The 66533-nt window shown below is 41.9% G+C and overlaps 1 protein-coding gene across 1 annotated transcript; it reads left to right on the top strand.

Moving 5' to 3' along the window:
* Positions 1–21878: 21878 nt before the first annotated feature.
* LOC117045767 (amine oxidase [flavin-containing] B-like) lies at positions 21879–59458 on the top strand. Its single transcript, XM_033147133.1, has 15 exons — positions 21879–22043; positions 35872–35966; positions 37610–37747; positions 43256–43360; positions 44951–45042; positions 49448–49589; positions 50020–50169; positions 51319–51478; positions 53179–53275; positions 53973–54026; positions 56202–56259; positions 57009–57106; positions 57912–58023; positions 58859–58921; positions 59166–59458. Exons 1-15 carry the CDS (start codon positions 21995–21997, stop codon positions 59319–59321), a joined length of 1569 nt encoding a protein of 522 aa, XP_033003024.1. The 5' UTR covers positions 21879–21994; the 3' UTR covers positions 59322–59458.
* Positions 59459–66533: the final 7075 nt, after the last annotated feature.

Below are 66533 nucleotides of genomic sequence, written 5' to 3' on the forward strand. Positions count from 1 at the left end.
CTGGGGTGTAGATTTTTAGAGTCTATCCTGTTATTGTAAGTTTTATTTATTTGTTTATTTTAATGTGGGACATGTGGCAAAAGGCTATTCAGGTTGATGGAATAAAGCTGTGTTAGTATGGTGACACTACACATTTAAAAGACCAAAGGGATGACTGCCTATGCAATGGGCAGATGATCTAAAACAGGGGTCCCCAAACTAAGGCCCAGGGGCCGGATGTGGCCCAATCGCCTTCTAAATGCGGCCTGCGGATGGTCAGTGTGTTTTTACATGAGTAGAATGTGTGCTTTTATTTAAAATGCATCTCTGGGTTATTTGTGGGGCATAGGAATTCGTTCATATATATATTTTTCAAAATACAGTCCAGCCCCTCACAAGGTCTGAGGGACAGTGGACCGGCCCCCTGCTGAAAAAGTTTGCTGGCCCCTGACAGCAGGGCTTAAGTGGCTGTGAGAAGTCAACTTGAAGAGATGTCTGTTCAAAGAGGAATATGAGATGCTGTTTAAAAAGGAATTGCTTTAAACTGTTTTACATGCTGTCTTTTCAATAGTTGTTACCCACCGTGGGACCTTAGGATGAAAATAATAATGCTACTTTCTAGTCACAGTCAATCGTTATGAACTCAGAACAATTAAGAGCTGCTACATTAGGTCAGTTGGTAGAGCAAGAGAGTTTGAACCCCAAGCTGGGCAAAAACATTCCTGCATTGCAGGGGGTTGGACTAGATGACCCTTGTGATCCCTTCCAACTCTATGATTCTGTGTGTCTATGTGACACATTCTTTATTCAATGCAATAAATTCCTGTTCTTAAGGAGACTTACTGCCCTAAACACGTACACCTGGTTGGACTTTGTGAAGGCTAGGCTACATCTGGATACTGCCGTGCAATATTATTTAATATTCCACAGTTCTACCGATTTGGGGACAAGAGAACTAGTCCCTGTGCAGAACACATCCTGATGAGATTCTATAAACACTATCTGGGCAAGCCCCCAAAATACAGTTTTCTAAACTCATCTTGCTGCATGATCTGAATATATACCAAACCCCTTTCCCATGGTCCTGTTCTGCATGGGGTCTGAAAAACAAATCATTTGATAGCATGAGAAAACTGGCTGTGTGAAACCACCATTAGCACCCTCCCTTCTTCCTTTCGGCTCATGTTGCTTGACAACAACAATCTCTTCCGCATGCACACATCTCATCGAATGCCATGCTGTTCCATGTGGATGGTATTAGCTTTCTGTCCAGCAAAAGGACGGTTAAATTTCAGTAAGATAAACTAACAATTTCGTGAGAGTTGGGAGTATTCTGAAGGCCAACTGGTCAGAGATGGGAACTCTGAGCACAGCATATAATATAACTAAGTTCCTCACTGGTATTGTTTATTTGTAAGAAGTGCAGTAAAATGTTTTATATCATGATCTGTCAGGAGGAGGTTGTGATGTCCCAGAACACAATGCTCATTTAAACGTCTAGTAAACTTTGAAGGCTAGGGCATGGGTCCAGCGAAGCAGTGATTTGTATGAATAAATTTCAGCACAAATGTTGCTTTGTTGGTAGGACTGCTCGCTGCTTAAAGTTCTCCCCTCTTTGCTTAACTGCTTTGCCAGATCAGCTGTCATAGAAAGAAAACAACTAAAGCAGGCTTCTCCAATCTGGTGCCCTCCACTTCTTGTTGGACTACAACTTCTGTAAGGAGAAATGTGATTATATCTTTAAGGACACTTCCCATATCTCATTCAAGAGTTGAGGCCCAGGCAGGACATTCACAGCCAGCATGGCCAGTGGATAGGGATAATGACAATTGTAGTCCAATACATCTGGAGAGTACTAAGCTAGGAAAGGCTGGATGAAAAGATCATTTCACATGTGAATAGAGGGAACCAAGATGGTAACGCAATGTGGATTGTTGGGTTAGTGGTGGATGTTTCCCAGTGTATCGGTCTCTACTCAACATCTGGCTAATTCAACTTATTTTCAGGGAACATAAGGACAGAAAGTGTTGCCTTTGGTTGATCCCATTAACTTAAGTAAAGGCTTTGGAAACAGCACTTAGGCTAAACTTTGGCATGACCTCTCAGTTCAACAGCACTGTCTTAGTGCCCCCCACAGCATAGCGCCCAGTGTGACCACATTGGTTGTGCCACCCTATAACCGCCTCTGCTAAAGTTGTCAACAACAAACACGGAACATACTTAACACTTCCTTTGAATTATCTTCTAGGACCCATTCATGAATTAAAGATTCTTTGCCTACCTGTGTTTATTACTATGTGGGGCTACAAGCCATTTGGGGAATGAAACCTAAATTGCAGAAAACGAGCATTGGCTGAATTGCCAACTGGCACAATTCCAGATAGGTGTTTGGAGGCATGGCAGATCCTGCCAATATTTTTATGCCAGGCACTGAAATGTGGTGTAGTTACAGGTAGCATTTTTGTGACTAGTCAAGAGAGATGTTTAAAAGGCAAAGTTCTGGCTGTAATTGGGGGTGTTCCAATGTCCTATTTGCACCTGGGCCCCTTTTTAATACTGCCTTCACACTTATGAATGAAGCAACATCTGATAAAGAATGAGGAAAACATCTGCTTGGAGGGAACAAATGTTGATGTATCATTTTCTGTAAAATAAAATGTACTACAGTGTGTGATTGTTTGCCATTAAAGCTGGCAGGGGACTTGCAACTGAGCACAGCAAGAACAGGATAGAGTCCTAATAACAGGAGGACAGCTTTCCTTGGCAGAGGGTTTTTGGAAATACAATGGAGATGCAAAGAGAATAGTTAAAAAGGCATCATAGATTCAGAGTCACAGCAGGAGACTGGAACAACGGTGCACAGGAAGACATTTTATAAGGAAGTTTTGATTTCCTTTGATGACTCAGTAGATCGTTGAAAAATTGACAACTCATCTATAAAGATCACACTTGAAGGTAAGAGGTAAGTCTTGTGTTGCATCACTAGCTTTTCCAGGTTCAGGGGAGCATTGTCCAAAGACTCTCCAAATCTCATAGCTAGCCCCGATCCTGGGTATTGGACACTGTATGAATAACACTTCAAAAACCTTTGCAGGCAGCGTATGAGCTCAGGGCCAGAGCAAAATGTTTTGCTATCCTGAGTAGTGAATGATCGGGGGGGGGGTATAACCCAGGATCCTGTGCAATGATGTAGATAATTTGGGGAAAGGAGACAAGGATTGCACATTCTTTTCACTGGCATGACTAAAATACCAGTGTTCCAAATGACTGCTTGTGTTATTTATTTTGGGGTGGAGCTACCTGAATGTCACCTCAAATTATGATTAAGCTCTATAAGGGCACAGAAGCCCAGTCACTCCTTCCTCCAGTGGATGAAGCTCATCACCATCCTGCCTCCTTCTCGTGAAGGAAGGCTAAATGTGCATATGTGAAGAAACAGGGCTGGCAAATGGTGGCAAGGGTGGTGTGCAGATTAGCTGGCCTCTGAAGAAAAGGCAATGAAGAAATTGAGTACAATATATTCTCCAGTAATTGTGTGCTAGCTACTTTTCTTTTCTTTTAATTTGGACTTTCCACGCAATTTGCATTTTCTAGAAATAATTTTTTTCTAAACATGCCATTTCATAAACATATCATTTCAGAAAGCAATATATTTGCCATTTCCCTCTAACAAAAATAAGCCTTCACAGGGTCAGTTGATTAAAATGATTTTAAAAGAACAAAACCACGGTGTGAAATCTCAAGTGAAAAACAAAGCACAATTCCTAAACTACGGGCTTTAAGGATTAACACAGCCAGCCTCAACAGACATTTGATCAGGTGTTTGAAAATGAACACAAAGATTTAATATATCCCTGACTCCAGTGAGCATAGGTAATCCTTCTAAATCCTCTAACTTTCCTTAACATATACAGTAGCAACTATATGCTGCATATGTGGCATAGTAACAAGGGAGAGAGAAATGAATTAACCCTTCAGGCTAGACTAGATACAATTGTGGAATGCCAACTCCATCCCTTCCTCCATACTGGGTGGAGGCAGAGTTGCAGTGGTGGAAGGTAGCAAAGGGAGATTAGTGAAAGAAGAAGGTAGAGATCTTCCCTTCACAAACATATGACTTCTGACCTTGAGGGAAAGGCACAAGAAGCCAAATATGCAGCCAAACTCAAAATAGTTAGTAATAATAATAATAATAATAATAATAATAATAATAATAATAATAAATTATTTATACTCCCGCCCATCTGGCTGGGCTTCCCCAGCTGCTCTGGGTGGCTTCCAACAAAATATTAAAATACAGTAATCCATCAAACATTAAAAGCTTCCCCAAACAGGGCTGCCTTCAGGTGTCTTCTAAAACTCTGGTAGTTGTTGTTCTCTTTGACACCTGGTGGGAGGGCATTCCACAGGGCGGGTGCCACCACCGAGAAGGCCCTCTGCCTGGTTCCCTGTAACTTGGCTTCTCACAGTGAAGGAACCGCCAGAAGGCCCTCGGCGTTGGACCTCAGTGTCTGTGTAGAACAATGGGGGTGGAGACGCTAAAGATGCAAGTTATAGTAGGGTTGAAACTGGAGTTTTGGTGGAGCGCTGGGATGATCCATGGGAATTTGCAGACCAGCTCTGAGGGTTGAGAAGCCAAAACAAAGGGAGCTGCAATGAGGAAAAGCAGGAGGAACTGTCACACTAGGAGGAAGGGGGAGGGAAGATGGCAGACAGGGAAGCAAGTGGAGAAAAACACAGAGTGACATTCATTGGCCATATTTGGCCACCACAATAAACCATAGCTTTGTATTATGAGAACAAGCTGCAGTCAGCCTTAGGCTCCCCCATCAGTTTCGCTTTACCACAGGCTTCTTGTGCCATCCCAAGCAACCCATGGTTTATCTTAAATATGGCTTGTTTGAAACAAGCCAACTTTAACTGGATGTAACATCCAAACTGGGCCATTAGGGCTGTCACAAGAGATTCTGCTACCTGAGGCAGTTGGAGGCTCTGCTAGAGCCCAACTCCTTCTCCCCTGTACAATAGCTATTGCCCACACATTCTCCCCAGCTCCCACTGGCTTTCCCTCCACCCCACCACAACATTACTGGCAGCACCAGTGGTGGTTCTTCTGTCTCCCTTCCTGCCTTACTCTGAGGAAGGGCTGAGGTGGTCCTTGCTCAGAGTGAGGCATTCTAGGTGAAGTGGCCAGGGGAGTGCCTGTAGTGTTGCTGCTGCTGCAGCTAGAAATGCCGTTTAAACTTTAAGAATTCAAAGTGACTTTAAACTTCATCTCTAGCCACTGTGGCAAACCATGGTGGCAGTCCAGGTGCCCTCCTGGCCACCTCACCCAGAATGCTTTGCTCTGGTAACTCCTTTGGCCTCTTCAGAGTGAGCAGAGTGGCTAGAGAGGCGGAAGCCTTGCTGGATGGGTAGCTGGTCATAGTAGCAGCTGGAGGGCTGGCAGGCAATGAGGCAAACAAGAAAGGGACCAATTCATTGCCCCCTGCCCCTTCAGGTTGCCTCCTTATAGTGACAATACTTTAGTGTGTATAATTGTGTTTGTGCACACTTACGGCTCCAACTGGATTTTACGTGTCTGCAAACAACTATGAAAATTATCCACAGTTATATTTTTTTTATGCTGGTCACAGGGCATTTCACATGATTTCTTTTCAGGCACAGCTAAGAACAACTAATGCATTACTAGGGTCTCTGATATATAGATAAGGAGAAGAACGGAAAGTCTTAAAAGATGACCATATTCCCAGAAGACATGGTTCTGATTCCCAGAAGACATGGAGACATGGAGTTCTGATTCCCAGAAGACATGGAGACAGTCAAAGGGCAGAGTAAGACATTTTAAAAGATGTGGAGCTCTTTGGCTCAAGGTTATTCATGCTCCAGAAACCTCCCGGTTTGATTACTGCAATGTGTTATGCTTAGGGCTACATTTGAAGATAATTTGGAAGCTCCAATTAGTACAGAATGCAGAAGGGCCAGAGTTTTGACAGGCGCTGCTTGTTTTGTTCATATTATTTATTCTAGTATTGAAAGAGCTTCAGTGATATGCTGGTGCTTAAAGTGCTAAATGGCTTAAGATCCCGTTACCTGAAGAAGCACCTAATCTCCTGTCACCCTACTTGCAGTTTAAGATCATGAGCTGGGGTTTTTCTCCATGGGCTTCCCCAGCAGAGGTGAGGCTGGCAACCGTGAAAAACAGCCTCTTTGGCTATGGCACCTTCGTTCTGGGATGCCCCCCCCCAAACAACACTTGCCTGGTGTCAACACTGTTATCCTTTACAAGCTTGGCAAAACAAAACAAAACAAAACTTTTTTATGCACCCAGGCATGGGGGAACTTGCTGAGGATTTTTCTTTTTAAAAGCCAGGCATTAATTTGAAGGTTTTTTTATGGTGTTCTTGTTATGTTTTTAATTCATTGCAAATCACCTAGGAATTGAGAAATGAAGGGCTGCATATAGATATTTAACAATACATAAATAAACAGATGCAATTGATGGTGAACTGAACTAATTTGTACTTCCTGAAACAATATATGATCTGAAAAGCAGTTTTCCTTAAAAATTCACACTTGTCCCAATTTTGCAACGGAGTTCTCCAGTCAAGAAATGTGTGCAAAAATGCATGCATTAGCAAAAGTAACATATGAAAATGCTTTATATTTTGAGAAATTGCTTTGCAAAAATGTGTATATTAGGATAAAATCACACTGGTATGCTGGTGAATTTTCATGAGGACTCCCCCCCCCCAAATTTTTTTTCATGGAAATGTGGAAAACTTAAATGAGAAACAGAGTAGCTGAAATAAACAGATTTGCCCATCCCTGGTGTGACTTAACAGCTTTTCATTGTACACATCCCCCCCATCGTCTCATACCACTTGCTAACCGGGGCAAGGAAATGCCATAAACAGGTTGGTTATGTGTTATATTGCAGTAGATGTTAAAAGAAAGAGGGAGCAAAGATACTGAGAGCAGCAGCAGCAGCTCCTTACCTCTTATAATCTCTAGTTCTGCCCAGAGAGTTAATGGAACAAGGCCATGATCAACTGGTCAGAACAGAAACAGCTCTGGAGAGTCCTGTTTACTTGGCAACCTTGACAGAAAATTGTATAATCAGTTGTGGAGCCTAAGCGAAACCGCACTTCCAAAACAGAATCCTTCGGAACACAGAGTTCTCACTCTGACTCCTTCAAGGCAGAATTTATCTGCAGCACCTCTCTGCCAATGCCTCTTTTTCAATACCCTCCTCTCCTCTCCTCTCCCAAGCTTTGCCTGACTTCATTTAGTCAACAACAAGAGAAGTAGGCTAAAACAGGCCTCCCTAGCTGGCGCTCACGATAAGACCTCTTGGCACTGATGCCCTCTTTTGAGGCTCAGGGCCATTCCTCTTGTTATGTTTCATAGGTACATGGGGGAAAGGCACCCAAAACGTCACTGCACATTGGATATTATGCTGAAGGCCAGCCCAAGACGTTTGCGAGCAACAAATGGCACCTCTCCATGCCATCGCCAAAGTATGCACGGTCACTCATGTTATTTTGGCACTTGAGCTGGAAAACCCCTGCAAGTGCCTCTTTCCCTCCCTGGCAGTAAAAATACAATAAAACACAACAGTGATAAATGAAATAACGACTTGCTCCCCTTTGTATGACACCCAAAATTAGTTGCCTGAGGCAGCTCATTCTTCCTAACAGTAGGGCTGGCCCCAGTTGTGCTTAATTGGAGATCTGTGTGCATTAGAGCTATTCTAGGAACTCCAGCAATTCTCTGGTAAGATGGAAGAAAGGAAGGGGTTTGCATGACAGGTGGGGAGGTGGAAATTGCATAGAGGGACGTGGGTGGTGCTGTGGTCTAAACCACTGAGCCTCTTGGGCTTGCTGATCAGAAGGTCGGCGGTTCGAATCCCCATGATGGGGTGAGCTCCCGTTGCTCAGTCCCAGCTCCTGCCCACCTAGCAGTTTGAAAGCATGTCAAAGTGCAAGTAGATAAATAGGTACCGCTCTGGTGGGAAGATAAATGGCGTTTCCGTGCACTGCTCTGGTTTTGGTGTTCCGTTGCGCCAGAAGCGGCTTAGTCATGGTGGCCACATGACCCAGAAAAACTGTCTGTGGACAAACACTGGCTCCCTCAGCCTGTAAAGTGAGATGAGCGCTGCAACCTCAGAGTCGTCTGCGACTGGACTGGTCCTTTAACTTTACCTTTTTATGTGGCATCTGCTGCTGTTGGGGTTCAGGTTGACAGTAGTGCAATGGGATGTAGTGTAACAATGTGGACATTGCTCCAACCACATCTATGGCTGATGATGCCAAAGTTAGCAAAAAAATAACCCTCATCAGCCATAGATGTGGTTGGAACTGTATTCAGATTTTGGTGCATGATTTTTCTTTAAAAAAAAAAAACTTAAGATGATCTATTCAAGGTGTTTCCCCGTCCCTCTTCACCTCTTCTGTAGGGCATCTTGTTTCTTGCTATATGTATAATTAATCTCAAAAATTTAAATTTTTGTACAGTTAACTCTCATACTTCTGAAACATCTTCCTTTATCTGCTAGTTTTCTTAGATTTCTTTTCTATCTATTGCTCTCTGTCAAGGCTTGTTAAAAGTTTTATTTAATTAACCAGCAGGTGTCATGATTGACTAACATGGGCCATTTCTTTCAGAGCTAAAGGCTCTTCATCTCCAGTGATCGGTGCTTTGCTAGAGAGTCAAAACCATGATTACAAAACCACACAGACCTTTATTAAAACAAAAACAAAAAACAACCAACCTAAATGGGCAATGCTAAAACATTGTTTTGTTTTTTTTTTAAAAAAAGAATGTTAGCTTGAACAAGCAACATCATAAATATGTAATCTCATGAAACAGGTACACTGTGAGTATGTAATAAATTGCTGCCTTTCAAACAGAGCAGCTATTATAGCACAGGAGATTAAACAGCTTTTGAGTGAGTATAAGTGCACTTCTGTGAGTCATAAATGCTACAAAAGCAAAATGGCTTTTCCAAAATCTGTTGTTGCTTGGCCTTGCATATTGTTCCTTGTATGATTGCAGGAGCTGCAACAGGAGGGTTGAAAGACTGTGCCCATTTTAATTAAGTGCTTTCTTATTTCTTCTAACCAAGTTTTGAATGGGTAAAATTTACTTTGACAAATTTATTGATTAAATAAGTGTGTGTGTGTGTGTGTGTGTGTGTGTGTGTCTTCAATAAGACTGGGTGGCTTACATAAAAAGTTATAAAACAAAAAAAAAATTAAGCCACAGTCAATAAAAGGACAATAAAAAAGAGCAGCATAAAATATTATCAAGTTACAAAGACTACGGAACTATAAAACTCCTTACTTGACACTGAAAAGTTGTCAACCTAAGTAACTAGCTGAGTCTGAAAAGGCTTCCCTTCCAAGATACCACCTGCTTCACGTTGGGTGTTGGATGCACCCAGAGGAGGATATCCAAAGATAACACAGGGACAGGGGAGGACTTTGGTAATCTTTGGTAAGATGGCATCCTGAGTGAAGCCAAAATTTGGTGCCCCCAAATGGATCTTCTCAGTTATTGATCTTCTCAGTTTTTTGCCCCCTTGGCTCGGTGTCCTGTTCGGGGGAACCACCCACACTGCCCTAAATCCAGTGCTGATAGGAAGCTGCCTTATGCTGGCCCTAAAAGGCCAAAATGTTAAATGAATGAAAAGATAAATGTGATAGTTTTTTCAATGTATGTGTGTGTGTATATATATGTGTGTGTGTGTATGTATGTGTGTGTGTATGTATATATATATGTGTGTGTGTGTGTGTGTGTGTGTGTGTGTGTGTGTGTGTGTGTATATATATATATATATATATATATATATATATATATATATATATATATATATATTAAAAATGATATTTAAAAAAAGGAAGCTGCCTTATGCTGAATCAAATCATTGGTCCACTTAGATCAGCATGGTGTATATTGACTTTCTGGCAGGGTCTTTTTGAGCCCTATCTAGAGATGCTTTGGTGGTGGTAGTGGGGGGGGGGGTTTGAAGCTGGGACCCTTCTGCATGCAAAACAGATGTTCTTCCACTAAGCTACAGCCCTTGTCCATTGATGAGGGGGGCACTCAGGGTGGGAGAATACATTCCCTCAAGTCACCAAGAACTCCAGGATTAACAAGTTAGCACCATCCCTTTGAACTATGCCTAGAAGCGGACCGGGAGTCAATGGAGTTCTTTAAGAACCAGTGAAATGTGTTCTCAGTGGCCATTCCCAATTAGGAGCCTACCAGCTGCATTTGAAACTAACTGAAGTTTTCAGGCAATCCTCCATGTACAATATTTGTACTACGAATATAAGAAATTATGTGACTCAGTCTCAGAATGCATTTAGTATGCTATTTTCATACCATTATGATAGGCTTGTAACATGTGTTGTATTATATATAAATATCAATACTTGTCATATATTTAAGAATAAACTAATGATTTAGAAATAAATGCAATAATTATGGCAGGGGGAACTCTGGAGTTGCTATGCTACAGATGCAGTATATTTTCCAGGCAAATTTTATGGGGTCCAAATGCATGGTAGATAATAAGGAAATAAAATGGATTAAAAATGAAAAGCAAAAGGAAAACTGAAAGGATGGTGAGTAAATCTATCTGACACCCAAGCCAATTGCTGCATGAAGAAAAATGATATTGTTCTTGCAGAAAGCACAGAATCAGGATGGAAGATTCTGTATTCTTTTTGTGCTGAGGTTCTCATGTCTAGTCAAAGAAATAGACCTTTTTGTCAATGGACTTGTATTTTACTGGAAGGAAACTGGGCATATCACACAAATGCATGAAAATATTCCTGCTACTTGCTGTCACCACAGCAGGTTCCAATTTACTTGCAGCCTATTTCACTTTCAGCATTTACTTTCAGCGTATTTTACTTTCAGCGTATCTGAAGAAGTGTGCATGCACACGAAAGCTTATAAGAAGAACAAACTTAGTTGGTCTCTAAGATGCTACTGGACATTATATATATATATATATATATATATATATATTTCGTATTTCACAGTAACTGCGAATGGGAATACATACAATCCACCTTTAGGTGGTGCTAATGCATTGCTGAATATTGAAAGGAGACACCCTTTTGTTCCTGCTTGCTGCTACAATGATGTCTCCTGGACTCGTTCTCTGCACAAAAAGGCTATTAGGACCCTTGCGTGCTCATCCCGGCATTCTCACAGCCGTTTATCACTCTTAATGATAAACAATGTTTGCTGAGATAACACAATTGCCTAGAATATCATTTCCAGGATGCACCTTGAAGCATTTGGAACAAATGGAGCATTTGAAGCAGCAAACTATTTAAATGATTAACACAGAGGAATGGAAACAAGAGTAATAAATAAAGGCATGAATGCTCTGTCACTGCTACAGGTAACAAATAGCTACTGTTCCTAGTTCTTTCTTCTTATACCTTAACAGTTGAATATTTTCATTTGGCTACAATCATCCTCATATATGTAATTGCATCTGTCTATGGCACACATCTACAGTGGATTAATCTTGCTCAAGATTCCTTGTCTTCCAAAGCACTGGGAGGATGAGGATGCTGGTTTGATACAAGAATGATGGGGCTGTGGGTGGAAAACTGCACAAGACAAGAAGCTACCTAAGCTATGTTGCTGATTTTATAGACGGGTGGTATAGCTTTATTCAAGTAGTGAAGACACCAAGGTCCCTCTGAACTTGTGTTTTTTGCGAGTGTATTATACAACATGTCAATGATGCAATAATAGTGCTTTAGTGGTGGAATTAAACTTGATCGTCGACATATCGTTCCACTTTATTTGTTGTTCTGTGGTGCTTTCAGAATGCTACCTATGTACCTATGTTGCCACTAGGAGGGCACTCTTGTGCTGCAGTGCAATAAAAGCAGGAACTCCCCACCCCCACCCCAAAGAAAGAGTGACATGAAAAGTTAGACGATTTCAGCAGGAAGCTATGGGATATGCCACTGGTGGAAGAAGCCGGGTGCGGAGGGGTGCGTTGCGCACCGGGTGTCAGCCGTGCGGGTGGGTGACATCGCTGCGCCACCCACCCCCTGCTTGCTGCATGGCCAGTGCCCCTGGACTCTTGCTGCATGGGCGGCGGACCACTAGGGAAGCTCGGCATGCTCCCCACTCACCACACGGGTGCCAGGGCAAGTAGCTCCGCTTCTGGGATATGCACAGCTGCACATACAGAAGCAGCATGTCCACCCTGCAACATTTTCAGGCATAAGCAGCACTGAAAGTGGGATCATAAACCTTCAAGAACTCTGTATCTAGCGTTATCTCAGAAATTTATATTCCTTTGGACTCTGAGATATTTTTCGCTGGATTATTTAAAAGATGTTATTACGGACAGTGATCATGAGCTGGAAATTAATCTGATCCCCACAGCAAAAATAGTAATGGCAAATACAAAAAACACCCTCACCTCCTTCCAAATTTGAATGAATTGAAAATATTTGGTCTATGGTTGCAATGATTAAATTAACAAGCTGTAGGAGAATCAACCTCATATATTTATGGGGAAATGGGTTCTCTTGCTGTACCAGAATAACAAACGCAATGAATATATACAGCCGTATGCTGTATTTAGTTTATTGTAAGTTACAATTTGGAATTTTTTATTCTGGGATTAATGTAAACTTTGAAAATACAAAAGTATATTTTAAAAAAGAAAAGAAAAGAAAGCAGGGTCACATATAATTAGCCCAATACCATCATGAACACAAATCATCCTGGATGTGTGATAATAATAATAATAATAATAATAATAATAATAATAATAATAATAATATAAATAAATAAATAAATAAATAAATACAAGAGCCCCAAATGAAATTCTACACATGAGCACACTATGGATCGATCTGTTAGGATACAGCTTCTGAATAAGATATACCAAAATGGTGTCTCAAATAATGAATGTGTATAGCCCTGGCAATGAAAAGCAATGGTTAATGCATAGCCCTAAGATCAAACTGTGAGTTATTGTAAATGTGTGAATATGTATATGAGTGTGCCTTAAACACACACACACACACACACACACACACACACACACACACACTGGTGTAGTCCTGACCTGGGCTGAACCACAGTGCAGGTGATGGGGGTTCAGTTACCACCATCTATCTCAATGCTGATGTCCTGCTGGAAGTTCCTACTTGTCCCAGAGGAAATCTGCTATGGCTGCTAATAGCAGCATCTCTCATGGGCCAAATAGCTTCAGGGTGTGGTCAGTGGCATAGGAAGCTGCTTGGGCACCCGGAGCGGCAAACATGATGTGCACCCAGGGGCAGGGGCATCGCTACGTAGCACGCATGCGCAGCATCGCTACGTATGACGCATGGGTCATACGTAGCGACACCACGCATGCGATGTACATAGCGGGTTGCCGGTGCCCCCACTCCAGCGCTTTACGGACGGTGCCAGGATCTTCTGCTCGCAGCTGCAGCCGTGAATGGAGAATCCTCTACATGCATGACTAATCCCGATCAGGACCTTAGGTGGCTGCTTTAAAATCAATCACCACACAATAAACAAATGCCAAAATACATTTAACATAAATTGTAGCCAGACCCTTAGAATAGTTAGGTGACATTGAATGAATCCAGGCACTGTGTAACCACAGTTAAAAGAAAACATTTGCCATTCCTCTGGCTGGGCTTCACTCTCTGCGTTTCTTTTTAAGGAACATTTACTAGTTCCTGCAAGACCTTCACAAAATATGACACGTTCAAATTCAGCCCGTCTTCCCGGCCATAGTCTGGAAGCTACACAGTTACCTTTATTTACTTACAGAATATTACTTCTAGTGGGCAATTAGTTCTTGACATTTTAGAAGACAAGAAGTAATTACTGTTATAATGAGCTCAGGGTATTTGAAATCACCAGGCAATATTCCAAATGACATTTTCTCCATCTTGGTTTGCAGCTGAAATAACCCTAAAGGCATACTTCTGAGCAAAATATATAATGCATTGGAGTAGTGTAGGGAAGCCCTTCAGAGACATAAAAAAGGAGAAGGTTCATAAAGAAAGAAATGTACTCCAAAAATGTAGAGGTCTCTTGTCCTGTAAAATTACTCAAAAGATACCCTTTAACTTTGGTGTGAACAAGAAATGTGCAGGTTCCTGAAGCAGAGATTGCAGCCGCTATGCTCCTGCCCTGGTTTATCTGCTGCTGCATTATGGTCCAGCTCAGCATTACATCCAAACCCAGGTACATGGTTCGTTTCGCTCCAGAGAAACGATGAGCTGTAACCAAGGTTGTTCTGTGGCTTAGTGCAGCTGCAGTAGGACTAGAAGAGGAGCAAAGCAGCTAAGATCTACATTCCAGGAGCCTGCATGCTTGCTCATTCATTTTGAGCCATGGATTGGCTTAGCATTATGGGTGAGCTAGGCCAGAGACTTGGATCCCAAGATCTAGAGATCTGAGGACACTCACAGAAGGAAAGCTTCCACCTCTTCTTTCTCCCAGAAGCCTGTCCATGCCCCCCATCGTTCAGGCGACTGCTTAGCTGTATGGGATTGCTCAAACATCATCCCTGCTATCTCCAATCATAGCAAATGACTTAGAAACAGAATTTTATGGAATGGAAAATCTGGCTTGCTATGATCTCTGTAAATTATTCTAGCAACTGCTCTATGCAGGCTCATTTAGTATAATCGATACAGCCAAATTGTACACAAATGTCTAGATCGCCAGTCATTCTTTTTAAAGATAATGCTACACTATTTAACATGCAGTAGTTGCTCAGAAAGATTAATAGCAAATGGCAGCCCTGTTGCCTGTGCCAAAATCAACACAAGCAGCTATTCAACAGTAGATGGCTGATGCACCCACTCTCTTCCTTTCAATCTTAGGAAGCGTCATAATCATGCCAGACTGGGGACAGATGGATCAACCTATTTCCAGTATGTGTCAGTTTTGCAGAAGTAATCATATGTCCGATCCATCCCATTTTCTGCTATTCCTTTTCCAAAAAAGAGACTGCAGCAACAATTGCATTTAAATTTTACACATTTCCCCCTAAAATATTCAGTTTTGTATGTTTATCCCTCTAAAGTATGCACTTCCCCCTTATTAAGGAGCTGGAGTGATCTTAGAGCTTAGAATTGCATCACCAAATCTGGAGTGAAATTCACAGAATAATTGGGTTCCAACTTGGAATTGTGAATTAGCTCAGTTCAGAAATGGAATGAATTTTTCCTCCATCCCTATGTCAGACAAGCTGTGTCCACAGCTACAAGTAGATGTCATCGACAATAGGAAAGAAAAATAATTTTACAGATGGGAGCAGCCATGTTTCCTTCTCATATATCCACAGTGTGACATGTCAACTCCTGAGTCTTATTGACCATGTAAATTGAATACATGGGGAACTGTAGGCTAGCCATCCCCAATCTGGTGCCCTCCAGAAGATTTGAACTACAGTTCCCATCAGCTCCAACCATAGCTGACAACTTTTCCCTTTTCTTTTGAGGAATCCTATTTGGAATAAGGGAATTTCCCTTTAAAAAAGGGAAAAGTTGACAGCTGTGGCTCCAACCAGCACAGCTGCCCTGACTTGGCTGATGGGAATTGGAACTTAGATTTATTTTCTAGAGCATGCCAGGTTGAGGAAGAAAGGCTGATGTAGGCTGTGCAAATGCAGAGTTTTGTTTATTGATGCATAAAAGTCATGCACTGCCTTTTGATTAAAAAAATAATCCACGGTGGATTATAATAATATTAAACCAATGTTAACAAAGTGTTGATTAAATAGAAATTGTTCTGACCAATAACAAACCTGTCTGAAACTTTATGACTACTTTAATGCAAATAAAAACATTCAGACCTTGGTTTACCATCTTGAGAACTGAATGCCACTGGTTATCCCTGCTGTGGATCCTGTCACAACAGCTAGGTATCGAAGCTCAGTCAGAAGAAGCTATAGAGTCATCCATCACTGGAAACTTGGGAGGGGGAATGGATCTGATTGCTTTCATGCAATGGAGCACGGTCATTCACTTAATTACTTTATTTATATATACAAATTTCTGAACTGCTCAAGATTCCAGGGCAGTGTTATTTTATTGATGAACTGTTCTTCAGCAGATTATTCCAGCCCAGTGTACATAAGTGAGGATAAAATTTTTCATACAATATACGGATACTACTTACTTGAAGCATTTAGAAGAAACACTAGCTCTTAAAATACATGAGAACACCTGTGGGGAGTAGTGAGGAATAGGACAAAAGTAGAATGTGGGAACTCTCACTGAGAATTAGCTGGGAAACCTTAACTCTTCAACTCTTAATCTTGTCTATCAATGTCTTGGATTAACCAGAGTATTTTGTGGTTTTGAATGTTTAGGAAACACAGAATATCACATAGGGAAAACATAACTGAAGGAATTGGCTGAAGAGCAGCAAATTGTTCAGCATAGCCACCTGTCTGAGCATTTGCACTGTATGTTTTAATACTAATAAGGTTTGACTTATCCCACCAGTGTATGTATGAAAATACAGTAAACCCTGGGAAAGAATTTACTGAAGAAGCCCAAAACTGTCCATGGGCAAAACAGGGGACAAACGCCAGCACCCTGTCTAACTTTTGTGCATAACATCTTCAATATTTCATCTGATTGGACTTGCTTTCATCAATTAACATCTGTGCGTATCATCATTGATATTTCATCTGACTGGACCTATTTTCATCAATATCTACAGGAGCCTGGCTAAAGAAATTTAAAGACTGAGATTGTCCTGTTGCACTAACTTGAATGAGTTTTCTGTTTGTGGCTTCTTTGTTAGACTTCTTGTATTGCTCTCTCTTTGGTTGGACTACCAATATAGAATTCAGAACGTGGAATGGTTTGGTATATTTGTGTGTGCCGTTTTTGTGCTGCTTATTGTATACTGATTTACCACGAGTATTGGCAGCATAGGTTTATTTTTTCAGAACCTGTCTGAGCATGGCTTGCCAATGTCTGAAGTTAATAGGATTGTGTGGCACTTGGATTTGTGTATTTGCTAAGGGGGGAAAGAGAAGTTGGAGTGCACTATTAAACTGCCATTTTAGCAGGCTGTTGAGGAGCATAAACCGCTGCTCTTAAAACAGTTTCTTAGACTGCAGTCAATTTTTAAAGGGGTGAATCTAAACAGTTTCAATCTCTGGCATCTCCAGTTAAAAAGGGACTGGGTAGCAGGTGATCAGAGTGGACTGTAGATCAAAGACAGAGAACATGCTTTGCATCCAAAAGGCATCTCTGGGTAGGCTTAGGAAAGACTCCTGTCTGAAAGCACCCTGAAAGCATCCTGGAGCACCACAGTTGGGACATGTCCACAACTCTGTTTGCCCTGCTGCTTTCCCTTGGGAAAACCTGCAGTTTATCACTGAATTGGACCAAATGGCACTTGGGTTTCCTGCAGATTGCCATTTGTTCCAATATATATATTCTGAACTAGATGGACCATTGCCTGACTTGGTATAAAGCAACTCCTTATCGGCCAATGGTCTGATTTGATATAAGGCTGTTCCTGCATTCATACCTTGCTCAAAATTGTCTTGTCACAGTAGTAGACAATCCTGGGCTAGATGAGCAAATACTCTCTGAGCTGCTCAAAGGCAGCTTCTCCCTGCTCTCTCTTTCTTCTCCAAGAGAACCCGAGTAAGCAGCACACTGCTCTTAATGTGGTCTGCTTGACCCCAACAAACCTTACAAGATATGGACACCCCATAAAGATACATACAGATATTCTCAAGCATGATCTAAAATCTCATCTCATCTCCTCATAATAATGAGCATGTGGCACTGATTGGCAATATGCAGTGTGCCTTGTCCTTATACCTGCCCCATTGCTTTGCTTGGGTCCTGCTAAGCATGCTCCGGCTTGGGTTGACAGCAGCAGTGACTCGCCCTTCTGCCAGGCAGCAGACATGGGTGGGTCTGGCAAAAGAGCATCTGTATCTTGACAATGTAATGTGAGCCACAGCCCTGGGGATGGATGCTGTGAATTAGATTGTTGCTAAGCACCCAAGCCAGCCTGAAAGCAATGCCGGTCTGCAGCCTGTTAATACCTTACAGATCTGGAAGTGATTGCTAGTTGAAAAACAGTCTTGTTTGAGCAGGTTTATTTCATGCAGGTGGAATGAATGGGAAAGGGAGGAGAAGGGGGCTTTGTTCTCTCCCCCCCTTGTTGTTGTTCAGTCGTTCAGTCGTGTCCGACTCTTCGTGACCCCATGGACCAGAGCACACCAGGCATGCCTGTCCTTCACTGCCTCTCGCAGTTTGGCCAAACTCATGTTAGTAGCTTCGAGAACACTGTCCAACCATCTCATCCTCTGTCGTCCCCTTCTCCTTGTGCCCTCCATCTTTCCCAACATCAGGGTCTTTTCCATTTTTTTTATAAGATTTTTTATTATTTTCCAATAGAACAAAGAGAAAACACTACATCAGCATAAACACCATAAACACACACTACACAATAAACAATAAACAAGATAAAAACAATAACAGTAACAACAAACAAAAGAAAAAACCTATAATACCTTAACCAACACCTATCTTTGTACTTTTCTTATTTCTAACTTCTCTGTTAGGGGACTTCCCCTGTTCCCTCCACTGCCTTCAAAATCATATATACATTTTAGGTAACTTTATATCTTTTTCCATTAACATTTACCATATCTCTTAATACTCTTTAGATTCACTCAATCCAATATAAATCATAACTTAAACTCAATATCTTAAAGTACTCTTTAACAATTAAATCATTCACAACTAAAATATCTTCTGAACAATTTTATCTGACATTAACCTGCTAAAGCCGATTCTTCTGATTAATTCTGCTCAAATATTCAATTTTACACAATTAAGTAAATAATCCTTAAATTTCTTCCAATCCTGCGTCACCTTCTCCTCCCTCTGGTCTCGGATACTCTGGCTTCTCCTCAGATCGTATAAATCTTTCGCCTTTTATCAGGGTCTTTTCCAGGGAGTATTCCCTTCTCATGAGGTGGCCAAAGTACTGGAGCCTCAACTTCAGGATCTGTCCTTCCAGTGAGCACTCAGGGCTGATTTCTTTAAGAATGGGTAGGTTTGATCTTCTTGCAGTCCATGGGACTCTCAAGAGTCTCCTCCAGCACCATAATTCAAAAGCATCAATTCTTCGGCGATCAGCCTTCTTGATGGTCCAGCTCTCACTTCCGTACATTACTACTGGGAAAACCATAGCTTTAACTATACGGACCTTTGTCGGCAGGGTGATGTCTTTGCTTTTTAAGATGCTGTCTAGGTTTGTCATTGCTTTTCTCCCAAGAAGCAGGCGTCTTCTAATTTCGTGACTGCTGTCACCATCTGCAGTGATCATGGAACCCAAAAAAGTGAAATCTCTCACTGCCTCCATTTCTTCCCCTTCTATTTGCCAGGAGGTGATGGGACCAGTGGCCATGATCTTAGTTTTTTAATGTTGAGCTTCACACCATATTTTGCACTCTCCTCTTTCACCCTCATTAAAAGGTTATTTAATTCCTCCTCACTTTCTGCCATCAAGGTTGTATCATCAGCGTATCTGAGGTTGTTGATATTTTTTCTGGCAATCTTAATTCCGGTTTGGGATTTATCCAGCCCAGCCTTTCGCATGATGAATTCTGCATATAAGTTAAATAAGCAGGGAGACAATATACAGCCTTGTCGTACTCCTTTCCCAATTTTGAACCAATCAGTTATTCCATATCCAGTTCTAACTGTAGCTTCTTGTCCCACATAGAGATTTCTCAGGAGACGGATGAGGTGATCAGGCACTCCCATTTCTTTAAGCACTTGCCATAGTTTGCTGTGGTCGACACAGTCAAATGCTTTTGCATAGTCAATGAAGCAGAAGTAGATGTTTTTCTGGAACTCTCTAGCTTTCTCCATAATCCAGCGCATGTTTGCAATTTGGTCTCTGGTTCCTCTGCCCCTTCGAAATCCAGCTTGCACTTCTGGGAGTTCTCGGTCCACATACTGCTTAAGCCTGCCTTGTAGAATTTTAAGCATAACCTTGCTAGCGTGTGAAATGAGTGCAATCGTGTGGTAGCTGGAGCATTCTTTGGCACTGCCCTTCTTTGGGATTGGGATGTAGACTGATCTTCTCCAATCCTCTGGCCACTGCTGAGTTTTCCAAACTTGCTGGCATATTGAGTGTAGCACCTTAACAGCATCATCTTTTAAAATTGTAAATAGTTCAGCTGGAATATCATCACTTCCACTGGCCTTGTTGTTAGCAAGCCTTTCTAAGGCCCATTTGACTTCACTCTCCAGGATGTCTGGCTCAAGGTCAGCAACCACACTACCTAGGGTGTATGAGACCTCCATATCTTTCTGGTATAATTCCTCTGTGTATTCTTGCCACCTCTTCTTGATGTCTTCTGCTTCTGTTAGGTCCTTTCCACTTTTGTCGTTAATTGTGGTAATCTTTGTATGAAATGTTCCTTTCATATCTCCAATTTTCTTGCACAGATCTCTGGTTTTTCCCATTCTGTTATTTTCCTCTATTTCTTTGCATTGCTCGTTTAGAAATGCCCTCTTGTCTCTCCTTGCTATTCTTTGGAAATCTGCATTCAATTTCCTGTAATCCCCCTCTAACCAGATGCAAATATCACTGAAGCAGGCTTCTGGTGGCACTGAAGTAAGGTCACTTTCCTAGCCAGATCACTACCTGATCAAAGTCTTATTCAGACACTCTTCCAAACTATATAGAAATAGTACACATAGTCACAATTTGTGGTCACAGTGAGAATTCTAAGTGCATTCAGCTGAACATATGAAGACCCCCCCCCCTTTGGATCTTTCCCTTAAAGTGGGGAGGTTGTGCATGGAATATGAAGGGAATGACTTTTGGGGAATGTGGCCATCCTAGCCCTTCCACATGCTATTTCCATGATGTTTTAAAAATACCTGACTAGGACTGGCATCTCCCCTCTGCAAACTCAGTTTGACCATTGTGCCTTAGAAGCTTATGGCCCAGGAGCAGCACGTCCCGTTTCCCCACTTGGTGGCATAAGCCATGGAAGTAAGTAAGTTGGTGTGTGTGTGATAATAGTTTTCCACAGGTCTGAAAGTCCGGATTAAACCCTGTGTAGGCCCCTAGGCAGTCGAAATTTCTGGGGAGCCCTCACAAATTATCTCCTAATAATTTTTTATTTTACCAACCAACAATTTTAATAAACCAATTTTATTATTACTTACAGATATATATTTTATAATTCTGTTATTCTTTTTTCTTTTTTTCCTTCTTACTACCAAGTGTTTGACTATACCATATTATGTATTGATGATATGATAAAACAAAAAAGCAAAGAAACATTAAAAAAAACTAACACATTCAGGCTGTAGTCCTCTATGAGTGCCATCTCCATGGAATTTAGTGGCACTTACTTCTGAGTGTGGTTATTGTGACATCAACCCCCACTAGAAAGTGTGACAGCAGGGACCCCTCCTAAACCAAGGTGAGACACTTTTCAGTTGAGATAGGTGCTAGGTGCTTAAACAGCTGCTGTGCTTTCCAGTCCACCAGAACTACTTGTCCCTGCTCTTGTGTCGTTAAACAGTTGCCTCCTGGTCCCACACATGTGACCTTATTGCCCCTGTCTACATGACCTCCTTGGCCACAGGCCGCCCTGCCAGGCCCAGGGGCTACCTGTCCCCACTGCCAATAAATGGCGCTGGCTCTTGCTCAGGGGCAAGAAGCTTCTGCCTTCTTGCTGTCTCTTTCTTGGCCAGAGAGAGAGTCGACCAACGGCGAGCTCCATGGAGAGCCTCAGCTCCATCAGCCGCCTTGGCAGGAGGAAAGCAGGGGGTGGGGCTCCCCTCGAGACTGCACGAAGGGGCGGCGCCGAGCTAGCGCTGTTGCTCCTGCTGCTGCCGCCGGCTGGCAATTGTTCCAGGAGTCTCGGCGGCCGCTAGAAAGAGCAGCCAGCCAGCCGACGGGCAGAGAGAAGGCGGCCACCATGAGCAGCCAGAAGTGCGATGTGGTCGTGATCGGGGCAGGCATCTCAGGTCAGTGGCGGGCGGGGCGGGCGCGAAAGCATCTCCGGGCCGTAGGGAGAAGGTGCGTGCGTGCGCCTCGCTCGGGTCGTGCCAGGGTTGTCCCCAATCCAGTCGCTGGGTTATACTGGGTTAAACTGGCTGGAAAACACTAATATCCCTCGCAGAGACTGACGAAGCTGCCGGGTCCCCCGTCCCCGCCAGAACGCAGACGACTTTGCTCTTATGGTTTGATAACGCGCTCTTGCGCAGCAGCCGCCCGGGCAGCCTGTTCCATATCAAACGAGGGGCGCCGGCTGCTCCTTGGAGTCGCCCCCCGTCTCCCGACTGCTCTTTCTCACCAGGGACGATCTGTCTGGCTCCCTCAACAAGGATGTCTGCAGGCTGGCGATATCCTAGCCTCGCTTAATGCCGGTTGCACCTTATTCTGGCAGAAGCACTCCCAAGGCCGTGCCCATAAGTTCGTGTTTTGTTTTGTGGTACCCAGATGTGTGTCATCTTAGATCCAAAGGGGTCATTGGCAAGGAAGGCTGACTGTCTTGCCCTACACCCTGTAGTGGAAGCACCAAATAAGCGCCTAGAAATTCTTGCCCTGGGCTCCTTTGGGAGCCTTTAATTAATTAAAGATGATAATTAATTGCATGGTTAGAGTGGAGAGAGATCTAGCTAGAAGGGAGACTTTTTGAGGCAGATCCCTGTTGTGCCTTTATTTATTAGCTCCGTTGGAGCTAGTGGATCCATTCTGGTTGCCACCACTAGTAACACGACCCAAATAAATTGCCACTCTTTGTACCCGCAGTAGCATCAGTAGTAACATGATGGTGATGATGAGATCAAAACAGGCAAGCAGAAGGAGCAGTGAGAAAGGTGCCTCCATGCTATTTACATAATTCTGTTTTCCTCTTCTCTTATCTTAAAGGGAAGCACTAGAGTAAGGAAGAAAAGGCTTATCGAAGGGAAAGGATGGAGAGATGCCTTTAAGGCATTGAAGGAGGGAATGAGGCTTAAAACTTATCCACTGTTAAGGGGTAGGAAAAAATGGATTGCTGTCTGCTCTTACCTTTACAGAATATTTTTTTGGGGGGCTGAGGTGTTCCTGCCTAAAAACCTGTAGATTAGGGTGGGGCAGCAATCTGAAATGAAGCAAGGTCTTTTTCTAGGTCAGTCACAGTGCAATCATCTACATGCCTACTCAGAAGTTAATCCCACTAAGTTAAATTGAATTTATTCCCAGCTAAGGGTTCCACCTGGAAGTAGGCCCCATCAAACTCAGTGGTGCTCACGTCTAAGTAGACATGCACAGTACTGCACTGGTAGTGTCACTGTCTTATTACATTTCCAATCTTATTTCCATCTGTTACAGTAGAGGAGTCCCCCCCCCCCCCCCGCATTTTGAATTTTCAATATTCTGAGAGCTTTTGCTTTTGGGTCTGTTATACACTACTAACCTACCTGCTGAAAATGGTGGCAGTTTGCTGATTTGTCTCTGTGTTAGGCTTGTATTATTATTTCAGATTAGGGTTTGTTACTTTGTAGTCTGCATGATGATGTGCTATAAAACTCCAAGGAACCTGCTTACCTAACATCATGCATTTACTGTTCTCTAAACTCATTTTCTGGCAGTTTCTGTGGCTCTAACAGGTCCATGACAGGTCAAAACTCAACAGGTGCAACTTTCCCCAGGTGAAATATGCAGTGGTGGAGAGGACAGGCCTTTCAAATTTCTGCCATGCAGCTGGTAAAAGACATAGGCCATTTGTCATAAAAATGGCTACCATATATGCAACCACAAGGGCAAATTTATAGCTTTGTATTTTTTGTTGGGCTTAGTGATTTCTGACTTCAAAAGTCTAGTCTGGAAAACTAGAACTGGCCTTTCTTTCTCCAGATATTTTCTTGGCAATTTGTGCTAAATGCTGTCTACGTACGTAGGCAAAGAGTTGGCTTCTCTTTCTGCCTCTAATATCATCAGTCACCAAGTCAGAACTTTTAAATAAAAGGTTGGCACTTCTGTGGCAAAATCTCCTCAGAAACTTTGTCTACCATTACTGTTCTTTCAAATCTTCTGTATTTCACTTTTGGCATAAACCTTGACTCTCAAAGCAACAGGTTACCACCTATGACACATAACACTTTTCTGAAAGCACAAACCCTTTTATTATATTGACTGAAGAAAGCTAGAGGTTTGATATGGGTCGTGAGGGTTAATGAGCAACATCTGACAAAAAAGTCTTTGAAGTTAAGATTTGCAATTTCAGATTTACATGCTCCTATAATGTTCCAGCAAATGCTAAGAGAACAAAAGGATCATTTTTGAAGGTGAATGACGAAGTATAGTGTGCACTTTTTAGTTCAGTCAGCAGCTCTGCTTAGTAGTATCAGGTGCATGTCAGACACTTCAACCCTTGTCCCACTTTAATTCCTCCTACCCCACTCTAGTGGGACGCGGGTGGCGCTGTGGTCTAAACCACAGAGCCTAGGGTTTACCGATCAGAAGGTCACTGGTTCGAATCCCCGCAATGGGGTGAGCTCGGTCCCAGCTCCTGCCCACCTAGCAGTTTGATAGCACGTCAAAGTGCAAGTAGATGAATAGGTACTGCTCTGGTGGGAAGGTAAACAGCGTTTCTGTGCGCTGCACTGGTTTTGCCAGAAGCAGCTTAGTCATGCTGGCCACATGACCCAGAAGCTGTCTGTGGACAAATGCCGGCTCCCTCAGCCTATAGAGTGAGATGAGTGCCACAACCCCATTTGTGACTGGAGTTAATGGTCAGGGGTACCTTTACCTTTACCTTACCCCACTCTAGTAGACTTTGGCTGCATTGCACACCATTAATTCAAAGCACATTTAAAGTACATGCTTACCCCTAATGAATCCCCAGAACTGCAATTTACCCCTCACAGAGCAACAATTCCCAGCACCCTTAACAAACTACTGTTCCCGGGATGATGATGATTATTATTATTATTATTTGGGGGGGATAATGTGCTTTCAATGCTTGCTGCTGTATGCAGCCTTTATGCTCTGAAGACCTGCCTGAAGCAGTAGCGGGCAGGATGTTTGGATGTGATGGGAATGGTTAAAAAGAGTTAAATGTATATTGTAGGCTTAAAACCTTTAGGTTCGATTAAAGTGTATTGGGGCAACTTTTCTTTTCTCACTGTTTACATAGAATGGCCATTTAGACCAGCCCCCTGCAATACATAAATCTTTTGCTCATGACCCTGAGATTAAGAGTCTCATGCTCTACTGACTGAGCTATGGGAAGGGATGAAGAATAGAGGAAACATGGACGCATGAGCTGTTGAAAAGGTTTAGTTGGGTGACTGCACCACAATCTTACTTCAACTTCAATTGTATTTGTGGTTGTTGAACCAGCTGCCATGCATCCAGAGAGCAAGAACAAGCTAGCCATGTGCTCATATCCTGATATGCCTTTAAGGGAAGGATGTTTACTCATTGAACTGAGGCAAAAATAAAAAGTCCAGCAAGCTTTCAGTAGATGGTAATCATTCACATCATTCTTGGTGAAGAGTTACTGCTGGACTGTTGTGAAGGAGATTGAAAAGTGTGTGTTTTTCCTCATAAATTAGGTACCGGTACATTCTTCTTCTTTGGTGATCACTCATAGCCGAGTAAGATTGTCTTCCATAAACATGGTTTTAACAATGAGTCCGTAAGTGATTGTGGAGGCCAATTCTGGATCCACACGTCCTTCCACAGTGGGGACGTTGGTTCCTGTGTGGGAGTTGATCACGGTGTGGATTTGCCAAGTGTGCCTTCCTCTTAGCACGTTTCTCCGTTGTGTTCTGAGTTTGAGTGTTTTCAAAGCCCATGGCACCTTTGGTAAAGGCTGTTCTCCAATTGGAGCACCCGCAGGCCAGTGTTTCCCAGTTGTCGGTGTCACTGGAAGGGCAGATCCTAAAGTTGAGGCTCCAGTACTTTGGCCACCTCATGAGAAGGGAAGACTCCCTGGAAAAGACCCTGATGTTGGGGACGACAGAGGACGAGATGGTTGGACAGTGTTCTCGAAGCTACTAACATGAGTTTGGCCAAACTGCGAGAGGCAGTGAAGGATAGGCGTGCCTGGCATGCTCTGGTCCATGGGGTCACGAAGAGTCGGACACGACTGAACGACTGAACAACAACAACATTGAGAGAGTCTTTAAATCTCTTTTGTTGACCACCAGCATTACACTTTCCATTTTAAAGTTCAGAATAGAGTAGTTGCTTTGGAAGACGATAATCAGGCATCCACACAACATGACCAGTCCAACGATGTTGATGTTGAAGAATCATTGCTTCAACAGTGGTGATCTTTGCTTCATCCAGTACACTGATATTAGTTCGTCTGTCTTCCCAAGTGATGTCCAAACCATCCTAAATATCTTCACAGAAGTTTACGAAAAGCTTGGCCTGTCGCTCAACATCCAAAAAACAAAGTGCTGCACCAACAAGTACAAAATAACCCCTCTGCAGCGCCACAAATCCAGCTCAATGGTGTAACGTTGGAAAATGTTGATCACTTCTCCTACCTAGGCAGTTATCTTTGCACAAAGGCCAACATTGATGCCGAAATCCAGCATCGCCTGAGCTCTGCGAGTGCGGCTTTCTCCTGATTGAAGTGCAGAGTGTTTGAGGACCAAGACATTCGCAGGGAAACCAAAATGCTTGTTTACAAAGCTATTGTACTACCAACCTTACTGTATGCTTGTGAAACATGGACCACTTACAAACGCCATCTCCAACTTATTGAAATTAGGTACATATTTACTTCCCAGTATAAGGGACCTAATGTTTTGACTTTGGCTATTCCAAAATTAACATGAGAAAAAAATATTTTCTAAGCAAATTGTCCCTTTGGCTCAGGACATACAGATTCCCAGGCATGAATATCATCAGATGTCTTTTATCATTCAGTGTGGGAAGAGGGACTTAGCATTTAACTTTCCTAAATCCCTTTTGTAGTGTAATATATCTTCTGGAAAGTGGATGTATCTGACTATAATGCTGACATTTTTTTCTCAAAGAATTGACTTAATAAGCTTCAGTCACCAGAAGCATGCTGGGCAACTCTGTCATTATTCAAGCCACCTAAATTTAAGACTGATTTCAGGTTTTAAAGGCAAAGCTTCAGGTAACCTTTAACATACTCAATACAGCAAATAGAATCTTGCCAAAACACCCTCACAGTGTTATCAGTTGGTGCTGTTAGGTGACTACAAGGTAGCCAGGAAACATGTTTGAAGGACCTACGAAGGGCCTGTGCTTAAATGTGTGGAGAGAAGCCATGGTTCCCTGCCCATTTCCAGGTTTAGCCTTCTTTCAAAAGTAGAGTTCACTTCATGGCTCTGGCTGCAGCCTGATAGTGAGAGGCAACTTTCCAGATATTGCTGGCCTCCAACTCTCATCAGCCTCAGCCAAGAGGCCGGAATGTTGTGAGCTGCAGTCCAAGTAATATCTGGAGGGCATCAGCTTGAGGAAGGCTGATGTGAGCTGTGAAACTCATCTGTGTACTCAGTGGTGTGTGTGTGTGTTCAAATAGCACCAACTCTGTTCACAGGAGAGCACTACTCGAATTTATCAACCTCCCAATGTATTTGTAGACAACAGCCTTCCTTCCTTCTGGAAAGAAAACCGGATATAACTGGGTGAGATGTTCTGCCACCACTAGTTAGTCTTTAAATATTATAACAGGGCAGTTGCATTCTTATCATCTTATTGGGCCATGAATATACATTTGTCAGGGATCTGAAACAGAATTTAAGCAACACCAGGAACTGAGAGAGACAGGGTGATGTTTGATTTCTGTTTGAATCCAAGGCTGCAGCTATGGGGGAAGCAGGCCCTATTGGGGTGTTAATGCTGTGAACCCCTCCATTGTAGGCTCAGGTTGTATATATGTGTAAATAAACCATGTATCCTTAAAAACACCACAGTCTCCACTGTGCTTCACATAGAACACTGTTTTTCCAGAGTTCCCAACTACTGCATGACTTTAGTTCAACACAGAGTTAACAGAACCCCAAAACAATCTGTCAAAGTTAGAGAAACGAAATGAAGAATCAAAGGCATGTGAAACTGTTAACTTGACCAATTTCAGTGCTACCTTATTAACAGAATTTTGCTGACTGACAGTAAGAACAAAGATCAAACAACCTGATGCCAAGTTCAATATCTCAGCTGAAACACAGTAATCAGATTGTTTATATTATGCTGTCTGCTCTAATGATCCCAATGCTATTAAATCCAAGTTTCAGGCAAAGTAATGCAATAAGCAGGATGTTGGGGCTTTGAAAGGAGATCTAAGCTTGGGGAAATTATAACAGGGCAGTTGCATTCTTTTCACCTTATTGGGCCATAAACATAAATTTGTCAGCATTTTTAATGGCTACTGTTCAAAGGCTGACATTGCATTTGAAGACAAAACACCAGGTAACATTAAACTTGCTCAATACAGCAAATAGAGCCTTGCACAATGTTGAAAATGGCTTTGTGCACTATTGAAACACCCTCACACTATTATCACTTTGTGCTATTAGGTAAGGTAGCCAGGCAACATTTTTGAAGGATTTAATTGCTGCATTCTCTTTACAAATAATTTATAATAGCATTTTTTAAAAAACAAAATGAACTGTTCTTGTCACCTTCCCCAGAGCGAGAGAGCGAGAGAGAGAGAGAGCATTATGATTGGGAACGAGGACCCTTCTAACCCCTGGATCCAGCAAGTGTTAAACTACAGGAGCAAGGCTAGCTTCCCGGTGAGGCAGTCAGCTGGGTGATGAGCCATTAAGGGGAGCAAAGGGAAGGGGCTCTGTGTGAGATAGCATATGTGTGGGGCCTTCCATCAACTTGCGGATAGTTAGAAGGACAAAGGCAGAGTTGAAAGCAGAGAGTTTCAGTGATTTGAGCCAGAATTTAAGCACCACACTAGGAACTGAAAGAGACTGTGTGATGTTTGATTTCTGTTTGAATCCAAGGCTGCAGCTATGGGGGAAGCTCTTGGGGTGTCAGTGTTGCAAACCCCACCACCATAGGCTCAGGTTGTATATATGTGTAAATAAACCATGCATCCTAAAAACACCACAGTCTCCACTGTGCTTCATTCTGAGGGAAACAAGAACAAGAACAAGGGAGGTTGTGGTAGCATACACACACACACACACACCTTCCTCCAACTGGTCATGGGTAACAGACTGTTTCTGAACTGTGGGGTATCTTTGATTGCTCCCTTGATCTCTGCTTAATTTGCCTTTTCCTTAAGGGTACTGGTGGGTGAGGAAACCTTTCCAGTGCTTGGAATGGAAACTAGGTAATTATCACGCCGTGGATAATAAACTACCCAACAGTTTGCATCAGTTCCAATTATGTTGTAATTTATATTGCTGATGGCTAGATTCTGGTAGAAATATTCAATTTTAGGCATCTCTGTGATGTCACAAGTACCCATACTATGAAAATTCACACAACCTAATTTATCTGGTATTTTGAGAGAGCTCATGCAAGTATGCTGTTTTCAGTAATACTGCTAATGCGGCTGTACAAGACTATTTCCTTTGGTGGAAAGCACATATCAAGCATTCCTACTGTAGAATATCTATGCAGTGTATTAATTTGACAGCACACCAAGAAGAAGTGTCAAGACAACCAAATGTGAATAAACATTCAGCCAATGTAACCAAATCAAATTAATTCTGGGTAGGTGTTCATTAATAGAGGGGGCAATTTCTATCCCAATCATCTGGGCAAGTTAACAGCTGCACATTGTGTGCACGCAGCAAGGTTTCCTAATATTCCTCCCTCCCCGGTGCCTGGACCTTGAGTATAAGAGCCAAACAGGCACACTGTGGCCCATTGACCAGCATTCACCCCATTGTGTCTGTCAGGCCAAAGGGCACATCCCCCCAGCACCTGCAAGCCATGCCTGACAACAGTGACCAAAGGATGCCCACAACCCAACACTGCCTTAGGTACATGTTCTATTCTTTCTGAAATCTTCTCACCTGTCCAGACTACATGCCAACTAGCCAAACTGAAGGAACACCACTCCAAGAAATATCACCCAACAGTGTGGAGTCAGTAAAAAAAAAAGAGAAGACCAGGAGCCAATTACAGTCTCAAAAAAAAAAAAAAATCCTACTCAGCCCCTGGAAAACAGATGACTAGCCTGTAGGCCCATGCTGGAAAATGGAGGGAGGGTGCTGAATAAAGAAGAGGGAAGAGTGCAGGGTGGAGTAGGCCTAAATAGTCTGTCACCACCTCTCTCCCCATTGGGCAAAATTGCCCTTGGACCATTGTCCTCCCCTAGGTAGATACTACCTCTCTTCTTTTTCAAGGGGTGGAGGATTGTGGCAAATTCACCCCTGCCATAAATGGTGTGAACAGCATTCTTATTTTGTATGGGCACATAGTTTGCCCTATCATTTCCAGTAACATGTTCTTTTAGATTTGAACCTCACAGACCTTCCTTTCTAGCACAGCATTAAGCCCATTCTTGTCTATCACCTGCAGTTCCTCTATACATGATATCAAATTTCAGATAAGGCTCTGAATCCAATCTACAGAGTCTGCAGCCTCTGAAGCAGCTGATTAAACAATTTGTGCAACATGCTGTAATTGCCTAAATAGCTTATAATGCTACAATATCCATTTGGTTTCAGCCTTGGGTAGCTGCCAAGGAAATATTTAGTATGACAACTTGCACGATCTCTTTTTGATACAGCTATGAAGGTCAAATTACCTGAAGCAATAGAATACATTCATGTTTTATGGCATCACATTTCTTATTGTTTTGGAAGAAAAAGCTGTGGTCTCAAAATGGTGCATTGTCTCTGGGCATCTCACCCTCCAATATCTCTGAGGGACAACTAACTAGATATTGTAACCCTGAGCAGTGAAGCTAGAAAGTGGCTTATGTTTTCTCTTGACCTGTGTGGTTTTTTACCACTAAATACTGTGTTCCATAGACCTATGCAAATGTTTGGACTGTTTACATTGTTATACAGTGGTTCTGCTCCTTTCTCCTGGGCTGTGTCCAGAAAGTGGTGTTGGGGGATGAATGTTCAGACCCCTGGGCTCTCACTTGTGGGGTGCCTCAGGGTTCCATCCTCTCCCCCGTGCTTTTTAATATCCATATGAAGCCGGTGGGAGATATCACCAGGGGATTTGGGCTGGGTGTTCATCACTATGCAGATGATACCCAGCTCTACCTCTCTTTTAAATCAGAACCAGTGAAGGCGGTGAAGGTCCTCTGTGAGTGCCTGGAGGCAGTTGGAGGATGGATGGCATCTAACAGATTGAGGTTGAATCCTGACAAGACAGAAGTACTGTTTCTGGGGGACAGGGTGTGTGTGGGTGTGGAGAACTCCCTGGTCCTGAATGGGGCAACCATGCTCCTGACGGAGCAGGTGTGTAGGCTGGGAGTCATTTTGGATTCACAGCTGTCCATGGAGGCACAGGTCAATTCTGTGTCCAGGGCAGCTGTCTATCAGCTCCATCTGGTACACAAGCTGAGATCCTATCTGCCCACAGGTTGTCTTGCCAAAGTGGTCCATGCTATGGTTATCTCCCACTTGGACTACTGCAATGCCCTCTACGTGGGGCTACCTTTGAAGGTGACCTGGAAACTGCAAGTAATCCAGAATGCAGCAGCTAGACTGGTGACCGGGAGAGGCCACCAAGACCATATAACACCGGTCCTGAAAGACCTACATTGGCTCCGAGTAAGTTTCCAAGCACAATTCAAAGTGTTGGTGCTGACCTTTAAAGCCCTAAATGGCCTCAGCCCAGTGTCTCCACCCCCATCGTTCAGCCCAGACACTGAGGTCCAGCACCGAGGGCCATCTGGTGGGTCCCTCACTGTGAGAAGTGAGGTTACAAGGAACCAGACAGAGGGCCTTCTCAGTAGTGGTGCCCACCCTGTGGAACACCCTCCCATCAAATGTCAAGGAAATAAACAACTACCTGACTTTTAGAAGACATCTGAAGGCAGCCCTGTTTAGGGAAGTTTTTAATGTTTGAAGTTTTATTCTGTTTTTAATGTTCTGTTGAAAGCCGCCCAGAGTGGCTGGGGAAACCCAGCCAGATGGGCAGGGTTGAAATAATTTATTATTATTATTATTATTATTATTATTATTATTATTATTATATTATGTTCAGTTGAATGTCTGCATGGACTCTTCATACTTAATACCGAATGTGCCATAGACATTGACCAGGACAATCTACATAGAACACTCTTTTCCCAGTGTTCCCAACTACTGCATGACTTTAGTTCAACACAGAGACAATTTAGAACCCCAAAAAAATCTGTCAAAGTTAGAGAAATGAAATGAAGAATCAAAGACATGTGAAACTGTTCTGTTGAGCAATTTCAGTGCTACCTTATTAACAGAATTTTGCTGACCGACAGTGAGTAAGAACAGAGATCAAAGTGCCTGATGCCAAGTTCAATATCTCAGCTGAAGCCCAGTAATCAGATTGTTTATATTGTGCTGACTGTTCTAATGATCCCAATGCTATTAAATCCAAGTTTCAGGCAAAGTAATGCAATAAGCAGAATGTTGGGGCTTTGAAAGGAGATCTAAGCTTGGGGAAATTGCTTTCTAGCTGTGAACAAAAGAGGCTTGCCCTTTCTAGTTCCCTCATTGTGCATCACATAATTTTTGGTTTGTCTCTGTATATTCTAGTGAACTGCAAAGTTTATTGTGCTTATGCTTTCAAGAAAGTGCTTGACTTGCAAGTTAGCCTGTAAATAATAAGTATAAAGGGGTCCGATTTTATCATGGACTAAACTGATCAGAACTCCAAGAAAAAACAGCTGCAAGGCACTGGTCTATCCACTTGCCGAAAGAGGCATTTGTCAAGTATGCTGATGCTACAGGGTGCCTCATAAGTAAGTAACACAGGGTGTCATCCTACTAAATCATACTCTGAATAGACCTATTGAAATTAATGGACAAAACTAACTTAGGTTCATTAATTAAAGCAGGTCAGTCCTATATGGAGTACATACATTGGGCTGTATTTAACTTAAGTTTTACTCATAGTAGGACTCATTGAAGTAACTGACCTTAGTTGCTCTTATCCGTTAATTTAAATGGGACTACTCTGACTATGACCTATTCTGAATAGTTGCAAAAATATCTGTGACCAGCATTACCAAACAGGTACCAGTAATTGTAGCTGAACACAAGCTGGTTTCCCATTGTATATCTAAAGTGGGTACATTAGGCCTACCTAGTTGGACATAAATTCAATGGCTCCACAGTCAACTGTTATTTGATTATCAGTTATTGTGCTTTCTGTAGTTTGTCTATGTAAAACTTTTCACCATTGTGGTGATTGTGAGAGTGTAGCTTCGTTCACCTTAATTTTTAGAGGTGTTTTTAATGTCTCACTTGAGCAGCAGATATTCTGTTAAGTAGGATTTAGTTGTGAAATTACTCCAGAGTTCCAAATTAGGCCTGAAGTGGCTGTTCTCTAGAGTGCTTAGGAGAGAAAACAATCTGGAGGAAAGTTTTCTGTGTGAAACTGTCTTTAAACGTTTCGAGACATTTAAGTGTTGTATACTGTCTGTCTGACTGCGCTTTTTAGAAAACACTTCTATTTTTATCTGTGGGCAAGACTGGCTTGGATGTTCAGAACAAGCTGAGGGGGAGGACACAAATGAACTGCACTTCCTCCCACACTTGTTTAGCATCTTCTTGGCTGTCTCTGTGTGTTTCCCTTTCCTTGGAGAAGTGAATGCATTACACAAGTAGGGACAGAAAGCAGACAGATTTCCTTACAGAGGTAGATGCCTGGGAGCTGTTTCTGACATTCTCAAGAAGTGTGGGAAGAGGAAGGACCACTGGTTTGTATTCCCCCCCCCCCCAGGCTGCTTTGGAAAGTATGAAACAGCTCTGTGACCCTGACCTTGGATGGTTTGGAAAGATGAAATTCCAGACAGGCTCTTAATCCAAAGGAGGGTGGTGAGGAAATGCTTGTTTTTGGCCCCAAAATCAAGCATCTAGTTTTTGCAAATGGTTTTTAGTCTAATTCTTTAATGTACCAGTCTTTGGGGCTCATCATGCTTGAAAAGCTGCTTCTAAAAGTTCCATTCAGTTTGTCTTTTGATGCCTTCCTTGACCTCATTTCACCACCTGTTTGGGGTTGGTGAAGGAGTTTTGCAGCCACCAATAGGTCACAGATGCTAAGAATAAGGCCCTGTGGCATAACAGAAGAAGCTGGTTTTGGATGAGCCATGGAGCTCATTTAGCCATGGAGGCAAATGGACAAACAAAAGGCACAAAGAGGAAGCTTCCAATCAAAGGGAAGGATGGAGAAGATGATTGTTGAGTTAAAATTGTAGAAAATATTGGCCATGGGAATGAATGGATATTCTCAGATCAAAGGTGTATATACTTCTCTCAAGTTCTCTTCATATACAGCAATATCACTTACAGTTCATATTTTATAACTGCACAAAGTTCATCTTTAAAGATGAGCCTAACTGAGAGAACCAGTGTAATGTTCATCTTATTTTATCTTTTTGATGTTTTGGGTAGAGAAATGATTAAATCTAAAATTCTGATTGATGAAAGATGAACCACCAGGAACCCAACAGGCCAAAATCTGAGCTTGGTTAATAATTATGATTGCTGACATTTTAGTCAGACAGTAATTTGAATACAGATTATTCTGTGATAGGGAAGCAGTCTTTGCAGATTAAATTTCCATTGTAAAAGCCCTTAGAAGCCAGTCTTTAAGGGGATGCAATTTTATAGCAGGTTGCCATAGTTACTTACGAAGGCCTGCTGCATTTCCCTTGCTTCACCTCTGTCTAAATGTTGCTGCGCCCTTTGTGCAAATAAGATCAATCCTTGTCAATTCTTAGTTGTTTTTATTAATTTTGCTACCACTGCAACTCTTGGAGAAATTTGAGTTAAAGCTGCTGAGTTGCCACAGGGCACATAATGGCTAAATTCAGACATTGTGCCAAGCCATGGTTTACTGTGCAAATTATGGAGCTATAGGGTAATGCAACGAAGAAAGTAACATTTTGTAGCATTGTAACTTGAACTAACAAAAATAAAAGCAATTAAGAGAGTATGCAGTGAGATACTGCATAGAACTTAAGAACAGAATATTTTTATGTGATTGCTTCACTGTTCTTCATAAAATTGCATGTTTAACTTCCATTTGCAGAACTGAAGCTGAGAGAGGAATTCTCAATGTATTGCTAAATATCAACCATAAAACAAGAAACATATGCCAGAGAGCATGTGCCCTCATATTGTGTGTGAAATTATTATTAGGGTTAGGTATGGGAGATGCCTATAGTTTCCTGCCATGTAATATATTGTCTGTATGGGACAATGACAATAAAGATTATTGTATCGTATCATATCGTGTCATATCGTAGAATGATTATTCTCCTTCAAATGGATAAGAAAGGTGGCATAGCTAGGAAGTGCTCTCATTTGTCACACTGCATCATTGGAGTCCAAAGACCTTCCCAAATGCTTGCTCTGAATTATGTACAATAATGGCACAAGAGGAGCCTTGCTAGATCAGGCCAAGGTCCCATATAGTCCAGCATTCTGTTCTCAAAAAGAAACAGTGGAAGAGAATTTTAAATTGTTTTTTTAAAAAAGCATATAGCATTTTATTAGAGTGGGAAACCAAAGATGAAGAGGTTAAATCAGTCGTGATTAAATGGGTTCAGGATGTGTAACTGGGTGGTTTAAACCTCTGAAATATTTAATGAAATCCATTTTCAAGGTTGACTCTTATTTCATGTAGCTGTGAGTACTTTGCATGGTGGAGGGAGTGTATTGCATCCTTCTGTTTGCTCTTTAGGTCTGTCAGCAGCCAAGTTGCTGTTTGACTCGGGATTGAGTGTTGTGGTCCTGGAAGCCCGTGACAGGGTTGGAGGCAGAACATTCACGGTCAGAGTAAGTATTCCTGTCTTACCTCTTTTATTCGTTCATTCATAGTTTTACTTGCAAGCCACTTTTCCACACACAAAATGATGCTCCAGATGGCTCGCAACAAAGAAAACAAGAATGCATTTCAAAATCAAACATTGCAAACTATTTCATCATAATATAATAAAACAACAAAATAGCAAATACTGCAACTCCAAAAAACTTTGCAGTACTGTATAGCAACATTACATTAACAGTGTTACAACTCCTGGCAACAGCAAAAATAACAAGAGAGTCTAACACTCTCTCCTTGGTCCTAGAAACCCCAGTCCCATGATGTTCCCCTTTTGCAGTAGCTTTTTACAAGGCTTCCGGCGGCAGGAGGTCGGGTAGCTGAAAACTCCTCTCCCATGGTGTTATTTATTACATTTGTATCACAACTTTCTTCCCACCATGGAAGGTGTGGTACATAGGGTTCCATGGCAGTCTCCTACCAAAATGCTAGCCAGGCTTGTACCCAGTTCACATCAACAGGTTTCTGTACCACAAGCCTTCAGCCCATGCACTGCACTGCTGCAGAAATTGTATATGTATAAAAATGACAAACTCTTCTTCCATCAACAGGCCAAAATGTCAAGTAACCTTGTTGTATTCTGATAGCTGTCTTAGCCATCTCCACCTCCCTCCCACCATGCTAAAGTCATGTTTTGTCCTGCTGAGGGTTGCCACTTTGTTTCTAGGCCCAATTCAAGGCCTCTTTATTAGTGTGTAAATCCCAAAATGGCTTGAGTTCCAAATATATGAAAAACCACATCTCCATTCCTATAATCACTCTTGAGTGTTATGATTGGTAGAGGGGGTTCTCTTGGTGGTTCCACCACCCTCTAAAGGGTTAAGAATAGTGGCCTTGGAGAGGATTTTGTCTGTTGCAGCCCCTAAATTGCTTGGCAAGGCCCCACACCCCACAGTTCCCCTCAGAAATAGACACACAGACACAAATATGTTGGTTTAATGAGATAGATTAGGCCACAACTTTATTGGTTAATAGATGTAAGCGGTTTGACTTAGGCATTTGGGTGAAGCCAGACTATATCCTGACTCCTGCAGGAAGTCTCAAAAGGGTCAACCACTGAGAGGGGGAGCCCTATGATATACATCAATTAAGAGGGTCACCGATGGGGTCGTGGCATAGCCCTAGCCCACGCCCAAGTTTCGGACCGGATCCACACACCCTGGATCCCTTTAACAGGGTACCCTTAATGAGGAGGGGCAGCTCCTAAATTGTCAGATTCCCTGTCCCCACATGGGAGTGTATACCATCTTCACTGCAGAGCCTTCATCGTATGATGCACCTCTTTACTCTGCTATTCACTCTTTCCCCTGCCATGAAAGAATTTTGTTTCGTGGGACCCATCTCCTTTGATGGATCTGTATCATTTTGCTCTGACTGGAATGGTTTTGCACGTGTTAAAAGATGTATATTAATTCTGTTGCTTTGACACACCCTGGGAACTTACGGTGAAGGGTAAGTAGCAGAACTTATAAATACTTTGAATCGTTAAAAAAAAAAATCATCCCATGGCACAGAACTGAGGGCAAAAATGGAGAATCACAAGTTTTGTTTGACAGCCATTTGCCAATAACTTTTCCTTTGTTCCCTTCTCTGCCAGAATAAGCATGTCAAATATGTGGACCTAGGAGGGGCATATGTGGGGCCAACACAAAACCGTGTCTTGCGACTATCTAAGGAGCTGGGACTAGAGACCTATAAAGTGAATGAAGTAGAACATCTCATTCACCATGTCAAGGTATGACCAGAACTTTTTTCTGAATGTGTATTTTTTGAAATTAGGATGGTGGCTCATAACATCTTTATTGGAATGCTTCTGTTACCAAGTTCTCAGGTTCACCTGAATACTCAGGGGCACCATAAGTTTTGAAGGAAAATAGGCATTAAGTGTTCTTCCGCACTATTCCATAATCCCTAAATAGGATAAAGATCAATGTTTAAGCCTAACTGGGGCTATGTATTCTTTCTGCAAGAAGAAGGGAGTTTGACTGGATCAAGTGATCTAATCTGATTGTGGAATCAAAATAATTTGATGGATTATTGCAGTATTAAATAATATGATTAACTGTAGTGATACCCTGTTGAAAGTTGATCAGGTATATAACCAAGATGCAGAATTAAGCAATGAGGTGGCTGTTATTTCCTGGGTTTTGACATGTTTAATGCCTTCTAAAGAGATATGCAAAATTCTCTGTTAGATGCAGAATTTCAGGCAGTTCAAACATGCTGGCATCACCTAGTTGGGATATTTGCAGTAAAGGGTAGCAATATTTATCTTATTATTTTAAGTGTCCCTTCCCCTCAGTGCTATGAAAGTGTAGTTTCCCAGTAGCAGCTCTGCTGTATCTGAGTGAATCTTGGAAGAAAACCTAATTGGTCTTTTCTTAGATGAATGCCCAGTGGCAGACCTGGTTATACTGGGAGATTTTAATGCCTGGATAGCTTTCTAATTATGTCTCAAAGGCCATCCCAGCATATAATGCTAAATGATTTAGCATGGGCCAGCCTGATTACTATATTACGAATTCAGTTTCATTTTCTTGAATGGGGAAAGGTTAATGATGACCGGCTGAACCATTTTACCTGTATGTCAGACAAGGGCGGAAATATTAATCATCATGTTATTACATTACATTGTATTTGGCAGTATCTCACTAACTTTTACAGTAGCAATAAGGGCAGATAGTGATCATCCCTGAATGGAAATGGTTTATAAACCCTCTGGCTTCCCGGATATTGCAAATACTGCCCAAGGTAGAGTAGACAGATGGACTCACGTTTGAACTGGTCATTCACTTTTGCATTGGGTGTTCAGGCCTGTGGTTGAGCAGAATGCTTGCTGTAAGTAAGGAATATTGAATCTAAATCTTGTGCATCAAAGAAGCAACAGAAGCCTGCAAATATGGTGGGCAAGTTCAAAATTCAAGATGTAAAGTTCAGCCTCCAGCCGTCCATTTGCCCCCAAATAGCTCTTCATTCACGTTCCTGTTTCTTACTCTACTGCCTACTCTGCACATTTCTCTTAGTCCCATTGTGTCTAGGTCTGGTGTCCCCTGGCTCCCCTTCCTTTTAGTCTGGCCCACAAAACTACTTCTCTTCCTGGGACCTGTGGGTCAGTATTTAATCCCAGGCAGGCAAACAACTTTCCATTCTGACAGTTTAGTTCTCTGAGCAGTTGGAATATTTGTGAACATTCGAGCCAATTGGTATCTGAGGCTTCGCTGCCTTGAGCACAATCCAGTATGGATTAGGTTATAGCAGTTCTTTCCTTTAGGTAGAATGACAAAAGCTAAATATCACTCAGAGTAACAAACAAAACAGTGTCTTCCAAAAGCTCCATATATGTTGATAGGAACAAAGAGAGAACTATTAGGGAGAACTATGATCAGTCTACAGGGATGTGGGTGGCGCTGTGGTCTAAAGCACTGAGCCTCTTGGGCTTGCTGATCAAAAGGTTGGCAGTTCAAACCCCCACAATGGGGTGAGCTCCCGATGCTCGTTCCCTGCTCCTGCCAACCTAGCAGTTTGAAAGCATGTCAGAGTGCAAGTAGATAAATAGGTACAACTCCGGCGGGAAGGTAAACGGCGTTTCCGTGTGCTGCTCTGGTTCGCCAGAAGCAGCTTAGTCATGCTGGCCACATGACCCGGATGGTGTATGCCGGCTTCCTCGGCCAGTAAAGTGAGATGAGCGGCGCAACTCCAGAGTCATCTGCGACTGGACATAACGGTCAGGGGTCCCTTTACCTTTACCTTATGTTCCACCTATGTAGTTGTAAGTAAATTCCTACATCACAAAATGGCACAAGTCACCAGTGGGCTCTTCCAAAGGAAACCAAATGCAGGCAATTACTTGCTGCTCAGAGAAGTGGGATGAGGAAAGCAATATAATTTTACATACACTTTCATTAATATGAATAGGGCATGTGGTAGTCTGGGGACTTTTGAAATCAAAATACGTTTTTTGCCTTCTGCACCCTTCCACCTACCTTACCATGGGGGGGATTAACACCTCAATCAGTTCAAATTGTATTCTTCAAGAGGTGAATATCTTATCTGCAAACATGTATATATTTCTTAATTAAGAGGGTAGGTTATTATTTTCTCTAAGTCTCCTCTTTTGGTTCCTATAAAATATTAACCAAAGCCACAAATCTGTCTCTATGTAAAGTGCATAGCCTACCTTCTTCCTTGGCTCTAACCATTGAATTACAACTTTGCAAGGCTCTCTCAAGCCTTGTTCATTTTCATTCCTGCTCTGGAACTGTTTATTAAAATGTTGTTTGCCGTCTTCTTGTTCATGAATAAAATATGCAAAGCAGCTGGAGCATTCAGACTTAATTAGCCCCAAAGTACGTGATTGCTGTATTGGAACACATTCAATTTTGTGGCATCTCTTTTATGGCTGGAGATACATGTGTAAGAGTTAAATACTCTGATTTATTCTCATCCTTTACATGCTCCACAAAATAAATGGCCATTTCCATGTGCAGAGATCGGAGTAGAACAGCTTAAATGGATTTTAAATGACTGGGTGAAATTGCTTTCGTTTTTCATTTTCAAACTTTTCTTTGGAGACCTGTTCTAATTAAAGCATAAATATTAGAGTCAAGATGACTTGAGATGTTGTCAGCCTTCTCAGGTTTCCCCCAGCCACTGGAACATGGGCTAAGGCCTTTTCTAAAAGCTGAAAATAAGAGCATATAAAAAGAATTATGCAGGATCCGACCAGAGCCCCATTCTGTCCCCACAGTGGCAAAACAGATATCAGAAAGAGCTTCCCCACTTGATATTCAGGTATTCAGAGGCACACTGATATGAGAGGTAGTACATAGCCATAATTACTACCAGCCATTACTGGATTGAATCTCAGCTTACTCACTTTTCCATCCACTGAGCCTTCCCTGGCTCTGTTTTGAAAAGGCACAACAGAGCTAGGTGCCATGATGACATTTCACCTCAGATCTCTAGACAACCCCATAGCACAGCCATTTTCATATAAAAAAAGCATGTAGGACAAGTTAGAAACCCACAGAAGCATGCAGATCATCGGTATGACTTTTCTGGGACCTTCCTGCAGGTAGGTTCAGAACCTCTACAATATGGTGTTTCCAATTCCCAATCCAGCCATAAAGGTAAAGATACCCCTGACTGTTGGGTCCAGTCGCAGACGACTCTTGGGTTGCGCACTTATCTCGCTCTATAGGCCAAGGGAGCCAGCGTTTATCCGCAGACAGCTTCTGGGTCATGTGCCCAGCATGACTAAGCCACTTCTGGCAAACCAGAGCTGCACATGGAAATGCCGTTTACCTTCCCGCCAGAGCAGTACCTATTTATCTACTTGCACTTAACGTGCTTTTGAACTGCTAGATGGGCAGGAGCTGGGACCGAACAACGGGAGCTCACCGCTGTCGCGGGGATTCGAACTGCCGACCTTCTAATCGGCAAGCCCTAGGCTCTGTGGTTTAGACCACAGCGCCACCCGCGTCCACCCATACATCATGAAATAAAAAATTTAAGATGTTCAACCTCATCAGCCCCTCCCCATTTCTCTCTGGGAATAGATCACCCACAGGGGCATCTAAGGTGGTTTTCATTCCACAAATGGATAAAATTCTTGTAAGATGTCCCAAGAACTTGTATTTTTCCCAGTAAAGTAGAACATATTATTTCAGGTCATCTGATTTGTTTTTTTCCAATACTGTGTACTTTTTCAAGCATGCCAGGTTTGGTATGCCTTGTCTCCATGGTTTTGCTTTTACTACTTTCCTTTGAATTCAATTTCTAAAGACTTTAAGCTAATAAAAAAATGTATCTGCTTTTTATGTGCTGTATGTACCGTTGATATTTCTAGCCTCTCAGGGGCTTTCCTTAAAGAAATAGCTGGAAAGGCAATGAATTATAACAGCTGCACACTTTACATATGCTGGCTACCTTTCACCAAAGATTATTGTTAAAGACACTAAATAAAATGAGACATAACACTGATCCACAAAATCTCTCCTATCAAATGATTCCTGTTGTGATCAATCTATTAACATTCTAAATCATATTATCTTGCTTGTGTAGCATTTCATTTCAATTAATTTGCCAGTTTAACTGGACACTTAATCAAATACTTATTAAAATTTGATATTACACACACACACAAGCAGCATAATCTACAATCCAATTAAGACAAAAGCGGGTGGCAGTTTGGCTGTTTTGATGGAAACAAGGAGACCAACCTAGCCTAAATCCTTTTGCAGTGATTTATAGTACAGATTTTGGCCAATGTGTCTATTTCTATGTCCTTTATATGTATGCCCTGAATATTCTAAACTAATAAATGGGGCTATCAGCAAAGCTCACTGATGTGTGTTAAGAGTTCCTGAATTATTCTGCTTCAGATTTAGAATCTAAACCGGAGAAGAATTCCTGGCTCACCCCCTGCCCAAAGGTCTCAATCCATCCTGCATTCACCAGCAGCAGTGCCAGCAGTTGGAAGTCCTTGGATCTTTCCCAAGGGCTGTCAGAGAGACAGACCTCCCTCCTTCACCTTTGCCACAGACAGAGTGTTGCTGATCTATATGTTAAAAGGAAGTTTGGGGGATATGTAAATAAGTTGGTTTGGAGCATAGGAAGCTTCCTTCTACCAAGTGAAGTCTATCTAGTTAAGTATTGTTGACAACAACTCTTTGAGATTTCAGAGGCCCCTCCCAGCCCTACCTGGAGACACTGGGGATTGAGCCTGGGACCTTCTGCATGCAAAACAGATGCTGTACCATGCAGCTATGACCCTTCCCCCAAAGGCCTTTAAGGTATAAGGTATGGATTGGCTCAAAGTTTTCCATCTTAGGAAACTGCTTGGCTAGTGTGATACAAGTCTGAGCTGCACCTACCATTGCCATTTAAAAAGCTCATCCAAAGATGGTCTGCAGGAGGTTCAAGAAGGACAATTGAGGAGTAATGGAGGACTTTCCCCTCCTCTTCCAATGTCAGCTGCAAGTGCCAAAAAAGGTGAATGAGGTGCTCCTGCCCTGGTTGGCTGCCTACATGTATGATTCAAAGAAGAGTTATTTGCGTCAACTTGGACAGAATGTGTGTTGTTTTTTAATGGCAGTCTCAAGGACTTGTTTTGTATATTCATTTGAGAGATCTGTTCTCTAAAATGGATCTTCTGTATTGAATTGCATCCTTTTTTCAATCAAAACAGAGGAAAATAAGCAAATGGATTTGAGTGTTTTTTTTTCTTACTTCTGTTTTGCAGGGCAAATCTTATCCATTCAAAGGCCCTTTCCCTCCAATGTGGAATCCCATTGCCTATTTGGATTACAACAATTTGTGGAGGACAATGGATGAAATGGGGAAGGAGGTAAACTCCAGCTTATTGTCCATACTGGTGACATCTATCAGAAGCCTTTCATTTGAACTTCAGTGCCCATAAGCCCCCCATCCTGTTCCCGAATACACTATTTTCTCTCACACACCCCTTCGCACTACAAATTTTCCTTTGACCCCTTTCCTGCACTGCTGGGTTGGTATTTTTCTGCTATCTAGAAGTGGTCAGGTAACTTACAGGGAAGCAGACATAGCTGTACAAATCTAATTTCAAGATAAAAAAATAATCAAGATAACCACTTTGAGGGGTTTTTGTAATAAAAACAGTTATGTGGTATATAAATTTATACAATAAAAATTAACAAACAATAAATACTGTAATCCTATGCAATCTAATTTGTTTGTAGGTCTCATTGAACTATGCAGGACTAAATAAATATATAGGCTATAAATAGCATAAGAATTAATTCCAAAAATGAGCAAATAAAGCAAGACAAATAAAAGCCAATCCATTTCATAGTTCTAAATGGCTTATTCCAAAACAAAAAACAAAAACCCAGAATGAGTCTTCACGTTTATCAATAAATGAATGGGCTCCTATCTCCCCTCTCCTCCTCCAGGGTCCTCTTCCATTTCACCTAACCACAGCTTGATGTTAGGTCTGAACTAGGAAGTGCAGTTAGTTTTTTAATTATGGTTTATCTGAACAAGCAAGCTCCATAAGACATGGTTGGAAGTTGGCTTGTTAGGATAAATCAAAGTTCAAACTAACCAGCATTTATCTCACTTTGGATATAAGGGCAGGCCATGTTCAACTGAAATTGGAGACAATGCTTCTTATCTCTTCCTTGCAGCTGCACCAGAGGTGACTACCTGTGCCCATTATGCACATAATGCTCAGTTCAGTATTCTATCCATAGCATTGTATCCATACCCTCTCAATGAGCTATTTTGAACTAATTCCCAAGTAAGGGTATATAACATTGCAGGCTTAATAATAATAGGTTATTGTGTGAGAAACCCAATAAAAAGAGTACAGGACTTAATTAATTTAAAATATGCTATATAGTATTTTAAAATTTTCAATGAAAATCTGTCCAGCACACTGAACACTGCAGTTTGATAGGCAGAATACATTCCCAAAGCACAAAGGCTTTATTTTACCTTTAAAAGACAACTGAAGGCAGCCATGTTTAGGGAAGTTTTTAATGTTTGATGCTGTATCGTTTTTAATATTCGGTTGAAAGCCATCCAGAGTGGCTGGGGAAACCCAGCCAGATGGGCGGGGTATAAATAAATAAATAAATAAATAAATAAATAAATAAATAAATAAATATTGTTGTTGTTGTTGTTGTTGTTGTTGTTGTTTTCTTTTACTAAACTGGGAAGCAGAGGGCTTTGTAGAAGGTAAAAACTCTTTGGTGTCATGGATAAATGAAACTCTTTTGTTTATTTTTCTAGAGAATCCTGTTAGTATTCTGCTTCTAAAGTCTTAAGTAGTCTAGAAGTGAACTAGTATGGCGCTCATGTGAAGAAAGCAATGGAGCCAGTGAAGAGAGTGAATGATTTCTAAATAGGAGATCTGTGGCTTCTTTCTTGAGATGTGACTCTCTTTCTCTCTTAGATTCCCAATGAAGCGCCATGGAAGGCGCCCCATGCAGAGGAATGGGACAAAATGACTATGCAAGAATTGATAGACAAAGTGTGCTGGACAAAGTGAGATGCAGTTTTATACATTCCATATTGATAAGCTCAATAGTAGTAGTACCTAGAGCAAACACCTCCATCCTAAGTTGAGAAGTTACACTATCTATTTGCTACAGTAATATTATTCTTTATCATAGCGAATGATGAATTGTGTTCACAGTTGGGAGATACAGTGAAATAATGTGCATGTGGAAATGTGGCTATATCGCTCTGACAGTGTGATCATACACATGTCTACTCGTGTAAGCTCTGCTGAGTTTAGCAACAGTAAAAAAAAGATGAACAAAACAGACTAGCAGTGGAAAACTGCAAACCCTCAAATTCAGAGGACTTCAAATGCTCCTAGAAACAAAACTGTTATCTGCCACCATAAAACTAGCAACAGGGAAATAGATCGGGGTTAAGCAACCCATGGTTTACAAAGTATGATTTTGTACCAACTCCAAGCAGCCTTGGCCAGCATGGACAATGGCTAAGCAACATCTGGAAAGCCACAGCCCTTTTTAAAAACAATAATAATCTGGGAGCTGATTCATTTATTTTCTCTTAGCAACTCTGGTCAATCTGTTAGTCCCATTTTCTACCAGAGGTCATTTCTAAGAACTCTTCAGTGACAGCACCACACAAGCAACATTCCATCAGTGGTGGGGAGCCTATAAGCCATGAGCTAAGGTGGTCTGCCCATGTCTCCCTATCTGGCCCAGTAGGTGCTCCCAGTTCTTCATGAAAGTTTTAAATTACCTGGTGTCATATGATACCTGTTAATTGGCAGGTGGGTGGCCCTGCCAACCTGTTGAAGTGGCTTGTGGAGGGTTGGATCTTGCTCTCCCACTGGATCCAGTTCACTGCCCCTGCTTTAGTGTTAGGATTTTTGGTTTTCTGTTTCTGTTTTTGCATTTGTGTTTCCAGCACTTAACACTTTTGTTTTTGCAGTGAGCATTTCTAAGATAATGCTCAGCTGGGAGGGTTGTGAGATCTCCCACTCTTCTTCAGCTTCCAGGGGAATGTGGTTTAGATAAAATGAATTAAAACCAATGGTTCCTACGCATACTGAGTCCTATCTCATATTAAGCCCCAGGAAAGACCTTTGGGTGAACCTCATTTCTCTCTCTCTTATTAGAAACCTATCGATGTGCATGTTTCATGTACTTCTATGCATTTGATCTGCCTTTGTGATCAAGATTTATGTTTTTTGAAATGGCTTCCCTTCTCTAGGATGCAATGGAGCTGAAGGGTAATCTCCATTTTTCTTCCATTCTGTTGACAAATTGAACAAATTTGCCTTTATATGGCATTGCATGCTGGAATGAGATGCATGACATATATTGGGTGCCTTGTTAGGTCTGGCAAGCTCTAATGCAGCCAGAAAGCTATGTGTGTTTGATAATTTCCTATAAACTTTACATATTTCAAATGATGAATCACACAAGGGCCATACTACATACAAATTAAATAGAAGGAGCCATCCATTTCCCTGTATACTTAATTCTAAAGGCATGGAAGTTAAACCTTCTAGAGACATGGAGTTCGTGCATGCAGTCTCTACCATGGCATGTGTGCACTGATGTTCTAAATGAGTGCTGTGCTAATTTTCTCTCTCACTTTTTGAACATTCTCTATCAAGTGTTAAGAAATTGCATTCAAAAATAATCAAAACCGAGAGAAGATTTTGGTGAAATTTTCATGGATAGGGTACAGGTTTTTGTTGTGCTTACCTTGCTTTCAAGGTGGCCAATGGGTGGGCTTGAGTGTCCTTTCTTTTATTCTACAAATCATCTCACCAGTAGTCTGCACTCTGCAGCCTGCCCAGGTACCCATGCTTCAATTAAAACCTTGGGGAACACATCATAAGATAACTCATTCCATGGGGCTTTTCAGATGAGGAATCAGGGGCAGGCAGGGAGGCTGCACAGTGGTGAATAAATGTTTTCTGGAAAGATGTACACACAACTACTCTATTAGACTATAAGGCAAGCTCAAAATGCTACACCCACAGAAATGCTGAAGAGCCCTGAGAATGAGGCAGGAAAAAATGACTCTTTTCACAGGGAAATAAAACTCTGGAGAAATACTTTGGCACAGCACCAGTTCTGGATGGATTGGAACATAAGAGCAAGAAGTCAAAGGAACATGGGAAGCTGTTTATATCACTGGTCCATCAAGCTCAGGATTGTCTACCCCAGGGATAGCCAATCCAGCCAAACGTGTTGCTGAATTGCAACTCCCATTGTCCCTGATCATTGGGATCATCTTTGTTGTGGCTGTTGGGAGTTATAGTCTAACAGCATTGGGAGGACACAACGTTGGCTACTCCTGGTCTATGTTGATTGGCAACAGCTCTCTAGGGTTCTAGCCTTACCTGGATATTCCCAGGATTGTAAGCATGCCACAGATTGAAAGCATGTGTTGTACCAATAACCTACTTAGGATTGAAGACTGCTGTTATTTAGGACAAAATCCACAGAGCTGCATGCAATGCATGGTGTGCTCAGAGGTGCTTCTGATGACCCACTTCTGAAATATTGAACAAATATTTGGACATGGGGGAGATTTGGGAGGGTCTTCCAACATTGTGCCAGAAATAGTAGGTTGAAAGAAACCAGGACTGTGCACTACTTATGTGCCCTGTTTTGGTCTGATGTCAGATTCCATGGAGAAGGAGGCAAGGCAGATCAAAACTGGACCATGGACAGCTCCAAGTGAGCAACTTGCTCCAACAAAGGTTGGGAGTGGATTGGGGTCTTTTATGCCTCTGTTTCCAGACTGCTTCCTCCAGGTTCCGCTCCCTTGAGTGAGCTTTACTGATTTAAAGACCCAACCCACTTCCCACCTGTTCCATAGCCTCCCTCCTGGTGCATTGCCTGTGCTGCTGGACTGGTGATGTGCACTGGGAGGCAGCTGGTGCTTCAGGGTCAGGGGAAGGTGCCCATGAGAGTCCTATAGGGAAGTTCGTCTGGGGGTTCCTGTCCAACCACCCCAGGTGCAATGGTCTCCCTATCTTCAGCAATCAGCTCTGAGCCCTCCGCTGACTCCCCATCTGGTGCCCTTGTAGCCTCTGACTCTGTGTCCAGATCACTGGTGGTTACAGTGGTTATAACATTAAGGGGGATTTTTGTATCCTGTCCCCATTCTTTGCCAAGATGGTAGTACTGGAGCATTCCTTGTTTCCTCTTAATTTATTAAAATACTAAATATTATCAAAATATGAACAAGGCGAAATTTTCGCCTCTAGTCTATTGCTTCCAGTTATGGTTCTATCATAACAAAATATTAGTCTATATGCCAGGCAAATATTTAATTCACCCCTTTGCTTTTCAAATATCATGAAAAGAACTCTCAGCCTTTTGGGTCACTTATTTATTGCCTTGTTTGTTTGAGGCATCTCAAGAAGGTGATGAACAGTAACAGATTTATATGTGAAAACATGTGATAAATATTGCATGCAATTGCAGTGTTGCTATTTCAGTGGTTGATCATTTAGAAATAATACTGCTGTCAAAATCATGCACAAAAAAGATCAAAATGTCAGGCTTCCCTGGAGGCCAACACTTTCCTTAAGCACAGTGTGCTCTTTCAGGTAGGAACAAATGGGACATGCTGGTTTCTGGAAAGAACTAATCAGAAAAAATAACATTGCCTGAATAATATTTTCTCATTGGTTTTCACTTATTTGATGTTTTCTTGGCTCCCTTGGTTTATAAAAGAATTAAAATTATAAAGCTGTGGGATTTTTTTTAAAAAATAAAAAAGTAATCATTTCAATACATGAATTATCTGATAGTCTCAAGTGGAATAGTAAATCAAAAGTTCAAAGGACCATTCAACAAGGCATTTATAGCTATGACTGAAATCTTTAGCTGCAGTCCATTGTGGTGTGGGTGTGCATATACACACACACATATACATAATGTATGTATACATGTACATGTATGCGCACGCACACACACACACAGCCATTCAGTAGCTGTTGAACTTAGGACTGCCAAAGTGGAGCGTTCCCCCTTCCCATGTTAAAGTGATTAATACCCAAGCCTGGTAAAGTTATTTCGGCACCTGTGGCAGGAAAAGCACCTTTCCCCCTCCCTATAAATTAACTAACCATTTGCTGTCATCTCATGATGTGCTCTGGAGATAGTGGCATATCTTGTTTTTCTTCAAATACTCAGCAGAAATGGGTGTAGGCCAGTTCTTACTGGGAAGGCATCTCAGAAGAGGGAAGATTAATCTCACCCTCCCACCATGATTGGAACTGAGATCCCCCCCTCCCGTTACATGAAAAGGGAGAATGGAGATATTAGCCACCCCTCCCTGTGCATGCAGTAAGAGCTGTCCAACAAGAATCCTGCATCTCCACACTTGTAATGAAGAGCCCAGACTCAAAATTATTCCTCTCTTTTTTTGGATTTGTGTGCAGTGCTGCCAGGCGGTTTGCTACTCTGTTTGTCAATGTCGATGTTACCTCTGAGCCCCATGAGGTCTCCGCTCTGTGGTTCCTGTGGTATGTTAAACAGTGCGGTGGGACATCCAGGATATTTTCAACAACCAATGGAGGCCAGGTATAGTGAACTAGAACCCCCCCTTCCCCGGTTATTTGTGTTCAACCATTATGGCAATGACTTGATTGAGTGAGGGTTGAATGGCTCCCGAGGGCAGAATCTGCCCTCCCATGTTCTCCATGCACTGGCTATACCATCTCTGACATTCGTGTTTTTATTTGGATGGTCTGAAGGGGGCTGAATGTGCTTAGTAGCCTCTTCTAGCTTGAAAGCCCCGATAACAGGATTCTTAGCTGCACAGAGGCTTCCAAACATGGCTAGAAGCCACCTTTAGACCTTCATGCTCAACATGTGAAAGTGCTGGGTGTGTGTAGCCCAGACAGAAGAAAAATATTAATATGAATGGGATTCTATTGTGGTTCATCTGTTCCATCTGGGTATCATTTTGAGCCACCAATTTGGTCTGTTGTGTGTTTTTTCTATCTTCCAGGAGAGGAAATTCGTTGGAGGTTCTGGCCAAATTTGTGAGAAGATCATGGAATATCTAGGAGAGCTGGTTAAACTAGAGAAGCCTGTTACCTCCATTGATCAGACTGGTGAAAGTGTCATTGTGGAGACACTGGATCATGAAAAATACGAGGTGATTTAAAAGCTCACAGTTCTAATATATACAAGGATTCTCTTTTCATCATATAAGGAGAAGAGGATATAAAGGACATTTGTTAGTTGGGCGAAGAATCCCAACAAACAAAAATGTTCAAATGACTGTGTTCAATGGACTGTGTTAAATATTCACCGTTTGCTGTTACAAACATGAACAAATTATGCCTTGGGCCTGTACACTTTCTCCCCCTCTCCTTCCTCTGTTTGTGAGAGAAGAGATGATAAACTTTCCTTCCTCATTCCTTCCTCATAGTTTACCCACAAATCAGATCTCAAGCACAGGTCAAATTATGGTTTGGGATTGTGGTTTAGAAGCAAACAGAGTTTCCACAAACCATGGTTTGCCAGGTTTGGACAACAAAATTGTGAGCAGGTTGCTGCAAACCAGGAATTAAAGATTTAATCTCCCTTCATACCCTGAAGAAGCAGGGAAGGGTAGAAGAGTGTGTGTAAGCCATGGCTTGATTGCCATATCTCAATGCAATAATTGATTTGGTACAGGCAATTCATGTGGGAGTTACATTCTGGGAATAGTGCATAAAACCCAAATTGTGTACTGTATAGTCAAAACGCACTAGGTTCAATAGCAAGCAGGAATCCCAAAGTATTTCTTCTGGAAAACTGCCCCCTTTTTACCCCCTTTCTGTCCTCTTAATTTTTTTTAAAGAAAAATTATTAATGTGTAAAGCTTAAATGCATATTGATTGCAAGTTCCTTAATGAGTTTACGCTATTGTGCTTTCTTACTTTTCTTACTTTAAATCATTTCTCTTGACTCTTGTGACTGTACTCCTTCCTTGTAGCTGCTATTCTTTATGTTTTCCCAGGAGACACCTGGGGATCTAAATGGTATCTAAAACTAACCCTGTGTTCTTTGTGTTGCAAAGAGCCTTTTCAACAATTTATTCAGCCATTTGGGAAAAAATTCAAAGGTCCATTTCTGTCATCATTGGAAAAATTCCTTGTCACTTTAAATTTCTGTGACCTGGAACTTGATGAGAAATTTGTATCCTATTTTGTGAGTCAAATTTTCATTGAAATGTAACCGGAAGTCTCCTATAGTAACACAAGCAGTTTCAAGTATCCTGTGAAGATAGAGCTGATTTTCCTTTGCATTTCTTTTCAAGGCCCGGTATGTTATTAGTGCCATCCCTCCAGCACTTTGTATGAAGATTCACTTTAACCCACAGTTGCCTTCAATGAGGAATCAGTTGATCAGCCGGGTTCCTATGGGATCAGTCATCAAATGCATAGTATACTACAAGGAAGCATTCTGGAGGGAAAAAGGTATTTCATGCGGATTGAAGGGAAGGGGCATGTGCAGAATTGCCCTAAAGTCTACCTGTACTTTTCCTCACATATTGTTCTCATGCTATCTTCTTCAGCATCATCTTAGAGAGACAGACACATAGATGGAGAGCTAGACCTAAACATTGGGAAGAACTTCCTGACAGTGAGAGCTGTTCGGCAGTGGAATTTGCTACCAAGGAGTGTGGTGGAGTCTCCTTCTTTGGAGGTCTTTAAGCAGAGGCTTGACAGCCATCTGTCAGGAATGCTTTGATGGTGTTTCCTGCTTGGCAGGGGGTTGGACTGGATGGCCCTTGTGGTCTCTTCCAACTCTATGATTCTATGATTCTAGACAAGCACAATCTTGCTGTCTGTGGTTCCTTCACTGGAGGTTTTTGATCCAGCAGACAGATTCTGCTCATGGTGGGGAGGGAGGTGATATTATTATTATTATTATTATTATTATTATTATTATTATTATTATTATTATTATTCCCCTGCCTCCCATGCTGTTCCAAAGGGTCCCCCCAATCCTCTGGGGACTTCAGGGGAAGGGAGGAAGTGGAGGAAGTTTTCTTCCACCACCATTCCCTTCCAGCAGCATGGGTGAAGTCTGGATCCAACCCACATATTGAAATAGATGCATAAAGTGTGTGTGTTCTTGAATCCCAAAGTGACTTAACAATTCTAATAATTAAAAGCAAACAATTAAAGCTAACAATTAAAGCAAACAGTAACGTTAAGATGGTGGAACAGCCATGAAGAGACAATGCATATTAAAACCAAAGGCAGCAAAATAACCCTTACTTAGACAGCATGTTAAAGGGAGTCTAAAAGGCCTGAGCAAATAGTGCTGAAAAGATACTGGACCCTCCCTGGAGAAGGTGCTTTGAAGATGGGCTTACGTCTTTTATCTTTATGATTAATGTGGTGCGCTATGGAGAGCAAGATCTTATGCAAAGAGTTGTCGATATTCTCTGTGCCTGAAGAATTACCATGGCAACCCAGAATCTGGCAGCCACCCAAAGACTATCCATTTCTTTCTTTCTTTTTTAAAAAAGCCTGCTGTTACCTCACAGAGTTGCAGAGTACAACATAGGAATCTCAGAAACTTCTAGAAATCCAAACATAATGGTGGTGCATGGCTGTTCAGGACACTCTTAGGGCTCAACTCTTGGCATCTCCCGGAAGGCCAATTTGGTACAGTGGTTGGAATGCTGGACCACTCAGCCAAGAAGCTGACTGGGTACCCTCAAACCAGTTGCTGTCACTCAGCCTGGTCTATGTCACAGGGTTGTTGTGAAGATGAAATGGACAGGGGCAGAACCACACATGCCACCTTGAGCTCATTGGAGGAAAGTGTAATAAGTGCAATAATAACTAAAATACAAAAAGAAAATATCCACTGTTAAGTGATCACGGGGACATTAGTCTAGGCAGGAATAATTCTTCCTGGGACATACTAGGAGGGCTTTCCAAAGGCCCTTTCACTATGCATTTTCTCCCAACCACTTTGAATTGCTGTGTGTTGTGACTTTTAAATTGCTGCATATACATTGCATTAAATTTAATGTTCCTGTGGTGTCCCTGTTGTCAAAAGATGTTGTTAAGATATATTATTTAGAAGCATGAGAGTGACATAGTTGTTAGAACTACCTGGATTACTGATACATGGATTTCACTTTTCACTCCCATTTCAGATTATTGTGGCACCATGATAATTGAAGATGAGGATGCAGCTATTGGTTTGACACTAGATGACACTAAACCTGATGGAAGTTTTCCAGCAATAATTGGGTAAGGAATACTGAAAAGCCGCCTTCTGAGTCTTTTAAGTGAGGAAGAGAATCAGAAATGAAATGTGAAGAGAGTATATTTTGTGTCTTGACTTAAGCATGTACCATACATGCTTGACTTGAGCAACTATACCATACAGTTGGAACATCATTCTTTACGGAAAAGCAACCATAATACAGGGCATTGGCTTTATATGTCCTGTGGAGGTTTAAAAAGCTGTCTGTGAAGAATTCTTGTCTCAGTCTAATATATTTGAGTTTGCACCTATTTAGTTTATAACCTGCATACCTTTTCATATGTTATGTAGAAGTACGGGAAGAGAAAGAATGGCTCCCTCATTCTTTCACACATTTTTTGGTAACAGGCAAGTGTGGAGTTTCTTGTTTCCTGTGTGTACAGTGCATAAACTGTGCCAACCAGGTGTCAAGTGCCCTTGGGTGCTTCCATCAGAAAAATCCATGCTTCCCCTTTTCCACAATGTCATGGAAGGAGAGACAAAGTGAGATGGCTGGTGTTTCTGCGTTGTCACATCGCGTGGAAAGATGCTACCTGACAGAGTCTGCATAAGTCTTGAAAAAGGACTTTATGACATGATTGAGAACCACCGGCATCATATGGTCTTCATCTAAACTATAATTATTATTGATACTATTATGATGATAGAAGTAAGAGTCTGTTCTATATTGTTGTATTTTAGTTTTATCCTTGCTCGGAAATGCAGAAAATTGACTCACCTCACCGCGGAGGAAAGGTATGAACAATAAACCTCCGGATTTTGTTTCTGGCAGCTCAAGATGTTCCTTTCTTTCCATTCCCATATGGACTTCCCTGATTTTGTATGTGAGCTGGAACTGGTCTGTGACCGAAATAATAAATTCATTCATTCATATGGCGGTAGAATCAGTGGAGGCTGACCCACTAGGGCAAGTGGAGCACTGTTCCACCAGCCTCAACCAACCCTCGCCTCTCTTCTTTCTTACTTACAGCCAGACTAGGTGGTTGCCCTGTCAGTCAAGTTCCTCCTCCTTAGTCCCAGTTGTTGCCCCATGTAAAGCTCAGCAGCAAAGACCTTTATGCACTAACAGGTCTATGCAGCTGTTTAAACTTTCTTGACAAGCCATTCATTTTATTAATTTTTTTTGGGGGGGGGTATTGTTTTGTGTTTTGTTGTGCTTGTATATATTGTGCACTGCTTTACATCTTTTACATGAGCTGGCAGCATACAAATATTCTTTGTAAATAAACAAATAAATGATTCAGCTGCAAATATATTTCATATAGGTTCTGACTCCTACGATAAAATGGAGTCAAGAAAGTAATGATGTTTTTGATGGTTTTGATGGTCTCCAAATGAGTGCTGTTTTGTATTTGCTAAGTTTAAAGTACAGTCGAACCCCGGATTACACACACCCCGGGTTGCGGACGTTCGAGTTAAGAACGGCTGCAACCCAGAAGCGTTTCCGGAGCACGCGCTACCCGTGTGCGACCCCCAGATGCGCAGAACACTTCTGCGCACTTCGCGCATGCGCAGAAGCACTCAAATTGCACTACTTCTGGTTTTGGGTTTTTTCCGTGCATTCAGGATACGCACGCCCGCGTTACACATGGCGACCCGGAACAGATTGCATGCGTAACCCGGGGTTCCACTGTATTTCATTTGGTGCGTAGTTACTACAACTCCCCAATCCAGAAATTGATATATGAAATACACGGTCATGACATCTATGACTACATAGTGCGAGAGGGTGGGCCTGGAGGCTGCTTTGCTCTTGCAACAGATGATGAGCACTATGCATCCATGGGGGGGGGGGAGGGGGGAGCTCAGGGCCGTCTTAGGGAGATCGGCCGCCATGGCGCAGCGATCCCCCTGGCACCCCCAGCATGCCGCCTCTCTGCCACCTCCCACGCTTGCCGCCCCTCGGGAGGGGGGGTGGGCAAGCGGTGGATGAGGGGCATGGTGCTGGAGCAGTGCGGGGCTCTGTGTGCCCTTCCAGTGCTCCCGGGACGGGAGGCGAGGGCGGCCACCCGTGGGGGTGGGGGCGGGTTGGGGAGGGGGCGCCCGGTATGCCGACGGGCTCGCTGGGCACCCCTGGGGGGGACGGTGCCCTGGCGCGCTGCGCCACTAGCCCCTATGGATGAGACGGCCCTGGGGGAGCTCCTCCTGCAACAGCCTTTGTGTATGTGGGAACATGTCCAGAAGGCCCACCAGTGATGCATCGAAGCTTATTTTCATGCATGGATTCCACACTGTGCCTTTGTGCAATTTCAGTATGCGCCCAATCAGTTTATGGGAGTCAGTTGTGAAACTGGCTCATAGCAAGCACAGGGGGATGCGATACAACTCTTGTGACGCAAAGCAGCCTGTAATGCATTTCTTAAAATGTGAGAATCCCACTGATCAGCCATTGGGTGGGGAAATGAGAGGGGGTCGTTTCCATTTGCTTGTATCCTCCTATGAACAGGCAATTGTCAAAGCTTTGTATTAGCTTTTTAAAGGAAGAGTTCCATGCATACAGGCCCAGCTATTCAGACTGCACACATAGGATCTGTTTGCACATGTGGCTACTCATCAGCGCCATCCAGAGAAATTTTGCTGCCTGAGGAAGAGCAGAAAAGGCAGAGTCTCCAAGGCTGGCCAAGGCAGAAAATCCCATAAGCACCACTTTCCCCTCCCTCACGTTAAAAATGCAACAATAATGTTTGCTGCCTGTTTGTGACACTCCAGTAAGCTGCCCCAGGTTGCAGTCTCACTCAGAAGGCCAGCAGCCTAGATTGCTGCTGCTGCTGCCTTTAGAATGCATTGCACCAATCCCTGTAAATATAAATCTTAAAAACCGAGGTGATAAAATCCAGATTCAGAGCAAACTATAGTTTGTTTCAGAAACGTAAGCTGAGCAATATGTATTTTCTTGTATTTCTGCTATAGGAAAAGAAGGATCTGTGAGCTCTATGCAAAGGTGTTGGGGTCACAGGAAGCCTTGCATGTAAGATGATAATATACATTTATTATTATTATTATTATTATTATTATTATTATTATTATTATTAATGATTAGCCCTGATAGTACAGCTAGCAGGGCTCCATGCATTCTCCTCCTTTAGCAGATGAATCCTAGTAATTTTTTTGTATGACAATACTCTGGCACCAAATCTTCCTCTGGGGCCCCAGGACAGTGCTTGGACATCTTTTGGAAGATTTATAAGACTAGTCATCTTGGATGAGTTTTCTGAGGTCATGGTCTGTGAAGTTGGACACACAATCCATGACCTCAGAAAACCAGTAAGTTGACTTTGAGTGTTTTGCTATTTGGGAATATTTCACATTATGTAGATCTCAGTCAACCACGTGAGGGTTTTCAAAGATGTATTTTGCATTTCAATTTTTTCAAAGATGGACTGAGAAGAGCAAGCACTTGCTATATTTTTTTGGACCTTATTTTTATACATTTCTAAGGAACCTTTAAGAAAATGGTGGGGCAGAGAGTGATTAAAGTTTATGTGTGTTACTCATTTTCTTTTCTCTTTTAAAGTAGTTTTACCTACACTTTTAAATGTGCTACCTGACCTGTATTTTAAAATTGGAGTGGCTTTATCTGTAAATAGATGAGTAGATTTTAAAGTGACAAGAGAAATCACTGGGTACTCCTCACAGATCTCTGAAATAAGCTTTCTATTGTTTTTGTTTTTTAAGCTTCCTCTGTTACTTTTAACCCTGTTAACTCTGCCGTTCTAGCCAGTGCACTATGAAGAGAAGAACTGGTGTGAAGAACAGTATTCTGGGGGGTGCTATACAGCCTATTTCCCACCAGGGATAATGACTCAATTTGGAAGGTATGTTAACAATGAGCAAGGATGTTTCATTACAGAAAGAAACCTGAGGAGATGATAACACCTGAAACACAATTCCCTAGCTTGTGATTACGTGATGACTGGCAGGAGGGTTGCATTTGTTTCAGCAGTTAATAAAAACTGTAAACATATTCATGTTTTGTTGTTGATTGGCAACCATGCCTTTAATGAGTTAATTAGCTCCAAACAGCTCAGTCCTATGCAAGAGATCCCAGGAAAGTGTGCAGCCTTAATTAAAGGAGTATTAGAACATCTCAGTGTTGGTGAGAGTTTGCAGGTGTTCAGTAAAAGTAACTTCCTCACTCAAGATAAAGCATTTATTATTTGGAAATATCTTAAGTATATTATCTGAAGCAAAGGTTTTATGTTGCTACTTATATCAGTGCCATCAGCCCTGAGCATCCTTGCATACTGTGTATAACAGCTCTGATTAACATTCAGTTACAACTCTTGAGTTTATAATATGTCTTTAATAAATCAAAGTAGTAAGCTAACAAATTACGTAATTAATGTTGGAATTCAATGCCTTTGCCCAACAAGGGTGCTCTGTATGTGAACTCAGATTTCTGTGCCTTGAAAACTTTCTGTATTATAAGACTGTTACTCAATTCTAGTCACCTTTCCTCTCCTCAGAAGGGATTTCATAAAGTTGGAAAAGGGGGCTAGAAGCAATCTGCCATAGGCTGCAATGCTGATGTGGTAGAATGCTATGAGGAATGCTCTTGTATGACTTACGATTGGACAAATGGGTCCCTCATGCTTTCCAAATTCTGTGCCTCTTTTAAAGGGTAATTCGTGAGCCAGTTGGGAGAATCTTCTTTGCAGGCACCGAGACGGCTTCAGAATGGAGCGGCTACATGGAAGGTGCAGTGCAGGCTGGAGAGAGAGCAGTCAGAGAGGTACAGTGAGTCCTGCGTAACAAGGCCTTGTGAGGCTGCAATCCTATACTCATTGATCTAGGAGTAAGCCCCATTGAGTCCATATGGGCATATAGGATTGCACTGCTAATATGTTTGAATAAAGGGCAATTGTATTTGTTGTTGAAAACATTTGTATTCCACGATTTGGCCAAGCAATTTACGAGACACCCATTAAAAACAAATAATCAACAAAAACAAGCAAGCCACCAAAACGGGAAAGTCAGTACATAAAATCACACAAGGAAGGGTAGTGGTGGTCAAATGAACCCCAAAATGTGACAAAAGAAAGAAAATTGGACTGGAATTCTAATAAAGCGGAGCCTCCCTTGAGAGAGGGTTGCAAAACATGGGTGCCACAACTGAACAGGCCCTGTCTCACCAGCTGAATATCTGATGGCTACGGACTGCTGAACACATACTCTGTAACTGTGTTTAAAAGAATGCAATACATTTTAAAATTGGAAAGAGAGCTTGAAATTGGACATTGGGGATTTGGGCAGGTCTGCAGTGTTTTGGACTATTCTCAGGAAATAGTCCATTTTAAAGCCATTTCCAACTTTACTTGGTTTGCAGGTGCAGGATTTATTCCCACGGCTGCATCTGTGGGGGCAACATTTTGCCTAGCTTGTTTTGATATGCCCTTAAATCTTGGACCTTTCTGATAAATTTGCATTATGTGTGAATTTGTGCACCTCCCACTCATTTCAGAAAGATCTGAAACCTTGACATGCATTCAGTGTATAATTTTTGGGAAGCCTTTACCAAGGTATTTGGAAATAAAAGGAAGCCATGTAAATGTTATCTTCATTTTTAGATATTGCACTCAATGGGGAAGATTTCTGAAGCAGAAATTTGGAAGTCAGAACCAGAATCACTCGTAAGTTTGCAGTTCTTCCTTTAAGGTGAAATAGTGCTGCATTATTATTAATTTTATCAACCATTTTGTGACATGCTTTATAGAGGATCTGTAACTAACAGTGAAACCTGTGCATGTTTTGTCACAGGCAAGTCCTGCATAATTCCGTGGCTCTTAGTTATACCCAAATGGATGTGACTAAGATTGCCACCTAAGAAGAACATCACATTTGCCTTATACTAATAGTGAATGTTCTTTCATCCAGGATGTCCCAGCCCTGCCAATCACTACCACCTTTTGGGAAAGGAACTTGCCTTCTGTACCTGGACTCCTCAAGTTGTTTGGCTTCTGTGCTCTCTTGACATCAGCGACTGCAGTTGGGCTCTGCACATTTAAAAGGGGACTTCTGGTGAAAAACTGAAAATCGATCTGTGAATCTAATAAGAATTGGCAGATTTGTGTGCATTTGCACGATCATTTTACTCTTGCCAGGTAGTGATTAATGCAATTCTCAATTATCCCATGTATTTCTCCTATGAAACCTTATACTGTATTGCAAAAGGGTCCAACATGTATTTCTGAGGCCAGTACAAAGTGGGCTGCTGTTGTTATTATTATTTTTGTTTTTTAAAAGTGGTCTGGTGGAGCCCAGTGCATTGCCACGACATTTTCTTTTTTTATAAAATCAACTACTATGTTGATCTCACCACAGTGGCAAAGCAAAATTCATTGCACAGTGGGAGAAAAGTAGTTGATTGAACATTTCCATTGCCTCCAAATGTTTTGGGAGAATGATAATTAAGTGAAGAGATTATATGAGTGAATAAATTCCAGGATCAACATTCTACACAAATTTAGGGGTCTATTTCCTCAGAAGTACTTTTTGGTTTCTGTTCTTGGGGGTTGTTTTTTTGCAGAGAAGGGTTGCCAAAAAGCTGGAAGGGGTCTCTTTTTTTGAGAGATTCCACTCCATAGCAAATTTTCTAGAACACATAGGCAACTTACTATTCAACCATGTGTTAACTCCGAGAATGCAAGAGCAGTTACACCTGAGTGAACCCAACAAGTGAAAACACACATTTTTAAGGCTTGAGATGTGTTTGCAAATATTTTATTTACATGGCCAAGCCTTAATCAGGTCATTAAAAATACCAGGACCAGATTAAAGAGTGCAAGTGGGTTGGGGGGCATTGATGCTGTTGGGACTCCTGGTTATACACCCTCCCCCTTGCCACTTCCTGCCTTTGACTTGTGGCATTATGAAGAACTAGGAATGGATGAAAAGTGTAAATCACTACGCACTCAGATTTGGACTTTCCGAAACAATATGTGAACCGAAGCACAGTTCCCTGTATTTTTGTGATGCAGTTGTCCAATCAAACAATGTTCACAGTAATGCATATATTAGGAGGAAGATATTAGTAAACAAAAAGTAACATTTAAAATGCAGGTGGGGAAGCAGGTTTGTTAAAAAGTGTACATTAGCCAAAGTTGCAAAAGCTTTTGTGTTTATTAGGAGAAATTCGCTCTAAAATGCCGATGAATTTTCGTGAGTATTTCTTGAAACATGGCAAATTGCTGCAAAATGTTGAGAACTGAATTTAAGATGGAGGAAATGTGAAACTTGAGAGAACCAAAATTGACACATCCTTCCATCCGAAGAAGGAACATATCAACTCAGGCTAAATACAGGTGCAAATCCCAGTTAGGGGTCATTTCCAGTATTGCTTTTCCTTTCTCGTGTCTTTGGCAGTACAAATCAGGGAATAAATTACCAAAGATGATAATCTACAAGGAGCAGCCATATACTGAATCAGAAAATTGGTCCATCTAGCCCAGTAATATCTATGAACAGGTTCTGGCTCTTAAGTAGATTCCCAACAACTTAGATCTTTAAGCTGGAGGTATAACCTGGAAGCTTCTACAGCCAAAGCCTGCTCTCAGCCAATGGCCTCTCAGAACAGCATTGTGGTGATTATCACATGGAACTTGTTGACGCTGTTTTGTGAATTTTGAAAGATTCCTGTCTGTCATCTTAATCTTACCACTGCAGTGTTATGAAGACTTGTGTACCCTGATCATTTAGAAATGCCTGGCATTGTGAGTAGCTAGCAACTGTAGCTGAGGAAAGAAAAGTAGTGCTGCACTTCAGACAGGGAGGGACCAACATGAACTTCGGCAGTATGTGGGCAAAAGAGAAGAAATAATATTGAGATAGACAAAGAACTGTGCATGGTACAAGAGTGTAGCTCCCTAGATATTCCCTTTTAGATTTTTGGTTTCTAAAAACATGCAGGCATCCTAACATTTCTAAGCTTTTCTATATGAGTACTGGACACTTGACTACTACTTCTTATTTTTTAAATGAAAACATAATTTTCAGGATCCCAGCTTGAGCAATACAGGTAGATACTTGATTTTGAATTTTGACAACCGTACCATATGGAAAGGTGTCTTAATACATAACATGGAGTCCATGTCTACCTCTGAGGCTATGGGAAAGGTCCTTTCAAGAACCTTGTCATACTTGCATCATCTTGAAGATCCATTATTTCACACAGGAAGCAGAAGTACACTGTGGAAAGGGTCTTGAAGCCCATTTTTCACCTACAAAATGGAACTGCAACATCTTGCTGCTCAAGTAGCTCCAATGAAATCAAGACAGCCAACTAGAATGACATTTCTGAATGTCAGATTTCAATCTGTTGGGAAGTCTTTTGCTTGCCTCTGGCAAGAATTAAGCTGCTTCTCTGTGCTCTGGCTATGCAGTGTGCCACTGTGAACTGAAGGCATCAATTTAACTTGAGAGAGCATCTCTTAGGAATTTGAAAGACAGAGGACAAGCTATAGGACAGACATGACATTTCTTTTGTGGTATTATGGAAGAGTCATGTACTTACCAAAAGATTTCCAAGTCTTGGAGTTGTTTTGCATTTTTTTTTCTAATCTGGAATTACCTTTTACTAATGACATTGGGACTTCCAAGTTACATCCCTTGACCAAAATGCTATGCCAAGGTTTATTAGCTTTTGGCTTGATGAATTTACCATCCTCTTACTTTGGTTGGTGTTATATTTTTTGGTTCTATTCTTTGGTCAGACTTAGGCTTGTTAACAATATCCCAGGGCTGCTATTATGAAGATATTTCCTCTTTTTTCACCTTTCCACAATTTACTCGTGGGTACAGAGGAAATCCTAGGGCAGTAGCCAGAACCTGAGGGGGATCTCAAGGCACAGCAAAGTAACTTGTTGCACACTGTGGCAGTGGAGGGATATTGTCTCAGCAAAGGGCTGAAGCATTGTGAAAGCTGGTAAGGTCTGTTCTGTAGTTGGCCCATCTCCCTGGAAGACCTGGCTGTGCTCCATTAAATGACCCTTGTGGTGTTCTGAAACTATTGTTGTTTGTTTACAAGATGGAAGAGATGGAGATGCTGCTGGAGGTTTGGAACCCAAGGAAAGTGGAAGGACCACATCCTCAGGCTGGGATGATGTAGGAGGTGGTGCTAAAGATTTCCCCTGAGTGGGACAGCCTGCCTATCCTCATATTCCTGAAGGCTATTGCTGGGTTCTGGGACCACGCCAGCAATTCTAGAGCCTTCCCTTTTTCTCACAGAAGGAGCAAGCACTGTTCAATTGCTTCTTTTCATCAATCAGAATGTGCTTGGCTTTATCACTAATTAGAATCTATTAGTCAAAACAGTGGTGAGCTAATTCCATTTTAATTATTAAAGAAATTAGTAATTCAAGGCAGTGTCCCTGTGCACACTTACTAGGGACTAAATCTTACTGAATTCAATGTGCAATTGGTTGCACATTAAAGTCTTACCTTTGGTCTGGAAGTTGGCCTATGAGATCTGGTAGATGGATGATCCTGCCTTTAGGCAAGATGTTGAACTTGCTGAACTTCTGTTCTTTCAGCAACATTTCTTGGAAGCATGTCCCACATATTTCAATAAAACTTTCTTCTGCATCAATCCATGAATGGAAGCAGGTTTCTGGGCATGAATTTACACTAACATTATAAAAGGTTGCTATGGGAAAACCCCAAGCCAACACATGGTGCTGGTACCACTAAGCTCTAGCACCACGCAAAGAATTTAAAGTGCCTGCCATCTCCGATCACCTCTTTAGTTGAGGGAAAAGAAAAGCAAGAACTGGGGTCAATACAGGGATGGTGTTTTCTTCAGCCTTCTTATCTACCAAGTGATTAATCTTTCAGAGCTGATAAATTCTGATCATACCTAAGATAACGTGGGGGAAAGGAGAAGAGGAGGGTTTTACAAGCCAAATACTGGGCACTCAGCATGTTGCAATCCCCCCCTTTAAGGCTAGGACCAACATATTTAACAGCAGAGAGTGTTTTATTCTCATGAATTTATAAACTTCTCTGATAGTTCAGAACCAAAATCAGGGTCAGATGAAAGAAGGAAGATGCAAACTGTTAAGATGTCGCCTCATAAATTGCTTGATTTAGACTTTATAAAATGACAGCATCTTAATCTTTTGAGATGTGTTTCATTAACTTAAAATGGAATATTTTGCATCATTTAACTAGCATCCTATTTCTTGTTTATGGACAAAAATGTGTATGATGTCATACAGCATTACAGGAAAAGAACACAGAGGTTGCCTTGCTTGGATCCTCAGATGAAATGTCCATCTAAGGTTGTACTCTGTCAGTGTGTAGTGCAAGCCTGCACATGTCTGCTTAGAAGTAAGTGCCACTGAGTTTGGTGGGATTTACTCCCAGGTAAGTGGATATAGGACTGCAGCCTCCATTGGTGCCTCTGTGGAGCTTACAAGAAGGGCATGACAGAGATTTTCCTTCACACTAGGAATTTAATTACTTCCTCTGAAAGGCATTACAGGACTGTAAGGCACATAACACAGTATGGAGTTGGATGACATTTTAAAGTAAGTGCTTGTTCTGTGCAGTGCCACTTGACTCTCTGCGATATGTGATTGGAAATCTGACACATTTTTAAAGCTGCACTTCACTGATTCAGTAAAGACAGCATGTATGCTGCTATTGCTACAATATTTTTAAATGAATGTCTGGGTCAGTGTTTTATTTGACTAGGGTGCTTGTTGTAAGGTAACCCATAGTTTTGATGGGCCTTGTTGAGCCACATCACCAAAGGGTGTGTGTGTGTGTGTGTGTGTGTACCAGTACATGCCCAATTCTGGAATGGGCAGCAGGCTACAATGCCAGCATCTTTTGAGGGAGCCAGACAATCCATTCATCACTTCATTTGTTTATTGAGGTGTGTGTGTGTGTGTGTGTGTTGTGGATAGTGAATTCAACTATTTTGGCATAGAGGCATGCCCCACTGTCAACTGCAGTACTCAGATCAATATGTCAAATTGTGGGAAAGTGACACTTAGGACATAGTGAACTAAGGACTCTGTACACCATTGATGCCGATGAAGGCTGTTGAATAAGAGGAGCACGGCAACATTTCACTGTATCTTTTCTGTAAATGACTATGGTGCTGCCCTACAGGTTAAAGCTAAGGTTGCAAAAATTGGAGGGGAAGGAATGTAGAGAGTCCAGGAGACTGGTGCTGCTAAGTGTGCACTAATTGCCTCTTATATCAATGCATTTGAAAGCCATTGTATCTGTTCATATACTGCAGAGCTGTAAATATTGTATTGCTGTTTTAAATGTCAAAGGGGTCAGAAAAATCAGCTGTTGCACTTGGCAGTGAGAATTGATGCATAGTTCATTAAAGGGCCCCTCTCTGCACTGAGTCAGATGATTATTCTGGCAATACACTGTTAAAGGCTTTAGAAACATTGTCATCTTTGCCGCAAGATGCCCTGTTCCAAGATAACATCTGAATTGTAATTCTCAGTGGAAATCAAGCTTATTATTAAGTGCTGGAGAGAAGACCGATGCCAGCATTTTAAAACCGCTGACCTGCTTGCATAGAGATTAGCTTAACATACCTATAAGCAGCCAGCTTCAAGTATGTCTACTCTTACCTGTCTTTGAGGTCTGATCCTTGCATGTCCACACTGGGTTGAAGTTGTACTGGCCCCAGTGCATTTCCCCCCAGAGATTTTAACTAAGTTTCCTCTGGTAGGACTATCCTGGCAGCAGATATGGAGAAGTGCAGAAAAAGTTGCAATACCGTGATATCTGAATAACATTTAGCATTTAGCGACACTAAAAAGCTGTCCATGAGTAAAGTTTCCGTTTTTCAAACTCAAAAATTAACACTTCAAAAACTTTATATGCGTGCATTCTGGCCACAAACATGCACATGGGAATTAAGACTTTCCTCTGCTTTAGGCAACACTGTCTTGGATGTTGGCCTGTCCAAATCTGCAGTGATTTTTTAAATAGTGGCTCACTTTTCAGAAAGGTCCTCCATGCTCATTAATACTCTCAGAAAGAGAAGGGCTCTACTTTATCCTAAAGGGATGGACTCTACTTCCTCTAGCTGATTTCATCTTCTGGAAAGTCCCATTCCCCCAAGAGGTTCAGTTTATGGAACTGAAACTAGCATAACATTAGTCTAGAATATTATTGTGCTGTAAGAACTGTGTCCAGAGGCAGGCTTCTAAAGTTTGAGCCTATTTTGAAGTGTGGAGAAATAAAATATTTGCTTCTCAGAAAAGGAGAAATTATAACACACTAGGAAAGTGTGTGCTTGAAAACTGGAAGAGCTAATCCGCAGGAGACCTGGGCAAGTTTGAACAGTGCAATTAAAAGTTAACAGTTCTCCCTGAGTAGATGTACCCATTGATTAAACATAATATTCCTTCCAGCATCTTCTTCCCTGAAACCTTATTAACGTCTGAGCTTCTGTTCCAGTGGAAATAAAACCGAAAATCTTCAAAGCACGTTTTTAAAAAGGGGGTTTAAAATTAAATAAATTATACTGACCTAACCTGCAGCTGAGCTTTCTTCTCCTTTGATCACATACTAGTACTAGTCATCGTATCTGTTTTGTACAAGTGTAACAACATCACAGTATCGAGATATGGATTCAGTCAGTCATGGTTTGTTTGTGCCTTACATGATTGTGGCGTTTTCTTAAGTGCCTCTGTGGTGGCTATCTCGTCTTGAACCCCTTATTATGTTCCTTTTTCTGTTCTAGATATTTTTATCTGGCAGCTGTGAACCTTTTTAAAAGTTCAGCTCAAAGGAATAAACATTGCCACACTGAATGTCTTTGAGGGCTTTTGTTGTTGTTGTTGTTTTTTAATTTTTGGCAGCCCCTACGTTCCATTGGTGCATTGATTTGGCCAAGGTGTGAACACACAGGGTGGAACCCAATGCATTTACATCCATGGATATCAATGGGTTTACTGTATGAGGTGGATATCACTCATATTTTGTAGTTGCTTATGGCAGGGGTGGCTAACTCTTTCTGTCACCCTTGGCCAGCCTGCTAGGGGTTGCATGACAATGGTAGATGTTACCACTCATGCAAGTATACAGGAATGTCCACAGAGAAGCATGGAGCCCCACCTCTTCAGCTGATCTGTATGGATCAGCCAAGGAGAGGAGTATCATCCTCTCCCCATTCATAAAATTGTCCATCAGTTGATAAGGGAAAGAATAATTTGCCTCCCCTTCAGAGAGTTGGGCTGGATAGATATAGATAAAGCTTTAGATATAGAT

The sequence above is a fragment of the Lacerta agilis genome, chromosome 4, assembly GCF_009819535.1.
Source record: "Lacerta agilis isolate rLacAgi1 chromosome 4, rLacAgi1.pri, whole genome shotgun sequence".
NCBI lineage: Eukaryota > Metazoa > Chordata > Lepidosauria > Squamata > Lacertidae > Lacerta > Lacerta agilis.

What these genes read in the sequence shown, in the direction of transcription:
- LOC117045767 (XM_033147133.1), top strand. Translation starts at nt 21,995, where the DNA reads ATGAGCAGCCAGAAGTGCGATGTGGTCGTGATCGGGGCAGGCATCTCA. An exon ending in GACAAAGTGTGCTGGACAAA is followed by an intron (nt 45,043 to 49,447) that starts GTGAGATGCAGT and finishes ATTTGTGTGCAG; the next exon opens with TGCTGCCAGGCGGTTTGCTA. An exon ending in CACCTCACCGCGGAGGAAAG is followed by an intron (nt 54,027 to 56,201) that starts GTATGAACAATA and finishes TTTCTGCTATAG; the next exon opens with GAAAAGAAGGATCTGTGAGC.